Source organism: Calliphora vicina, chromosome 3 (assembly GCF_958450345.1).
Source record: "Calliphora vicina chromosome 3, idCalVici1.1, whole genome shotgun sequence".
Classification (NCBI taxonomy): domain Eukaryota; kingdom Metazoa; phylum Arthropoda; class Insecta; order Diptera; family Calliphoridae; genus Calliphora; species Calliphora vicina.
The window spans coordinates 179,708-251,796 of record NC_088782.1 but is presented as its reverse complement, the minus strand read 5'-3'; the positions used below and the strand labels follow the sequence as shown (position 1 = coordinate 251,796).

The following is a 72,089-nucleotide window of genomic DNA, read 5'->3' as shown; positions in this document are numbered from 1 at the left end:
TTTCGAATAAATTGATTTTTAAGAACTTTTCTCTACATTATAACTTTGTTTTTAAAATAATTAATAGTGAATTTAAACAAGTGTTTGTATATTGAAAGAAATAAATGAAAACAACTGCCCTACACTGCCCAATTTACACTCAATACAAATAATTAAATGAAAAGAAAAAACAAAACAAAAAACCGAAAAAGAAAAACGTAAACATAAACAATTTATGTAAAGTGCAATCTGTTAAGAATCTTAAGTCTATTCTTTTTTATACATACATATAAAATGAAAATAAAAAAATGTTCAAAAATTTATTTTTAAAATTTTTTGTTTGTTTTTTTTTATAATTTTTAGTGATTTGGTTTTAGTTTCTTTTTTATTATTTTGTTTTATTATTTTCTTTATATTTAACTAAAAGAAAGAATACAAAATAAAATGTTTATATATTTTAAATTGTGTAATAAAAAGTACTTTATATTATTTAAAAAATAAATTTGTTTTTCTTTTATTTTATTTTTTTTTTTTAAATGGTAGCAGTCAAACGATTTAAAAAAAAATTTCCAACATTATAAAAACTTTAAAGTATTTCATTTCTTTATAGAATTCTTAATAGGCAATTTTATGTTTCATAGAGAATCTTTGGAATAAAATAGAAATTTGCTGGTATAAGTATAATAAAAATTTTTACTTCAACCCAGATAAAAAAAGGATTTAAAAAATAATTATCCCTTCACATTGAAATGAGATAAAAGAAAATGTGATTGAGATTTGGAGCAATAGATTTTGAAATGGCAAATAACAAGACACAGTTTTTATATTGTACCGCGATAATTAATGCACCCAAACTTTAATTGGGATAAATTGATAAACAATAGGTCAGTTTCACATAGTTCTTTAATTTCGAAAATTCGAAATTATTTTTTAATAAATTTTTTCATTTTTGTTTCGACTTTTTAAATCTAATTTCATTCTAAACAAACAAATTACACTGAGCTGCAACATACAAAATATTGCAGTTAAATAAAGTAAATAAAAGAATTCCATTCCGATCGAAAGTGGATTTATTTCTTCAGAAATAGTAAAACGAAAATTTATTTCGGAATGAAACCACTTTCAGTTTTCAAAATGGAATTGATATTTCCTTGTAATTATTTGATTTTTAATTTTCCATTAATTTCTATACCAAAAACTTCAAGTTTGTTTTAAGTCAAATTAAATCAGAAATACAGAATCATTAAATATTTTTGGAATTAATAAATTACACGGAATCTGAAGAACCTGATCGATTTGAATCGATTGAGCAAAATGTGTGACAAAGACAAAATACCTAGAGCGTTTTCGAATTGATAAAAAAAATTAATATAATTTACCAAATGACAAAGACAAAATACCTAGAGCGTTTTCGAATTGATAAAAAAAATTAATATAATTTACCAAAAATAATAAGACAAGTTCAATGCGTAATATTGTTATAAACTGTTGTAATTACATATAAAGTTAATATTAAAAGAAAAATGGTGTAAGTAAGAAAACGAATTGTAAATTACATGTTTTTGTCCCATCACTTTGTGAAGATTTATATCTGACGAATATTGAAGGGAATAAATATATTAATTTTATTCTCAGTACTTTTTGCTAAAAAACTTAAAAATTTTAAAATAATATTATATTGAAAGAATTAATTTTAAATTTAAACATTTAAAATCAGCTAAGAAATTACAGCGGTATAATTCAATATAAATATTGTTGGCCATAACTCTAGATGTTGGAAGTATTTTAAAATATTTTAAAAACGCCGTTATGAAATACTCAACCTTTCTTACAACCTGTACTAAGTCAGTAATTTTATGAGTTCCACTTTTTTTATAGCAAGTAGATATTATAATTTCTTAATGTTATTATGATTAAATAATTAAACTAAACATTAGCTAAATAAATTCTTTAGAAACATTTCAATGCAAATAAATATATAAGATACACGACATTGTGTGTGAAGTCTCAGATTAGAGGTTTCCTTAGTAAAATACTTCATGAATTTTTAAACTAGTAAAATCCATAGTATTAAGAGATTTTTATTTATGATAATTAAAAATATAAATATTTTTAAAAAATATATAATACGTATTTATGTATATGAAAGTAAGAATTTATATTTACACAAAAGAAATCTCTTTCGGAAAAAGTACTTAAAAAAGAAAATACATGTACAACCTTAAAATTAGTAAAAAAAAAATAAATACAAAAATTACAAATATAAGTACAACGAAAAAAAAATATTTTATAAAAAATCAAAAAATATTAAAATAATACATATTATTACGTTAACCTTATGATTACAAGACATAACCTCAAAATACCTTAACAAATAAATGAACCTCAAAACGAAAAACCCCAAAAAATCCTTTATTATTTTTCAAATATATTTACGTCAATTAAAATCCGATTATGACATATATATATATATAAAAAATCACTTAAGTGACGAAAAATATATAACTTAATTTAATAACGGAAAGATGAATGAATAAAAAGAATACTTTAGACAAATATTAAATAAAATAGATATTTAGATATTTAAAAAAACAAAATTTATAAAAAAAAAAAAATTACAACATTTCGACCTCATACTTAATAAACAGAAATTTAATTTAAATAAAAACTGAAAATTTTGTTAATAAAAAAAATTCTAAAATTTATTACAGAAAAATAAATCATAAAATAAGTGTACAATAGTATTCTAAAACGAAACGTTTTAAAACTTGGCAAATCTATATGAACACTATTGTAAATAAAATTGTTTATGTTTTTCGCAAAAGCACACATATTTTGTATTTGTTCAAAATCAAACAAACTATATTGTAATTCACTAATTTACACTTGAAAATTAAACAGATACTCGATTACCCCGTCACTCACATAGGGGTTAAAATGTGAAATACATAGATCACAGATTAGTGACAGATTGCAGCAAATGAAAGTTGTCAGAAGATTAATAACAAAACGGATTGGTTATTTTAACGTTCTATAAAAAAGTATTCAATGGTTATGGTTTGCGAACGAGTGTGATATAAACATATTTGTCCCTCTTCGAAGCCACAATCATTTTAACATTTTGTTTGTTTGTTTTGCATTGCCATGTTACTGAAACCCAGAGGAGTTATTTTGTACATTGTATTTATACATTGTATTTCGAAAATGATTTCTTTCGAATCTGTATAATTTGTGACATACATACATTGGTTTTCATTTATTGATAATAAAAAGTCAACATTGAGGGGTTACGCAGTATGTAATACTGCATCGCTGCAGCACAATAAAAGTTTATCGTTCCAACATGCTTATTTGCCATCATTGTATTTACGTCAAACGTTTTGTAATGCAAATTCTTGTCAGTGATGCTAGAAATGTTTCAGTTTCAAAAATTTGCTGGTGATTTCATCATTGATGCACAAATGTACTACGAACACAAAATAATTCGATTGGAAAGGAAATACTTTTGAATAACAAAGTATTTAGCATAAAAATTACAATAACCCCCCTGAAAACCCAGTGTCTTAATATTTTCGGTGTAACTTTTTGGTCATAAGAAACATTTTGACACTCGCTTTTTGTAATGAACACGGACTTAGTTTATTTGAACTGTAAACAATTTATTAAAAACAAGATTTTCATAAAAATAATTGATTTCCGTTTAAAATTCGATTTTGAAACGTTTTTTCTGCTAAGCTGATGTGCATTCGCTATAAAAACGTATAATAAAATGTTTCGCAACAACATAAGAATACATATTTATCTTGGAAGATTAAAAAACTACTTAAAATTTTTTATAGAGCAGAGATTTATTTGATGTAAAATATTTTTAATAATTGAAACAACTTAACCTAGAACTGTGAATGCAATGACATATTGTTTTACAAGATATGTGTTATAAACATTTTTATTTATTATAAAATATTCCTTATAAAAATGATAATTGTTTATGTCGTCCTTAACGAAATTCCCAAAACATTTAATAGCTAGAAATATTTCAATAGCGTAGATTGCAACAAATATTTATATAAAATATATTCTTAAAGTTGTATTCCAAACATAAATTTTTATTGTAGAAAATGATTTATTATTAGTAGTCCTTTTTATTAAAAACTAGTTTTAAATGGTTTCAATATAAACACAAAATAAATACAACAAAAATGACCCCAAAAACCTCATTAGTCTTAATTTTTAAGAAACAAAAAAAGTAAATGAAAAAACGCGTTTATAAAATTTGTATCTTTAAAATTATTTAAAATATAAACAAGTTAAAATATAAGAAATGTCTAGAAAATTGTATCTTTAAGTTTTGTTATATGTCTTTAATAATAAAACAAAATATAAAATACATAACTATGTATAAAAGATTCATAAAAAAAACATGGCAGTTTTATTTTAAACCCATCAAATCATCTTGCATTCAACATTAAAGAAGTAAGTAATTTTAAAATAAAATTTCTTTTTTCAGTTTTATTTTAAAAAAAATAACAGAATTTTAAGATCTACACAGTTTTTGGTCAATTTGAAAATTTATTTTACTACTACAGTTGTTTGACTTTCTAGAGCTGCAGCGCTCGTCTCATTAGTTGTTATTAGTGATAATTTCATGTCCAACAAAGGTTTATCGCCCAATTCAGTTTTGACATCAACCACTTCGTCTTCTTCGGTTTCTGATTCGTATTTCTATATAAAAGGGAAACGATCTTAGAAATATAGTACTACAATACGCGCTTAGCCGCGACCGAAATACAAGTTTAATAAAAAATTTAAATACTTTTAGGATAATTTTAACTTCTCATACCTTTTGTACGTATTGGCGTTGATGTGGTATTGTTAAATGCAAAACACACGTAGAGTCATCGAAAATAGAAGGTATCGCTTCTTGACATACTACACCAGACTTTTCTTTTTCACAAGCTTTAAATAGTATTTGTTTCTTGTCTTCCAGAATGTGTTTGCGGCAATATTTACAACACGGCAAAGAACGGTCGCCACATTTAACTCCACCTTCGGTGAAAATACATTTGGTAAATCCGGAATTTTTCGGAGCCGTGCTAGAATCACCCGCTCGACTGCGTTTTTCTTTGAACTTTTTATATAGGACCGCCTCTATGCCATGTCTCCTATGGTAAGAGTTTAAGGCTTTCAATTGTTCGTACAGGGCACGTTCTCTGGGCGTCTCTTTTAATTGCTGATGAATGCTGCATAAATGTTCACGTTCTCGTCGTATAGCATGCAAATAGCGTCGCCTTTTTTCACGTAAAATATGATGCAAACGATTTATTTGGTCTATGTAAAGACCTTGAAGTTTGGTCAGTTTTGCCTCAGATAAACGTATGGCTTCTTGTCGTGTATAAATGCCAGCATGTTTAAGTAAATCATCATCTTGAGAATCAACACTTTCATTGTCCGATTCATTACACTCATAACCTCGGGAGGTGTTATTCATACAAATAACTTCCTCATCGGTCGTACTATCAGAAGCGTAGTCTAGAATACGTCGACGTTTGCGCATAGTGCTAACAATATCACTCAGACTATGAATTTGGTCATTATTTACTATAAGATAAAGCAACAGAAGTAATTTACATGAAGTATGATATAAAATTGGAGAGTATCTTACCAAATGGTGTCACATGTGGTGAAACCACATCAATTTCTTCATCTTGTTCACTATTTGCCGAATTTTTTCCAATGACCTCTTCTACATTGATATGATGTGATAGACTATTCAATAGCACTTCATTTGTATCAACCTGCTTTAGTTTTCCAACAGTGGCGTGTGTCTTTTGCAATTGTACTTGGCGATTGTGCTCGAAGCACAAAGTTGTCATATTTGGATCTTTTTTCAAGTCATGTTTGGGCAAAGCATTCGGACATTTTTTACCATTGAAATATGTATATGAACATTGACGGAAGTTTCCTCTAGGATCCCGTAAAATGTGGCGCATACAATAGTCGTAGCCTTCAATGCGTGGTATGGTGCATTCGTATGTTGGATTGGAACATGATTTCGATTTATTTTCAATTTCCTGTTGCAATTGATCACGCAAATCTTTATCGACAACACTAGTGCCACCACAATTAGCAACTCCACCGCGACCACATTGTCGTGGTAATTGTTTCGACATTTTTAAAGGTTTATTATTTTTCGTACTTTAATAATTGTTCACGATATTTTCATCACCTAAATAAAAAGACTACACCACCATTTCCAAATGCTTCTTCTTGTTCTTATAGCATCATAAAATGATAACACATCATTTGTTGTCATTGTATGTACAGGCTTGCCATTTCTTTTAATATAATTAAATATTCACCACTAAGTTCACCAAAAAGAAATCATGATATAATTAAATTATAAATTTTTATTATGACAGTGAACATTAATTTTAATTGCTCCAATCTTTTTTTTTTTTTTATATGCAATCTTTATTGAATCCTTTATAAAAATAAGTATTTACAATGATTTGAGGATTTACTTAAAAGTATTACAACAATTAACAACTAAATAATCAATTAAAGAAACTACTAATATCACAGTAATTAAGGAAAAGTATTATAAAAAACCTTTAACAATCTTTGAACGTTATAAGAAATCTTTAAAAATAATTACTAATTACAACTCTTTTGATGCAAAAGAGTCTTAGTAATTATTTATCAAATTTCTTATTATTTCAAAAGAAGACGTTCTGCATTTTTCCCTAAATGACAGAGTCAGATCCCTTACAAATGAATTAAACATTGTATGTTTAAAATTACCATGCAATAACTCAGTGGAGTATCGGGGGTGTAAGCTATGAATTATTTTCAGGTTTTTGTTTTGAATAATCTGTAATTTTTTCGTATAAGTTTTAGCAGCTTTATGATACCAGACTTGGCAACCGTATGACATAATTGGCCTAATGCACATTTTGAAAATAAGAATTTTATTCATTAAATTAAGTTTAGATCTTCTATTGAGCAATGGGTATAGGGCTCTACCGCACTTAATAGCTTTTTCACAAGTATAATTTACATGATCTTTAAATGACAACTTCTTGTCTAATATAATTCCTAAATATTTGATCTTATCCAACAGGGGGATACAGACACCATTACAATATAGATTTCTAGTAGGAATACGTTTTTTCGATTTATTATATGGAAATATAATTGCCTGGGTTTTGCCATCATTAATCTTTATTTTCCATTTATCAAAATATTTGTGAGTAAATTTCAGACCATCTTCCATTTTCCTAATTATCGCGTTAGACACTTTACCACAGCAGATAAAAGCGCTATCATCTGCGTAAAAAGCTACTTCATGATTTCTACGAATAGTGATATCAGAAATATATATTGAGTAAAGGGTGGGTGATAATACTGAGCCTTGCGGCAGACCAGCTTGTATTTGTCTGTCACTAGAGAATGAGTTGTCGATAGATACCACAAATGATCGATGTTCCAAAAAGCTTTTTATAATTTTCTGTAAGTACAGGGGATAATCAAAACTGTTAAGTTTAAAAACAAGGCCATCATGCCAAATCGAGTCGAAGGCCTTTTCGATGTCAAGAAATATAACACCAGTACTCTTCCGATCTGCTTTGTTGTTTTCAATAAAATTAACAACTCTTTTGAGCTGATGTACAGTAGAGTGCTCCTTGCGAAATCCAAACTGACGGGAGTTAATAATATTATTCTGATCAGCAAAATCTAAAATTCTCCTATGTATTACTTTTTCAAATACTTTATCCAATAGGCTCAGAATGCTGATTGGTCTATAACTGGATGGTAATTTGGGATCTTTTCCCGGTTTATGAATAGGAATTATCTTAGCTTTCTTAAAAATCGTAGGAAAGTATCCTTCTATTAAACAGGCATTGAAGAGTTTACTTAAGATTTCAAAAAAGAAATCTGGCATATTTTTAAGTATAATACTATTAATACCATCTAGCCCTGGTGATTTATTATTTTTCAATAATAAAATATACGATTTAACTTCATCCGAAGTGGAAAATTCAATATCAGATTGTTCAGGAATTTTATGGTTGAGATCATGAATGAAACTTGAGACAGCTGAATCCATGGGGGAAGAATTATTTATAGTGATGGAATGAGAAATACCAAATACGTCTGCTATTATATTAGCTTTTTCGTCGCCAGATTTTATGACATCCCCATTTACATGAAGGTCAGTAAATGCCGTTTTGTTATTCTTAAAAGCTTTTGTTAATTTCCAAAATTTTTTGGAACCTGTGGGTAATTTTGAAATAAATTTTGACCATGATTCATTTCTGTCCTTATTGAGGTGGAAATCAATTAGTTTATTTAACTGATTGATAATACTTTTCAATTGTATTTTAATATTAACATCCACACATCTTTGATATTTCCGTTTATATTTGTTTCTCTGACCAATTAACATTTTAGTTAAATCGGAGATTTCCCTTTGCCATGGATGTTTTTGACCAACTGGTATTTTCATAAAAGCTTCTTTGACTATACAAATTAATTTATCGAAACATAAATCTAAATTACCTGAATTAGAAATCATTTGATCAATATTCTGATGCCTAATTTCATTTTCCACCCAGTTACCGATTGCTGTCCAGTCTGCATGGTGATACAGGGGAACTGAATACGTCGTATTTAGAACATTACCAGTAATAACGCATGATATTGGTACATGGTCCGACTGCAAAACATTGTTATGTGTCTCCAGATTTGTAAAGTTCAAACAAGAGTTTGATAAAAGAATATCCACCGTGGATGGCTGGGTTGGGATGTTGTTTTGACCAAAGCGTGTATACTCGTTTGGGTAATAAATGTAATAACCGGATTGGAGACAGTGGGTGTAGAGCTCTCTTCCAGCAGGATTACTTGATGCACAATTCCAAAGTGTATGTAGGGCATTTAGATCTCCAAATAAAAAGAAGTCGTTGGAGAAGGACGTCAGCTTGTCCAGGTCATTCTTAAAATTAGCTGAGTGAGTTGGGTTGTAAACAGAAGTGATAGTAACTGGGCGCCTATTAATATTAATTTGAATTGATATGTTCTCTGCAGTGTTTGTTTTGATTTTTGGTAACAAGGTATGTTTTATATTACATTTAATAGCGATTAAAACTCCTCCACCATGCGAAGGACGATCCTCTCTATAAATTTTATATCCACCAAGTTTAAATTTGTGGTGCGGTTTTAAAAAGGTCTCATTTAAAAGCAGAATATCAATTTTGCTTTTATGTAAAACATATTCCAGCTGGGCAGCTGCTGACTCAGTTGTTATACCTTGGGCATTCCAATGCATAACATGAACATTTTGCAAACAAAGAGAATTATATGGCATGTTGAAGCATCATACCTAAAACTCTTAGCTTGTCATATTTATTTTGACATCTTTGCAAAGCATCGACAGCATCAAAAAATATTTCCATGAGACGTTCGTTGGAGATGTCATCGCTATTATTTTTGTTGTAGCTTTTGTTCTTAGCTACCTCAGAATACAAATTGCCATAAGCGCGAGGGTTACGCGAGTTACTTTGGTGATCTTGCCTTGGCAAATGAGGAAAATCATTGTCATCTTCATTAAAAAACGAAACATTACTTCTTTTGTTTATAGCCCTTGAATTAGAAGTTACTCTTTGCCGTATTTCTAAATATTCTTGTCGGCTGGGACACTTTGGGTCATCGGCTCTGTGATTAACATTTCTTAAGTTTTTTTTATGCAGTTGTAACACTTAAAAATAATACTGCCATCATGGATACCTTTGTTAAGCGGGCAGGATGCATATTCATGGTTGCCAGCACAGGCTGAACACACTACTATGCGATTACAATTTTTAGCACCATGTCCATACATGGCACATTTGGAGCATTGAGTAGGTCCTTTGTTGCCCCTGAGGGGTTTTCTCCAATAAACAGCTATATTACAAAAATATCTTATTTTCATAATCTCCCTCTTTGATACATGCTGACGATCAAACTCGATTATGTAAAGTGCGTCATCTACACTGGTACGCTTTGTTTCCAATTCCTTTACGCTCACAGGTTTAATATTATGCGAGATTAGAAATTCCTCGATGATTATCTTTGGATCCAGTTTAGGTAGGCCAAATAAAACTAATTTAAAATTTTTAGCGTCCTTTAACTCATGTGTATAAAACTAAAATTTTCTGTCCTTAAGAACAGTTAGAGCATCAATGTAGAGCGGTATAGAGTTCGATAAAATCTTCGTTCCAATAGTCATACGTTTATAAGTATATTTCTCACCAATTAAACCAATAACAGTCGAAAAACTGTGTGCTTGATCTACAATTATAGGCGGTATTTTTTCTTTAAAAACAACTGCTTCTTCTTCCTCATCTGATAGTAGTTGAAATCTATTTGAACTAGAGCTGGGTCCGTCAGAGGTTTTTGGCACCTTGAATTTAGGGTTATTCCCCCAATGTTTTCTTCTTTTTGGAGTAGCCATAGCCTTCCTCAAGAAATTTAAACTAAATCAAGTTGATTTAAACTTTTTATTTTAAAAATATAGAAAATTCTTTCTAGCAAGAAATTAACACGATGTTTTTATTTTGGGGCAGAGATGCCAGATGAATTGCTCCAATCTTAATTGTTTATCGTCTATAGGTTGTTTATGAACTATTTATAATAAACTAGTTTAGTTTTTATGTTACCTAGCGTTTACACATGCAAGTAACAGTTCGAAAAACACAATACATACATACTTTTGCACTAACACAATCACACATGCAGCCACTTGCAGCTCACTGCCTACTGAATTTAGGTGGACAGTGATTTTCGACACTTTCATACAAGTGATGACAAATAGAGTTGCCAATAAATAGCTTTTAAAAAATTTATCAGAAGGTGGTAAAATAATAATTATATTTTTAACTTATTTTATGTATTTTTGTAAAAGAAAATAGTACAAATGACCACTAATGCTTATCGTTTTCGTAAAAATAGCAATTTCATTAGTTTTAATAAATAAAATTGCTACTAATATCTATAAAAATTGTTAACCTAACATTTTCCCCAGAAATTTTTATATTTGAATATCATGGTAACACTTTATTGTTATGAATAAAAATAATAAAATTTGGTTTCAAGCCGCAAATGGACTTAAAAATAACAAATGCTGATATATAAAAGGTTTATTTATCGAATTAGCTGTAATATTCTTATATTTGTGGCATTTTGAAGACATCATTCTCCTTCGCTAACATTTACAAAATGAACTTTTACTTGCATGTGTAAACGCTCAAGCAACTTGTAGACATTTCGATGTATTTTCGACATTTTCGATAATAATACGTATTATCAACTTTCATCAATCTACTTGCATGTGTAAACGCAGCGTTATATTAGGCAAGGTTTTATATATGATTTCTATAGTGAGAATGCATACGTATCTATGTCGCATAACTGTCGACATTAAAGTTAATATAAAAAAATTACAAATTTAGATGTTGTAATAAATTATTCTAAATAATAAATTTTTATTTTTACTTTTAAAGTCAGTAAGTCGAACATAATACTCGTTTTTCTAATAATTGATCTGCATTTTGAGGAATCAACTGCCAAATGTTTCCATTTAAGCTATAAATACAGATTAAAGTCCTGTTTTGCTAGAATCTCATAAATCCTTTATATTGAGGAGCCTATTTTATAAACACCTCGGTAATTATCGAAATTAATTATGAAATGTCGGCAAAATGTATGTTCAGCAACTAAAAATTATTACAAATTTTCATAAAACTTTAAAAATTTTAATAATAAAATTTCTAATGCTAAATTTTCAATATAGATTTCGATTCTAGTATAAAAATCACGAAAAATCTTTTGATATTTGACAATAATCGAAATCGTTTACCAGTCGCACTAATTGTGCGTTGGGAGATTAAAAATAAAATTCAAATGTTTTGTTTGTTTCATTTAATCTTCTTTATAAACTCCTTACGTTGGGAGATTAAAAATAAAATTCAAATCTTTTGTTTGTTTCATTTAATTTTCTTTATAAACTCCTTACATATGTATGTTTATACTATTAGTTTTCTATGTAGAGATAAATTGTAAACTTGAAATTCTGCCAGAAGTACGCGCGACCTTGAGACAAGAAGATGTCACTATCTTCTTGTCTCAAGGTTGTAAAACGGTTATAAAAGCAACATGGATTTGTTTTCTGGTTTGCTGTTGTTTTTGTAATTGTGTCGTATTTGTCGTAAATCTATCACTACCTGCTCAAAACATCAGGTAGTGCGTATTCTAAAAATTGTTTAAAACCTAATCTCATCTCTGAAAACATATTGGCAAAACATATGTTCTACATATTTGGAAAAACCAAAAAATATATATATTTCATATACAAATACAAAATTCTTGAAAATATGTACAGTCGTTGGCTAAATGAACACGCTACGTATTGGTAAAACCCAAAAATGTACACATTTTCTACACAAAACAAAATTTGGGAATTGTAATAATATAAAATACTTGGAAATTACTTGGCATTTATGTACATCCTAAACTAAGGAGCTATACACACACTCAATATAATTTGAAGTGCGTACGTGACTCGTGTGTAATTACGACGTATCAATATTATTTCGTTGAGCTCATACACTGATGTGATTAATTTTTACGTGATACGAAAAATCACGTCACTAGTACACCTCTAGTCTTACACATATCCTGACTACTACTTATTTAAAATAACTCTGTTTATTTACGTTCGTTTAAATACAACACTGCTGCTACTACGCATTGTTTACATCACTGTTTTGTGCTTTGTCGTTCGGCCATTCCCGTGAGTGAATACATTTTTTTTCTGTGAAGTGTTAATTTTTACATTTTTTTCTGGAAAAATATCACAATTAGTGCATCTATTTTGCACGAAAAACAAAAATAAATGTGTTATTATACTTTATCTAATCGTTACGTCCTCATTTGAGATCTCCTATTGCATAATTTGTGGAGTTTTTGAGGCAGTAGATGTGTAAAGTAATTTCTGTGAACGAAGAAGAAAAAAAATCATTTTCAATTTTTCTGTGAAGTGTGTGCGAGCGTGTATATGTGTATGTTTCGAAATACTCGTGGCTTCATGGCAAACTGAAAAAATTTCGGAAATTTTTCCTTCCCAAATTTCGTGGAGACGACGCTAAGTCTTTCCTACCAAATAAAAATCCTCTAAAAAAAATTATACATTAATTATTGTGTCGAAAAATTCCGTCGATTTGGTGAAAATATTTGTCATTGTTTTGACAAAGAAAACAAAAAGCCATATCTGACTGACTTGGGATACAAATAATAATAGTAGACGGCCATCAGCATACCTGTACTTTTGAATGTATGCCTGCCTACCTAAGTTGTTGAAGTAGGAAAGAAAAAGATTAAAAAGAAATACAAAAACAAAATACTAATATAAATACAAAAACAAAAAAATATTTGTATTGGAAAGTTATGTCTTAAATGCTGGTGATTGATTATCTGCGTCAATTGCTCATAGTTCTCCTACCGCGAAACATCCTTTATTTTTCGCGTCTCTTCAAATTTTGTTTATTTTTTGGTAAGCTTTTCCCACTATTATTTCGGTACAATTAACACAATGAGTGGCATACCAAGTCCATCACTTGCTCGCATTAATGGCGGTAGCGATAGGGATAAGGATTCCATGTGGTATTTTTCATCCGATGATTTGGCCAATTCGCCCAGTCGTAAAGCTGGCATTACTCCAGATCAAGAACTGTCTTACCGTCAGATGACTGCGTATCTTATACAGGAAATGGGTCAAAGACTTCAAGTGTGAGTAAAAACGTTCTTATTTTTATCGTTATTCTTATAATTATTAGTTGTTTTATTTATAATCCTTTTTAAATTTTATTGCAGCTCCCAGTTATGCATTAACACTGCCATTGTGTACATGCATCGTTTTTATGCATTTCATTCGTTCACACATTTCCATCGTAACGGAATTGCAGCGGCCAGTCTGTTTTTGGCCGCTAAGGTCGAAGAGCAACCGCGCAAGTTGGAACACGTTATAAAGGCAGCAAATAAGTGCCTCAATCAGCCGACTACCTCTACTACAGATACCTACTATCTTGAGCAGGCCCAAGATTTGGTATTCAACGAGAATGTTTTACTCCAAACATTGGGCTTCGACGTAGCCATTGATCATCCACACACTCATGTTGTGAAAACATGTCAATTGGTGAAGGGTAATTATTTTTTTTTTACATTTTAAAAATTCAAAATCAAATTTCGTATTTCATTTATACAAAATGATGTCTCCAAATTGCAGGATTCTAAGTGTATTTGTTAAGCTATAATTACATTTATTTACTTAGTAAAACATTAATTATTAAATCCGAAACACGCACTTTAACATCAAATCAATTCTCTCTTTGAAAATTTCAGCTTGCAAGGATTTGGCGCAAACTTCGTACTTTTTGGCCTCCAACAGTTTGCATTTGACTTCAATGTGCCTGCAGTACAAACCCTCGGTTGTAGCATGTTTTTGCATTTATTTGGCTTGCAAATGGTCACGTTGGGAGGTAATATATTCTATGATTTGATTTGTATTATATCCATTTTCTTCCATAGAATCTAGGGACAAATTGTAGTAACAATTAAATTTTTGTCCCATTCCTTTCGGTAGATTCCCCAATCCACTGAGGGAAAGCACTGGTTCCATTATGTGGATGAGACGGTGACGATGGATTTACTGAAGAAATTAACCGATGAATTTATTGCCATTTACGAAAAAAGTCCAGCTCGCCTTAAATCGAAATTGAATTCAATTAAGGCTCTGGCTCAAGGAGCCGGTAATCGCCAGGGACAAGTTAAAGATAAAAAAGCCGATCAAGATTGGAAGGTATCGGATATGATTAATATGAAAATGTATCATCCAGCCGAGACAGGGGTGAATACTGGCAGTCAGTCCCAATCATCTTCATCTCTGTACTCGAGTCAAGGATCGGCGGGAGGCGAATCAATGTCGCAACAACAAAGTGGAAGTATATCACAACCCATGTTACCACCACCGCCTCATCAACCTCAACAAATGCGCAAACCCGATCTGCACTCATCCAGTCAACACCGTTCTCACCACAGTTCTTCATCATCCTCGTCTTCACATCATCCCTCCAAAATTGGCTATTCACCAGGCGATGTACCCGGTAATAATATACATTTTTTATTTTTATTTTTAAACAGATTTTAATTGGTTTTATTTTAAAGACCACAAACTCAGCTCCGGCCACAGCAAGCAACCTCAACAACAGCAACAGCCGCAGCCTTATGGTGGAAGTAATATGGTATCTAATCGACCACCTCGAGAGCACACCTCTTCGATGATGGCGCCCTCATCCAACAAATCATCCAGCTCCTCGTCGAGGTCATCAATGTCGAATAATCTGCCAGGTCAACCCATAAGGCAGTCTTCATCACAAGGTCATCATCCCATGGAGGGTAATTATCACAAGCCCAGGGAACGCAATATGGCAGTGCCACCACCATCATCTGGCCACAATATGCCACCACATGGTATCCCCCATAAATTGGCTCAAAAACAAGATGGAATTCGATCAATGTCCTCCAAAGATCATTCAGGTCGCTTGGCAGCAGATCAAGCTAATAAGCAAAGTAACAGTAACAAAATGTTTCCATCTTCTGTGTCTTCACAATACGGAGGCAACAATTTACAAATGCCGCCAGGCAGCAATAGTAACAGTCAATTATCGTCTAAACTGGATACAATGCATGATATAACGCGTAACTTAATGCATACATCGCGGGGTGGTTACAATAATCCGCCGCCACAAACGCAGCCTTCCGCTAATGGTCCGGCCGCACCTCTACTCAACTTTCACCAACAGCAACAGCAGGGATCACGCCACAGCAGTAGTAATATCAGCAATAGCAATACTAGTAGCAGTCTTAAGCATGAACAATCCAAACAACAAATTTCCGTCCATATGCAACAGCAGACGCAAACAGCTGCCCACCACCACAAACAGCCACAACCTCTACCTACAGATCAGTCGTATGGCAGTTTGAGCGGAGCTCACGATCTGCAACAACAGCCACACGCCGCCTCCCTTATTAGCAATAATTATAGTAAAATTGAACCTCTACAGCATTCCGAAGAACCCTCACATAATGTTAACCAATATAATCAACAAGCTCAAAATCATGCTGCAAAAGCGGCCAATTCTTTGTTTAGTCCCGAATGGAGTGATAAACTGCAAGGACAACAACAGGAGCCTCATATGTCACAACAGGTGCTACCTCTGCCTGTACAGGGCAGTGGTCTCAACAGCTATATGAATAGTTCCTGCAATTTGACACAAAATCCAGATGCTTATGCAGCAAGTGGCTATAAAATACCTTCTAGCTCTATAAGTAGTAAGGAAAGTAGTCCTCCAAAGATAAAAGGCGAACGAGACACTCCTTCCAAGAAGGATAAGAATCGTTCAAATTCGTCTAATCAAGATAATGGTCGGTCGGCTGTTGGTCACGCATCAGCACAACAACAAATTCTTAAAACTACAATACCCAAAAAACTTGATTCGTCATTATCAAGCTCATTAACAGGCCTTAACGAACTTGCTGGTACAAGTAATATGGGTTCAGTTGGCGGCATTAAGCGACCCAATGAAACGGTCACCGTTAAACAAGATGACGATTTACTGATGCGGGACAGCAAAATACGAAAGATTGATCCGCCTGCCGGCAACGACATTGGCAAGCTTCAAGTTGTGAATGGCATAGAAACAAATCCAGATTTGGTACGAAATCTGCTTAAGGAAAGTCTGTGCAGCACACCTTCCATTGTTACACCAAGTCTACAGCCACCTGCCGAATTATTTGAACCCTCTGCCACTACCTCATCAACAAATCAACACAACACCTCCATAACATCGATTAGTACTACTGTGCTGTCAGGTAATTCGGATGTCTCTGCAATGGAAACCGATGATCATGGCACATCGGGCAGTAAGTCGGAGAAAAAGAAGAAAAAGGACAAACATAAACACAAAGAGAAGGACAAGTCGAAAGATCGAGAAGAAAGGAAGAAACACAAAAAAGATAAAGATCGCCATAAAGATAAGGAACGTGACCGAGACCACAACGACAATGGAAATTCAAGTGCCGCGGGATCTGCGGAACATGTTAAAATAAAAATTTCCAAAGAAAAACTGGAGGCTGGTGGAGAGCCCATTGGGTTCAAAATTAAAATACCCAAAGATCGTATAATGGGTGATCTTAATACAGGTTCCTCCGGCCAAACAAATATCGATTCATCTGCATCGCATGGTCCCCCGGTCTTGAAAATCAAAATATCTAAGGATAAGCTGGAAAGCTACAGTAGTGGTTCAACCGACTTGGGCGCCGGCTTGGCTGCCACAACGCATCCATCATATGGACATAATCCATCAGTAGCATATACATCCTACGGCGCTGCAGGTTCACACTCCAACCTCTCAACAACAACGCATAGTAGCAGCAGTAGTAGCAAGAAAAAAGATCGCGACCGCGAGAAGGACCGTGAACGAGATAAGGACAAGAAGCGCAGTCACGAATCTTCATCGTCGAAATCGAATGGCAGTGGGGTCGGTGGTGGTAGCAGTGGTTTCATGACTGCTGGAGTTGTAGGTTCAAATGCAACAAATGGCTCAATTGCTGGACAACACCACTCGAACTCTATCAGTGGCAGTAGTACAACGCAAAAAGCGCAATATTCCAGCAAGGTATAGTAAATTGTTAATGTTTTTTACAAACACAAACAAACACACAAATAAATAAATATTATTTTATGTATACATGGCTATAACAAACAAAAAACAACAAACATTCATTTGCTTACCTATGAAATTCATTAATTCATACAAAACATTCATTAACATATTCATACATACACACATACATACATTACATTTAATTACTTTTTTTTAATTTTTTTTATTTTTTTTTATATATACATATAAGCACTTTCTTCATCTCTCTCTTTGTCTTACTCTCACTACAACTTATGAATCGTGGGTCTTAGATAGACAAATGGACAGACAGTAAAAATTTAGTATTTTTAATTTGTTTTGTCTTTTATCTATGAGCCACTGTACTATGCAATTTAGTTTAATATTTAAGTTTAAAAAACAAAAAAAAAACAAAAAAAATTAAACAAAAAATATAAATAATTTTTAAATGTTTTAAACACACTTACTCACAAAAATGCAAAATACTCATAATCCTTACACAAAACAAAAATAACTTGTTTTCTTTGGAAGAAAAAAACTATCAACGAATTAAAAACACAATCATCATACACGCAACATCCAAATTCATCAAAAACATATAAAGTGTTTTTTCTCAATTCTATGTATTACACATACTCTGTAGTATTAGCTAAAACAAAAGCACTTTCCGCAAGAGTATTATGGATTTCGAATGGATTTAGTTTTCATATAAATTGCAATTGATCTTGCCATTATATTCAAGATTTTCGAGTACGTAAAGGACTTTTTCAATGAAAAACAATTGGTCATTATTACTTATGTATTTTTGATATTGAACAATACTATTTTCAAGATATACTTAGTAATTTTGAAATAAATATAAACTTTCAAAAAGTACTTTCGTTTTAGCCAATATTTTACATATCGAAAAAACAGGCTGACTTCATAAACGCATTTTGCAAAGCAACACTGCAATGCATAGTGTTCATAAACTCAATAGATTTTGTTTTGGCAATGTCGTAAGTTCAATATTGTATGGCAATGCTTGTCCATGCGCAGCATCTGTCAAATTTGTGAACTGTTTTTATTTATGATTATTTACAAAGCACTTATGCGTTCATGAATGTTACAAAGTATTGCTTTGCCTTGTAATTGCTTTGCATTACTGCGTTTATGAAGTCGGCCACACTTACATGCTTAGTAAAGGTGTATTATAATTTATATTTTCTAAAATAATAATAATAATGATGATAGTAATTAAAGGATATTACATTTTATATGTACTTATTGTGTTGGTTATGGTTTTAAGTCATTATTTTTTTTTTCTTTTTACTTTTTACTTTTTTTAATTTTTTTTTTTTTGGTTTGGATTTTTTTAATTTGGTTATGGATTTCAATAAAAAAATTAAAATATGGTTTCTAGCCGGATTTTTTTTAATCGTTTCCATACATATTTTCTTTAATACTTTTAATGTTGTCAGTATTATAAATATATATACATATACAAACATATATTTTATTACCACCATCAGGGAAATAACTGTACATAATATATAATTTATTTACTACCACTACTACCACCATATTTTGTTTAAGTAATAGAGATTAGAGTTTAGTTTTGGTTTCATTCATTAAACAAAACTTTTTACAATGAAATAGATCCTGAAGTTTTAGTATCCCCTCTTCTTTATTTTCTACGTTGCTCAATATTTCAGATACATCATCTATTTGGAGAATGGAATGATGACGATGATGATTATAATGATGACTACTAAAATTTATTATAAAGCTTCTAAACTCACTCATTTACTCCTCCTACTTCTGCCTGTTGTTAGCTGACATACATACATATTTTATATTATAAATTTACAACTACTATATACTACATATATGTATATTTGTTGTATATAACATTAATTACAAAAAAGAAAAGGAACAGAACAGCAACACGTTCTACATTTTTAGCTTTTTTAACTTGTTTTTTTAGTTTATGTTCTTTAAAAACTAAATGACCATGAAAGAGTTCAATATATATTTTTTTGTTTTAAGAAGGATATAAATTTATCAAACCAACCCACAGTTTTTTTTATACAAAGACGTTTAAAATTTTATAATTACAAATGACAACGTCGAATAATTTAGTTAAATTGTTTTATTTTATTTTTTATGGCAATAAATTTTTACATTTTTTTAAATAGTATTTATTAGTAATTGGAAATAAAATTATTTGTTTTCGTTAAACATTTTAAATGTTGTGAATCAAATATAGAAAAAATCAAATAAGAAATATGTGTAATTTATTATATGTCTCTTTTTCAAATTGAATTGAATTGATATGCTTTCAAATTAAAGTATGAATATATTTTTTGATATAACACTAATAAAATGATATATAAAACACTTCATTCAGAAGAAAAATATTGATGTACCTTTAATTTAAAATACAAACAACTGACGAATTGACATGACTAGAAGATAGGGAGAATTGTAAAGTTTATCTATAGGTGTGATTTTCAATTGAACATGACATGAATTCGAAGCTACTTTATTTCAAAATCTTGAGACAATCTAAAAAACAACGATTTTGGTAAAGACTTTATATTTACGAAAAATTTCAAAAAAATTTTATTTGAATGAATTCAATTAAATTTCCCAAAAAAAAGCAATTCTTTTGTGCTGAAATTTTTTAGTTAAAATTTAGTTTATGTTATGCATTAGGTCAATTCAGAGCAGTTTGTAGTTTTCATATTTCATGAACGAATAAAAATGATAGTAATGTATACAGTGACGGACAATACAATAGAATCACTACATATGAATTCGATTAAAGCGGTAAAACTACAAAATTTGATCAGTCTTAAAATGATTAAAAATAAAAAACCATCATAAGAATTCGTTGTTTTCTTAATATTTTGTTACATATCAATTATTTCTAATAACAGCATCAAATCTTTTGGGGATTGAATTTAACAAACTTTCGCATGTAGATCGGGAAATTGCATACCATGTTTCCTGAATTTTCTGCCAAAGTTCTTCCTTGTTTTTCAATTTTTCAGGTCCGAGTTTGTTCCATAGGATTTAAGTCTGGTTATTGAGACGGCCATTCCATAACATGAATTTTGTTATATAAAAACCATTTTTTGGCAAGACCTGACGTGTGCTTTGGGTCATTATCTTGCTGGAAGAGCCATTTTAAGGGCATATTCCATTCTGCATGTGGCTTTATAACATTCTCCAAAATATTTACATACAAGTGCTTATCCATATTTTCTTTAATCCAATAAATTGGACCAACGCAATACCAAGAAAAGCATCCCCATATAATAATATTTCCCCAACCATGTTTAAACGTTTTTGATTTTTGCCATTTTTTGGACGTCTAACCCATGTCTTATCATCACTACCAATTAAATTAATGGTCGTTTCGTCCGTCCACAACACATTTTGCCACTTTTTTATATTTTCTGGCCCACACCAATCCTTATGATTGCTCCTGGTTTTAAATGAAATATTGGTAGTGATTCTATTGTAATGTCCGTCACTGTATATGTATATAATATATATATTAGGTTGGATCAAATTCCGTAGTTTTTATTTAGATCGATTTCGTTTTAGGTTCTTCAGAATCCGTGTAACTTATTAATTCAAATATATTTAATAATTCTGTATTTCTGATTTTAATTTGACAACGTTTTCAATATTAAAACACAAGTGAAATTTTTGGTACAGATATTAATTAATTTTTTTAGAAAAACAAAGAAATATCAATTTCTCTTTGAAAACTGAAAGTGGTTTCATTCCGAAAGAAATTTTCGTTTTACTTTTTCTGAAGAAGAAGAATGGAATTCTGTGGCAGGCCTGTATATTCCACTGATTTTTTATTTGCCCTGCAGCATTCACATTATGTGATGGACTTATTATCTATTACAATGTGTATCTTCATCTTGAACAGAAACATTTTTTTTCAGGGAACAGTTTTTTAGGATTCTTAAACTAGGGTTTAAAATATGATAATTATTCTAAACTTGTTTTCTTAAAAATTCCTTTATCATGGTTTTTCCTTTATAAAAGTTTCGGTTCTGTCTGAAACTTGATTTTTAGCCTAAACCGAATATTTAGTCGAACTCTGTATATTTTTTTTTGCAATATATAACTGAATGAATTTCAACCAACAAAAATACAGACATTAATTGACTGCTTTATCTGTAACGATATAAGGATATATGTATGTACATTAGAGTGCTCCAAGATTGTATGGACGAAAAAAACTTTCTAGGTACAGGCCGTCCCCCCCTCTAGAATTGTTCTATGTATTGTAGAAACACGTTGTGTAAAATATTAGGATGATAGGATAACGTTAACTGGTGGCGCAACGACGCTGAAGTTTTGAGGTGCATTTACAAGGGGAAAATATGCAATTTTTTCAGTTTTTGTAAAAATTTTGCCATTAAATAATGACTTTTATAATTTAATTTAAAAGAATCGAAATGTGTACGTAATTGTCGTTATAATAAGATATAAAAGACAAAAATTGGTGAAAAAATGTTAAAGTTATTAAAAAATCGCCAGGCCATTAACGTGTCTCAGGCCACTAGAACAAGAAATTTATGAACAAAATTAACATATTTTGAGAAATATTAAAATAAAAGCCCATTTTTACTTAAAATATATCCATATTTACTTGTATATGAGTTTTTGTCCTAGTAGGATACCGTTAACCTATTCGCAGGTATGACCAAAAAAATTAAATTTTTTTAACGGCAGTTTCAAAACTCCAATTTCAAATTTTTAAAAATTTTGTTAAACAAATTTCAGAATTTTTTGATCATCACATGGGGATTTATTGACAACATAATAGGGAATAAAAATGTGAAAAAAGTATGTCAATACCTCTCATAGTTTTTCCGTACCTGCGATATAAATTTTGCGATTTTCGAGAAAAACAAATTTTTTGTCCATATTTTGGAAAATGAGCCCAATTTCTTTACTGTTATAAATTTTAAGTAAAACTTATTCATAATATTATAATCCTGGTAATTTTAATTATGGTCTGCAAGTTTTACTAAAATCGGAAAACCTTAACCCTTAAATCGTGAAGGTCAAAGGTCAATTTTTTCAATATTTGGAACTTCTCATGGAAAGATATCGAAATATTATATATTTTTGGGCCGATTTTGATGAAACTTAAGAAAAATATAAAATGAAGTCTAGTATTCACAATAACAGTACAAAAATGGAAATTAACCCTTTAAAAGCACTTGGGGTCCAAATGACCCTCAACTTTTAAAATCACGAAAAACACAGTCATTTTGGCCTAAAGTACTCTTAAGGGTTAATTTCCATTTTTGTACTGTTATTGTGAATACTAGACTCCATTTTATATTTTTCGTAAGTTTCATCAAAATCGGCCCAAAAATATATAATATTTCGCTATCTTTCCACGAGAAATTCCAAATATTGAAAAAATTGACCTTTGACCTTCACGATTTAAGGGTTAAAGTTTTCCGATTTTAGTAAAACTTTCAGACTATATTTAACATTACCTGGACTATATTATTCTGAATAGCTTTTACTTAAAAATCATTACAGTAAGGAAATTCTGGTCATTCCCCAAAATATGGCCAAAAAATTAGTTTTTCTCGAAAATCGCAAAATTTATATCGCAGGTACGGAAAAACTATGGGAGGTATTGACATACTTTTTTCACATTTTTATTCCCTATTATGTTGTCAATAAATCCCCATGTGATGATCAAAAAATTCTGAAATTTGTTTAACAAAATTTTTAAAAACTTGAAATTGGAGTTTTGAAACTGCCGTTAGAAAAATTTAATTTTTTTGGTCATACCTGCGAATAGGTTAACGGTATCCTACGAGGACAAAAACTCATATACAAGTAAATATGGATATATTTTAAGTAAAAATGGGCTTTTATTTTAATATTTCTCAAAATATGTTAATTTTGTTCATAAATTTCTTGTTCTAGTGGCCTGAGACACGTTAATGGCCTGGCGATTTTTTAATAACTTTAACATTTTTTCACCAATTTTTGTCTTTTATATCTTATTATAACGACAATTACGTACACATTTCGATTCTTTTAAATTAAATTGTAAAAGTCATTATTTAATGGCAAAATTTTTACAAAAACTGAAAAAATTGCATATTTTCCCCTTGTAAATGCACCTCAAAACTTCAGCGTCGTTGCGCCACCAGTTAACGTTATCCTGTCATCCTAATATTTTACACAATATGTTTCTACAATACATAGAACAATTCTAGAGGGGGGGACGGTCAAAATTCACAATTTTATTTTTTTGGAGCACTCTAATGTACATTTATCAAGGTTGGCTGCCGTTACCGTTATTCTATAAACCATTAAAAATTATGAAATTACCAATTGTTATCCATAATTCAGTTTGTTTACAGTACCAACTTATTTTTAATTTTTAGAAATTTGAATTCATTACCGTTATTATTAAAATGCAGTTACCGATAAAATACTCTTAAACTTAAAAAGTGTTTGCTTTTTCTATAAAACTTTTAAAATTGTATTTTCGTGGTATGTAAGTATTAGAGTATCCAAACCCCGGTTTCGGGGTTGTCTTCTAAAAAAATCGGTTAACCGGTTTATATTAAATTTTTTTTTTATTCAATATGAAAAAGGTCTACTTAAATTTATTTTTATAGAAGTTTTTGTTAAAGAAAAACAATTACATGTGTAAAATCATGTTTCATAAAATAAAAATTGATTTTAACCTACAATGTTACCTTTTTTATTATTGTTAAACTATAAGAATTTAACAATTATTCTTTCAGAATAATGAATTAAATAATAGCAATAAATAAAATTTTTTGCTTTAAATCCATGTGTAATTTCATTACTACCATTACTTTGGTGTCTAATTTATATATTGTGTTTACATTCACCTTTAAATACTAATATTAAAAGTTTGTTTTGCCATGTTATTTCAATTTTGTTGACGCTAATAAGAAATACGTTAAGAATCGTGTACTAAATCCTCGGAAATTACATTTTTGAATTCTAAATGCTCTTTATAATCGAATTTTAAATTTATAAAAGGTTTTTGAAACAAAATTTCCATACAAAATCTGTTTTATAAATTTCAAAATTTATTATGCATAAGGCATTCATTCTATCTTTATGTAATTATAATCAATATTTTCAAAACACCGAAATGTTAAAGAAAAGCGATACCGATCGAGTTTACAAAGATGGTTTTTGGATACTCTAGTAAGTACCCTTATCACCATAGTGAATAGTATAAGAAATTATAATTTAGTTTTTTAGGATTTGATAACGTCTAAAGCTAGAAAGAAAAAGGTTTGGAAATGTTTTTTTAAATCAAATAAATTAGCAATATTACCAGAAATTAAACATGCATTTCGATCGGCTTTTCGTTTTGCTAGCGCATGGTTAAACAACTCGAACATGGTGAAACAGATACAAGATTTTTGTTTTCAAAATTTTAAATACGGGTTGGAATCAGTTTAACGTATGATATAAAATACAGACTATTATCGTAATTTTTTTATTAAATATTTAAAAAAATAACAATTTGCATATCAAACTTCAACGAGTTTCAACAAACGTCCACTACACTAGGACTAAGTTTAATATTTTCTATCTAAATATTTTTAAATTTATAAGATTTAAATTAAAACAGGCAATCATGAAAAGTATATTGGTATTGCTAGTATACAGCAATACCAATATACTTTACATTTTAAATCATTTCTGGATTTTAGTTGTAAATGTCTACCGTTCATATCTTTTGTTTGAAGATCCAAGTCAAAATTATTGAGATTTGACTGTATATCAATTCAATTATATATTTCCCTTTTTTTTAAAAAAAAGTCTAGCAATATATTTTATTGTTTCTAACAAATATATCATGTTCATCTATTCAAATCAAAATCAATAATTGTTGCTGGATCATGTTATGCACATTTGAGATCATGTTTATAATTTGTATAGTTCATTTTTATACAAATTACTTTTTGTTTTGCAACATCTTTTAACATTTACTGTATTAATTTATCATTTTCAACAACCAACGAATTTGTCATATTTTATATTTTCGCTTTTAATCAACAACAATAATAAATTAAAAAAAAAATATGTCATCGCTTGAGTAATACTTTGTTTAATTGAAATTTTTCACTTAATTGTATTTGCAGTTTTAAGTGTAACAGTTTTGAAAGGATTAAAAAAAACTTGTTTCTCGAACAGATCTCTTTGTCTGTCACTATCTCTTATTCATACATAGGCACACTCAGTGAGTGTCCCTGTAATTCAAATATGCGTACATAGTATATAAAAATGTACTACTCTATATTTAGAAAAAAATCAAAGAAAAGAGAGAAAAGATTTTCGTATCCAAACACTAGCTAAGCACCGATGAACCAAATTAAAGCCAGAGATTAAACATGCATAAATGTTATAAGAAGCAACGGTATCCACTATGTATATATTCGTACAAAGGAATATATATAATAATTACTCGTACATACATACATACTATAATAAATATTTATAAATACATACATATATTTATTTAATAATAAAACAAATTAAAATTAAAATTTTTACTTTTAAGCAAATGCATAATTTTTAAACAAAAATAATTAAACAAGTGTTAAAAATTACTACTACAATTTACATACTACATACATATTTAAAATTTACTATTGAAATTGTTAAACATGATAGTGATGCAAAGTAAAATAAACAAAAATTTAAGTCTTTGTAAAATGAAACACAAACACCCATTATTATTATAAATGTAAAAGGGTATAATAACCAAAATTAAATTGTTGGACATTTGTTAAATCTTTTTTTATTTTCAATATCGGATTTAAAAAGAAATCTAAATCTAATGGTAATCTATACCTATAGTATGGTATTGGTATAAATAAATTAAATATATGTCTTACTTAATTAAAAGTGCAAAAAGTGTTTAACTAAACGGTAAAAATAAAGTAAAATTAGTATTTAAATGCAAAACTCTTACGAAATGACAAAACAAACATTTGAAATGTTAAAGATAAATATGTAGTCATTTTATTTAAAAGTCTATAAATGACACTTTAACAAAGTATGTTGTTAGAAAACTTTAAAAGGAACAACTACATATTGAAAATACAACAAAATTAGTAAATCTTAAAGAGAGCAAAACAAAAACATTTACCCTTCATTTCATTAGCCCTAGTAGGGGCCGTAATAATTTTTATCGTAAATTCACTCACTATGTAGTATATTGTTTTGGCCAGATCACGGGAAAAGTTTTAATAAAAATGTACCATTTAATTGCAGAAAATTTTACTCAATTGATGCTTAATATTCTACATAAACATAAAGAATATTTGTAAAAAGAGTATAGTACTCAGTGCTAAAAAAATATAAAAAAAAATATAATTTTTTAATAAAATAATAACTATTTGATACTGCAAAAGTTTGATTTCTAACAGTCGTATTTATATATATTTTTTTTTTGCTGGTCGATCACTATCAGCCCAATTTTTTATTCATAATTGGGCTGTATATATTTCACGTACATTTTGCTTTTAACGAACATTTTACAAACTATATGAAAATATATAGTTCCATTCGATTTAAAGCACAATGAAGAATCGATTAAAATGCATTTTTATTATTTAAATATTAATTTGTAACCCAAATTACGTGCATTTGTAAATTTTTATTGATTTTTAGTTTGTCTGGCCAGACCACATTGCCGCCTATCAAAGGGTTTAAATGAAAACAATTGTATCCACTTAATACATAATTAATATTGAACAAAATGTTAAAACACATTTTTATTTGAAAAAAAAAATACAACAAAGATTAACACATTTTACATTGGGTTGCAAAAATACATTCACTTGAAAAGAAATAATTCTACAATTTAAAAAATCTAACAAACGTAATATTCAACAATTTTTATAACCATTCGAAATTTTATAAAATTAAGACATTTAAATTTCCAACCAAAAAAACTTTCTAAAAAATAAAATATCAATTAAATTTCCTAATGGTCATACATTTATATAATTATTTCTTTTCAATTGTCGATTAAAAGTCCACTATTTATCAATAAATAAAAAATATATGTATGTCTAATATTATAATTTATTTTACAGTTGCAAGCTCTAAGAAAACGTTTATTAAATTTTTTTCCTGGTGGAAGATTCCAATCCAAAGTAAAAACTAAAAAAACACTATCGAAACGTTTTTAAACAATACTTTAGTAAACATAAAAATGAATTCATTAATGTTGAAAATTTTGTAAGAAGTTTTGCTCCGACTTATGAATAATAATTAATTAATACACAGTCTCTGTTTGGCACGCGACACAGAAGCCTCCGTGTTCAAACAAAAGCATTTTTTTATTTGGCTTTAACGTAAAAGTTATCTTTAAACAATGATACTATTTTTATTATTATTTTAATTTCTTAATACATGATAACTATTATACAAACTGTAAAATTGTTTCATTCTTACTTCTTTTTATAAATTATAAAAAAAAACTATTTAAATTGAAATCTAAATAAAGAGAAAAAACTTATTGTAAATATTTATACTATATACTGACACTAATTTATACAAATAATACAAAATATGTTACAAATATGGGAAATTTAATAAAAAATCATTTAATTTACCACAAATTCCTATAAACAATTGAATTGCAAAATTAAAAAAATTAACTTAAAGAATTAAATTAATAAAAAAGAGAATAATTTTAAACAATTACCAGAGAAAGTTATAAAAAATGCAAATGCTAGAAATAAGAAATAAAAAATATGATAAATAATAAAAACAAAAGTGAAAAGAAAAACTCAAAAGTTGTTTTATTTCGCATAGCGGATTGTCTCGTCTCTATGTATTGGTCAATTCACAAGGTATCTTATCATGTCATAATGTCCTAATGTTTCACAATGGTTTTTATTGCATTTCAAGTAAAAAATGTCGTAAAATAATATTACTATGTATGCTATAATATGACTGATAAGACCCCTTGTGAATTGACCATATATTTTTTTTATTTTATTAATTTATTTATCTGTTTTTCCATACAACAAGACATACACATCTTTTAATTATAGTGTGGAACTAGGGGAAGTATTGTAATACAATTTAGTTTAACATAATAATTTATTAAGTGTGAAAAATTTAAACATTTTAAAAATCAAAAATTAAAATAGTTAAGAATCAATTTAAAAATAAAAAATAACGAAATTTAACAAAAGTGCAAGTTACTAGAGTTGCCAATCAAACTAACAGCTCACTGAAATGATGTTGTATAATGACCATTTCATTTTGAGAATAGCTTGTAGTGAATTAAATCAATTATTTCTGTTGTTAGTTGTAAAAACACACAGTCTTTTGACAATTAGAGATTTATGCGTGAAATAATTGATTAAAATTTTAAAAAATAAAATTGTATTTTATTTAAACTAATATTTTTGCGGAAAAAAGAGTTAATTTTTTATTATTTCTAATTTCCGATGCTAACCAAATGTTTAGACAATATTTGTTAAGCAGAACATTCACTAACTATAAGGTATTCTTTTACCACAAAATAATAAAATTACCAAAAAACTCAAGATATTAATTGGAATTTGAAAAAGGACAAATATTTTGATGATCTGATAATTGTGATCCAAAATAAAAATGTGACAATAACTAAACCAAAATGAATATTGTTGCAATTTTTTGGGTGTTTTCCCATTTACATAATGTTAGTTATCAATTGGCAAAATATATATTTTTTACCTGAGCTTATATATATATGATCAACAAAATTTCTACTAAAAATACGAAAGAAAAATAGTTTTGTGATACAATTTGTATATTTTCAACATTAACTTAATTATTTTATGATATAACAATATATAAATAGAATTTCTGAAATTAAGGAAGGTGTTTACGTTGCTGTTTGTCTGTGCTTTATTCGGAAGTCTGTTCCATAGATGGATTGCGTTATAGTAAAATTGCCACTCCGTTATATAAATATGACGGCACTTTAGTGTAAACAATATTGCAATATTGTTTTTCTCTATGGTTATAACGAAGGATTATTATGATCTTCTTTTTGGAGTTTATTATTTTTTATGTCCTTAATATAAATTGTAGTTTAGAATATGGTATACCAAAAATGTCCCTACTTTAGTCTATGATGTGAATTGGTAAAGGTTATTCTAGTTAGAATTTTATTTATTTTAATGGTAAAAGCATTCCTGAATTACGAAATTTACAAAAACGAGAAATTTTTTGTTAGCATTTCAATTAAATTTTTTACTTTTATATTTCATTTGAAATATAATTCAATATATCGTCACCTTAAATGCAAACGGACGTAACTACACAAAAAATCAAAATCGAGTTTTTGGTTGTTTATGATTCTTTTTATCCAACTACATGCTCACGAAAACTTGATAGACCATAAAACCATATGACTTCAAATAGTTAAAACGTATGGTTTCAGTTATATCAGATAACACTGCACTAGTTAAAAAAAACTGTCAAGCGGGGCACCCGAGTACGCTGAATCCAGTGGTGCTAACCGTTTTTTTAGGTTAGCTCTTCTTTTCGATATATACCGAGTTCCGATATACATATATGAGTTCCATGTTAATAGTATATGATTTTGTTTGATATTCCTCCGGCAGTTAACAACATGAGGTTCACAAGTTAGTTTGATTGGCATTTTCGTCATTTACATTTAACCTGCAACGCCATATAGTAATAAAATGTGTAAACATTGTGGAAGAAGGTCCACACAATCTAATATACCCACTCCGGATTTAAAACTATGCGTTTCCATATAGAAATTCATTAAATTTTGTTAAAATTTAACAAAATCTCAATAAAAATAAATTAATAAGACAAATTATAAAACAGTGATGTTTATTTTATCACAGAATATTCGTCATTCGAATACTTTTAATAATAATTGAAATAAAATATATAAAAAAGTTTGTACATTAATACATTTAAGCTTAATATAAATTTAATCGAATCAGATATACATTTTTTATCTAAAAATTAGTTGTTATCTTCAAAAATGTATTATTACTACAAAAAAATTAATGAAAAAAAGAAAATTAACGAATATTTTATCCTAATTGAAAGCAACACTAACAACAAAAAAGGGGAAATAAATGAGAAGCATTGCCAGCTTAGACAAAAATCAGTACATTAGTTATTGGCCTTTAACAAACGTTTATGAATACAATACTTTTATAAATGATTTTTAAAGCTAAAGTGTTCGTTAACAAAATTGTGTTTTAAATCTACAATAAGGTTTTTTATGCATATAGCCGTAAAACGACATAAAAAATTGGAAATTTTATTGCGGAATTTTGTTTTTTTTTCAGTTTATTCAATAAACTAAACCGTTTTTGAGTTACGCGAATATATATGTTATGCAACCTCCACCATTTTCGATATAACGGTATATCTCGAAAATACGAGCTAACCTAATTCAGCGTACCCGAATTAGTTTAAGCCTCTCTTGACAGAAAAAAATAAGTGTCGATTTCATGCAGTGTAATTATTGTCGCTCGTATATGATGGGTTAATTAATAGGAAAACAACTGCACTTGTTTGGTATCCACAAATATTCTGTCGTGAAATTACATACGTCACAATATCAGTATTAAGTATCAGACGACTTAGCATCCAAAGATTTAATTATTGGTACGTTTTGTTGTTGTTTGATGTAGTAGCTACTATTATGAATGGGGATATCCCCATTAACTAAATGCCGTTGGACTTTTTATGTGTTGTTTGGTGAAACGTACTTGTTTCTTGTTTCTTTAGAAATATGTATTTATAGAATTGTATGTACATATTTTCACATCTTATCCCCAACGATGATGATGATGACTCATTGGAATAAAATAAATACGAGTACATTGAATCTACATCCAATACTGTGTTTATACCCTACACCACCATAGTGGGGAGGGTATTATGCGTTTGTGCAGATGTTTGTAACGCACAACAATATTAGTCTAACACCCACCTTAAAGTATACCGATCGACTTAGAATCACTTTCTGAGTCGATTAAACGATGTCCGTCCGTCCGTCCGTCTGGTTGGCTGGCTGGCTGGCTGGCTGGCTGTCCATGTAAACCTTGCGCGCAGAGTACAGGTCGCAATTTTGAAGATATTTCGATCAAATTTGGTACATATTACTTTTTCGGCCCAAGGACCAAGCCTATTGAAATTGGCTGAAATCGGTCCATTATTTCACCTAGCCCCCATACAAATGTCCCCTCGAAATTGGACTTTATCGGTCATAAATATTTAATTTATCTATGTATCTACACAAATTTCGCTCCAAATAAGTTTTATATATACAAAATTCATGTCACCAAATTTTTTTACGATCGGTCCATAATTAGTCATAGCTCCCATATAGACCCGCTTCCGAAAATCACTTTAACGTGCATAAATCGCTTAAAAATGTTGGTACACACACAAAATTCAACATAGTTAACTTTAATATAGACATAAATTACACGACCTAATTTTATGGTGATCGGTCCATAATTGGTCATAGCTCCCATATAAGGCCCACTTCCGAAAATCACTCAAAAATATATATTATTGATATTTTAAAAGAAAAATATTTTTACTCATTTACTTGGTGTAGGGTATTATATGGTCGGGCTTGACCGACCATACTTTCTTACTTGTTTTTTTTATATACATTGTCATGTTAATATCGATTGAGCCAATTTAACAAAAAACACAAATAATAAAATTTAACACAAACAAGTATTTGATTATTGTTTAAAAACAAAAGAGACGACAGATGCTTAAATACATAAATATTGTACTCGTATATCAAGTATGAATACAATAATTCAATTATAAATTGTTAAAATATCGGAATACCGGATGTAGTGCGTACATTTTTTTAAAAACTGAGACATTTTTAGAATGTATTTTTTATTATATTGCTATAATTAATTCATTTGGATTTATTATTTCATTAAATTGGTATTTCATTTCAATCTCATTTGTAATCAATTGAAATTCACATTGTTGGGCTTCGAAAGTACTGAACGGATTAAAAAATAATTAAAATTCTTTATATTTGCAGATACATATGGAATGCAAGCAACAAGTATAGCAGTGACGGGTGTAATTAAAACACATTTAATAATAAATATACATACTATGTATGTATGTATGTATGTATGTATGTATGTATGTATGTATGTATGTATGTATGTATGTATGTATGTATGTATGTATGTATGTATGTATGTATGTATGTATGTATGTATGTATGTATGTATGTATGTATGTATGTATGTATGTATGTATGTATGTATGTATGTATGTATGTATGTATGTATGTATGTATGTATGTATGTATGTATGTATGTATGTATGTATGTATGTATGTATGTATGTATGTATGTATGTATGTATGTATGTATGTATGTATGTATGTATGTATGTATGTATGTATGTATGTATGTATGTATGTATGTATGTATGTATGTATGTATGTATGTATGTATGTATGTATGTATGTATGTATGTATGTATGTATGTATGTATGTATGTATGTATGTATGTATGTATGTATGTATGTATGTATGTATGTATGTATGTATGTATGTATGTATGTATGTATGTATGTATGTATGTATGTATGTATGTATGTATGTATGTATATATTTAAACCAGTTACTTTCAAATCTCCTACCCACTGAATTGAAAAACGAACCAAATATGAGAATTTAAATAAATTACACATACACACATATGTATATTTATTTTTGTAAAGAAAATGAAACTTACATTTTATACAGGAAACTAAAATACAAAGAGTGAGTGCACCTGTTGGTTTATGTGTATTTATATATTATTAAAATTTGATGACACTCTATACATAATACACAAAGTTTATTTATTGTAATTACACTTCTTCACTAAGTTTAAACAAAACTGAAGTACTTTTGAATATAAATCATAAATCAGATTTTCACAATTTCAAAAAATAAATTAGCAAATATAAATCAGAACAATTAAGGAATTATGGTAAGACAAACTCGACTGTATTAACAAAAAACTTTTTTTCAAGCTCTTCGAAAAATGCGCTTTATATGTAGATACAGCTGCATTTAGAAGTTACAGATTTATTTCCACTTTTTTTTCAGATCCCTCACTGTGTGCAGTAGGTAAGTGAATAAATGATCAATCGTAAGCGCGAAAACAAGAGCAATGATTTAAACCGTACAAAACAAACATAAAACCTGGGGCCGAATAACCGCATTCGTGATCGAATGAACTATCGTATCGAAAAATAATTCCGATATCGTAATTATAACAAAATGTATTAAATGTTATGCTGGATATCGAATGCCGTAATTTCAAATAAGAAAATTACAATCAATTTTACTCGATATTGAAGCGGTAATTCGGCCCCTGTTTCAAAGTTTCAAAATCATGTCTTCTGTAAAGTAGGTGATTTGAGTTCACTATCGCTAAAGTTGGAAATTTTGGTATTTAAAAAGTTTAGCAAATTTGTTCATATCTTTCTTTAGCAATCCTATATTTAGGTTCTAATGTCAATTCGTTATTTAGTAAAATCATACGACCCAAAATATGTGTCAATACTACATGAATGTACTTTGACTGTAGTTTTTAGTGTAGAGTGTTACCGAATTTGATTAGCATTTTTGTAACTGTTTTTAAATCAGAATATATTTTGAGGTTAAATTAATTTCGTATTGGAGAAAAAATTATTCAAGATTCAAATTTGTACCGGATTTTATGTTAATAAACTCATTTAAATAAATTGCGACACACAATTCTAATTTGTTATCCAAATTAATACAAGTAATGTATTAATTAAACAAACAAAAGAGATTTTGTGAATAATTCAATAAAAAAATATTATTTCGTGATACATAACACAAATATTGTTCATTGTTGTCTTCAGATATGGTTTATATTAGAGACATACATTTTATATCAATTTTTGTACATTTTAATTTTTTAAAAATTTCAAAAACTTGGAAATTTTTTTTGAGATTCTTGTTATTGTACTTTAAATATTATATACTAGTTGACCGCACCGGCTGCGCTCGGTAGCATTTACTAATGTTAGTTCTTCAAGTTTCTCCAACCCACACCCCACCTGCCTGTTCTTATTTATTTCCAAATAAATTATCTAAATTTGTACTGCATACTTTAGGTAGCTTTTTTATTACAGTTGACTGGACTCAAAAAAAAGAAATTCCTAGTTTTACCCGGAATTTTTGAATTTTTTTCTTCACAAACTAACTCCTGAAAATTTCGAATCGAATAAATAAAAATCAGCCAAATCGCTCTAGCCGTTCTCACGGCTGAAATGGTCCATTTCATTTCTATATATAGATTTCATTAAACCGAATTAATTAATTTAAGCATAATTCACAAACATTTTAATTCAGAATTTGAAAATGGAAGTCATCTATTCCATACAACCGCTCTAAAAAATCTAATTATTTAGCTTTATATGAATTAATTAATTTTTAATTCTATTTTGCAATGAATTCGAATTGATGAATGATTCAATAACGAATTAATTCTTAATGGAATGAATTCGATTCCTTTGAAATACTAAGCAGGATATTTATTAATGGAATGCTTAATTTTATTTTGAAAATTGAATAAAGAATTAATTTTTTGAACCTTTGCTCTTAGCTGATGTCCAATTTTCATATAGTACATAAGTCCTTCTATGAATATTTCGTTTCTTGATTATTAGATTGAATGATAAATGGGGTTTTCGTATCTGTATTCTAAAACGGATGGCGAGTGTTCAGTTAAACTTTTCCTAATAACGAATTAAAAATATTTTTTAATATGCATTTTAAATTCATTTACAAATATTTATAATTACTAAAATGAAAAAAATAAGAAATAATTAAACTGAAATTTATGAGATAATAACCAGGGGTAACCCCAAACGAAAAAAATGTTTATAAGCTTCTTATAAGGAATGCGCACGAAAAAAAAATATTGCTAACGTTTCGTAATAGAATTTAAGATAATAAATGAATTGTTTTATATTTATTATATGTATTATTAACAACAGCAATGTTCAAGTTAATAATTAAATATCTAAAATGTTTTTTGTTTTCATAATTTTGTTTAGCTCATTTTAAAGATTTTGTAGCATCTTCAAATTTTTTAATTGAAGTTGCTTTTCAGATGTTTTTTTAGAAAATTGGACAAAACTGTTTAGTTATACGGAGTACGGAGAAATTAAACAAATAAATAAATATGGTACCACAAATATTATCTTAGACAATTTAAATTCTACAAATAAAGTTTCTGAAAGTAGTCACAAATGTAAAAACTAAAACGGTAGCAATTTCGCTTGTAGGATAATAAAGTTATAAACCAAAACGTATGAACCATTTTTTCGTGCGCCTCCTTATTTAATATTTGATAACTATGACGTACAAAGTATAAATGCTTAAACATATCGCACATTAAATGTAAGAAAATTCGAAATTAAATAACTGAAACCTTCCAAATAATTAAATATTTCGTGATTTAAGGATCTAGAATTTAGATAGTTTTATTATTATTATTATTATATTCATATGTTATTTGGATAATAATTATGTTTCCCGAAAATGTATTTTTATATCCTCCTGAGTGGTAACTGTAAGTTTGTAATTTTTCATAAAGTATATATCGTCACCTAAAATGCAAAACAACGTATAATCAAAAAATTCGAAATTGATTTTATTATTGATTACGATTCACTACATCATATTACATATGTATGTGTACAAAATTTTAAACTTTTACTATCAATAATAACCATGTCATAACCAAAATTCAAAATAAAGTATCATCAACAAAAATAACGTATACGCTTTGAGTAATTAAATAATAAATCGTTTTTTACCTTTTTTTAGGTAGTTTCTTAATTTTTATACCCTTCGCCATGAGTGGCAAGGGTATATGTATTTTCTACATTTTTCATTTGCGACCCCACAAAGTATATATATTGTCGATCTAGACATGTCCGTCTGTATGTTGAAATCAACTTTCCGTAGCCCCCAAGTAACTTAAATACATGATTCATACATCAATATAAAAGTCGACAAAATCGGCCCATAAACGGCTGAGATATACGGGAAAAAACCGGGACAACCTCGATTTTTGGCCTATTTTTGATCTATATCTGGATTACTAAGTCTAAGTATGCATATCTAATGATAGATATTTTAAAGTCTATTGCAACGATGTATTTAAGGCTATAGTAAGTTGGACCTACAATGGGTCAAAATCGGGAAAAATATTTTTTAACCCGAATTTTTTTTTCATCAAACATTTTTTTCTCATAAATTATTTTTCCAAAAAAAATTTTTTTTAAAATTAAAAAAAAAAATAAAATTTAAAAACAATTTGAAACAAAAAAAATTTTAAAAACAATTCAAAAAAATTTTAAATTTTTTAAAAGTATTTAAAAAAAAATATTTTTAAGTGTAATTTGGTGAAGGGTATATAAGATTCGGCACAGCCGAATATAGCTCTCTTACTTGTTTTTAAATAAATTTGTTGCGATTGAATATTTTTTGCAATTGTTAGTAATTAAAATAAAAAACTGATTTTATTTAAAATAAAAAACATATTTTTATTTAAGTTTTTATTTTTTCATACAAATTTATATTGATGATACGTTTTTTTGTTTTAGAAAAGAACAATTCAAAATAACGTAAGACACAAGCATAAAGTGTACTTTGAAAAAACAATTTTTTTGTATAAAATATAATTTAAGTTTCAATAGTAGTTTCCATTTTATACCGTTTTTTGCTTCTCCTATAAACTTATGAAAAGTGATGATACGTTATTTTGCATTTTATATGACGATATGTAAATTCAGGATCATTATCAATTGCGTTGTAAATATATATGAGTAGGTGAAATGCAAAACTCGCTCAATTAGTCGAATGTTTTAAATTCTTAGATGTTACTCCATTCTTTTGTATCGAGTTTTGCATCTCACCTACTCATATATGTTCAATTATTTCCCCAAATAAGAGTAGTTACACTTGTATGTATATTAGGGTGGCCCTTAATAAACGAAAGTTGGATTTTGGCCATTCTCACCCCGCAGTTTGGTGAACATTAGCAAAAAAATTATCCTGAAAAAATTTTAGGTAAATCGGTTGGGGTTAAGACGTGCCGCAAGCGAATGAGCTCTATTTCCTTACTGTTATGAATTTTAAGTAAAACCTATTCAGAATATTATAGTCCAGATAATTCTAATTATACTCTGAAAGTTTTACTAAAATTGGAAAACGTTAAACCTAAATCGGGAAGGTCAAAAATAAAAAAAAATTTTAATATTTGGAATTTCTCTTGGAAATATAGCGAAATATTGTATATTTTTGGGCCGATTTTGATGAAACTTAACAAAAATATAACATAAACTCTAGGGTTTATAATAACAGCACAAGAATGGAAATTAACCCTTAATGACACTTGGGGTTAAAATGACCCCAAACTTTTAAAATCATAATCTTTTTTATGGTTTTCGAAGTTTGGGGTCAATTTAACCCCAAGTGCTATATAGGGTTAATTTTAATTTGTCTGCTGTTTTTGCAAATAATAGGCTTTGTGTCATATTTTTGTTAAGTTTCATCAAAATCGGCCCAAAATTCGCATTCGCAAAAAATAGCCAAATAAATCCCAATGAGATGATTAAAAAATTCTGAAATTTGTTTAACAAAATTTTTAAAAATTTGAAAATGGAGATTTGAAACTGCCGTTAAAAAATTTTCATTTTTTTGGTCATACCTGCGAATACGTTAACGGTATCCTACGAAGACATAAACTCATATACAAGTAAATATGGATATATTTTAAGTAAAAATGAGCTATTTTAATATTTATCAAAATTTGTTAATTTTGTTGCTACATTTCTTGTTCTAGTTGCCTGAGTCACGTTAATGGCCTAGCGAATTTTTAATAACTTTATAATATTTTGACCAATTTCTGTTTTTTATGTCTCATTAGAACAACAATTGCGTACACATTTCAATTCTTTTAAATTAAATTGCAAAAGTAATTTTTTAATGGCAAAATGTTTACAAAAACTGTAAAAATGCGTTTTTTCCCCTTGTAAATGCATCTCAAAACTTCAGAGGGCTTGCGGCACGTCTTAACCCCAACCGATTTACCTAAAATTTTTTCAGGATGATTTTTTACTAATGTTCACCAAACTGGAGTTGGTGAAAATGGGCAAAATCCAACTTTCGTTTATTAAGAATATATCCTTTTAAATGTGTTATATAAAAATTGATATATCACTGTCAAAAACACCTATACATATGTAATTTCCAAATATAAATATTTAAATCAACTCAAGGAATAAAACATAAATTGAAGAGTGATCTTTATCTCAATTATTTTTGTACGATAATCAATGTGTGTAAATTTGTACTAGTTAGTGCTGTCTGTCATAGGACATAAAACAGTTCATGGCTAGATTGTATTTTTCCCGAAGAGTTGAGCATAAAAACACGTTTTAATTTTATTATAATTATTCTTTTAATTATGTAGGTATATTAAATTAAAACCAAAATAAAGTTGTTTCGCTTTTAACTACATAAACTTTAGACAGTTAGTTGTACGTTCATAAAATTGAAATATGGTTCTTATTCTTGTTTTAAATTTGATCTAATATTTTATCTACTAAATTGGAAATACATATCTGTAGTAGATGAAGCTATTTAGTATGACTAACCGGTTTTCCTCGACTACGGCTCTTATTCAAAAATGTAAAATACATAAAATACACAGATACACTCAGTCAGTCACTCACACATAATTTGGTTGAAATTGTTCTTTCTTATATTAATGTAACCCAGCAGTTGAGCAAGTAGTCAATGTATCTTTTATAGGCAGTAATTGTCACTGATGTCTGATCACTTGACTGGGTCCAATTTATAAATGTTAGGTAATTTCACACATACATATGTGCTCTTTGTAGTGCAGAGAGAAGTCAATTTGTAATTTTATACATCCCTTGTAATCTAGCGTGGAGACAATTGTCACTTAAGTGTCTCTATGTAATCTAGAGTGTGGTCACTTTAAACTTTCATTTTGTAATGCACTTCTTTGTGAGCAATTCAGACAAACCAATTCTTATACAGTTTATTTTATATTTGCTTAAGTACACTGACATTCCATGTAACATAACACTACTTGACTACTTTGGACCAGCTATCAGACATATATATGTTAAAATAGTTATGTAACTAGTTATCTCCATAAATGTTACCTATCGTTTAGGGGTCACTATTTCGGGACAGTCTCCTAGAACTGCTGGGAACGTTTAGAAGAATAAAAAAAAAACTAAAAGTTAAGTACTTGTGCTCGTACAAAATGCAACAATGTTTAAGCTACAAAATCGTAAACTTCAACTTGAGAGACAAAACTCTTTTTTTAATAATTAGTATTTGCTAAAGAAAAAATAACTATAAAAACATTTGTCGTACAAGCGTTCATTTCAGTCTTATGAGTTTGATCGACACGAAGAATTGTTAAGCTTTTTAGTCTTAAGATTGTAACGTGAAAAGTTAGAATTTAAACGCTCGTGTTAAAATATATTTTTCGTTAAATAAAAACAAATTTAAAAAAAACCCGATGTTCCAACTAAACAAGTGCAAGCAGAAATAAACACAAATTAATAATAAAAAAATCAAGTGTTTTATAATTGTGATTATAAAAATTACTTGGTATTGATTTTGCAAACACACAAAAAAAGAACAAATCTAAACTAAAAAAAATCTTTAATTATGACTCTAAATAATCAGGGTCAATCGAAGGATACAACAAATACAAATACATTTGTCAATACGGCCTTTGTACACGATGAAAACGGTTCGGAGACAGTGTTTCGACGTAAAAGTGGCAACTCTCATGGATTACAGTTAGAGGGTGATTCCACACAAGCAACCAACAATAATAATATTAATGTCGTTACTGCAACGGCCCCCTCCATTGATTTCGACGATCTTTTGCCAATGCTTGGCGAATTCGGAAAATATCAAAAAATCTTGTTTCTCTGCATGATTCCCTTCACATTCTTTGTGGCGTTTGTATATTTTTCACAAATCTTTTTAACGCTTATACCGGAACAACATTGGTGTACGGTGCCTGAATTAAATGGATTACCAATAGATGAAAGGTAAATTGAAAATAAACTGAATCAGAATAATTAAATTAAATTATTCTGATTCTGATTCAGATTTACATATTTTATTTATACGAGTACGAATATAAGGATTTTTAGCAGTTTCGCTAGGAATATGTTAATTCTTTCGCTTTCCAACACATTTTATTATTTACTAAATTTACCTTGATAATTATCAGGGAAAGTATAGATATGCACACAAATAAGCAGAAAAAAAGAAAGCCTGGATATGCATAGGAAAAATATAAATTAATTTTATTGTAATATAAAAATTTGGTTCAAAGAACAATTAAGTGTTTTTCCAGTTTTCAAAAATAAATTATATTTATTTATACATTTAACAAAATTTTATAAAATAAATTTAATGACAAAAATATTATTTCCCTCGTCAGATAGGATATATAAAGATGGTATTTAATTTTCATAACTTATATACGGGGGATTTCATGTCAAGTGAACCAAACCATCGATTTTAAAATTTGGTTCACTTGACATGAATCCCCCATATATTATATTTTTATCAAAACAATATTCGGTGTGTGGTGGTGAATAAGAAACACAATAGTAATATTTTATTTAAAGAAATTATAGCAGTTGGCTACCGATTCGAAACGGTTAAAAGATAACGGTAATGCTCATATGCATTATTTCGGTAACGGTATTTTGGCTAATTTCAGTAACGGTATTTTAGCGGTAACGGTAGTTGCTTTTATTTCGGTAAATTCATAATGTAAAATTATTTATAGAATAGCTGTATTCAAGATTATATACCACGATTGATTTTCTTATTATTCATTCTTTAAGAGGTCGATAACATAAAATGCAACATATGCATATTTGTAATTCATTTCAAAGGCGCTTCGATTTTTATTTACCTAAAAATATTTCAAATTTTTATTTTAAAGTATAATTTGGTGAAGGGCATATAAGATTTGGCACAGCCGAAATAGCTCTCTTACTTCTTTTAATTAAATTTAATCAAACATTAGCTTATTTCGTGATGGAATAATTAAATTATGATGATCCAATTAGAAAACAGTAATATTTATTAGTGCATTTTACACTATAATACAACAGCATATTGTCTGAGATTTTAAGAACAACATGCTTATCGCCATTTTCTCAATCTCTTGTTATTTTTTATCGTGACGATATACTAACAGTTCTCATACAGAATTATATTAATTGGAAGTATATCGATATGAAAAACGATATGAAAAGAGATTGAGAAAATGGGGGTTAATATTATTCTAAAAAAGCAGTATGACTATGTAAAGTGTGTAGTTTCAAACGTAGTACATATGTATATGGGGCATTTCACGTCAAGTGAACCAACTTTTGAAATCGATGTCTTCCGATCGCTATGAAATTTGCACCAATGTTAGTTCTATTGGATAGTAATTCGGACACCATTTTTCAACAAGATCGGTCAAGAACTCTCTGAGTTATAGGAGGTCAAAATTTGACATTTTGGCCAAACAGGTGTTTTTTTTATCCATATAACTTATTACCTATTGTTCTTAGCAAAATGTGTCCCAAATAGTTTAGATAGCTATTTATGCAATCATTCGAAAAAAAAAATTAAAAAAATTTAATAAAATATTTTTGATTTTTTTTTTTAAATCAAAAATATTTTTGACTTTTTTTTTCAAAATTTATTTTTATTTTTTTTTTTTTATTTTTTTTAAGAAAGCTTAGGTCTTTTCCTAAGCGACCTATATGGTCGCTTAGTGGGATGCGAGTGGGATATCTATCAAAAAAAATATTTTGTAACTCAAGATTTAAAATTTTTGATTTTTTTTGCAAAATCAAAAACTTTGTTGACTTTTTTTAAAAAAATGGACCCATTTTTTAATTTTTGCTCAGAAGAAAGCTTATGTGTTTTCCTTTAACACCCTTTTTGTCGCTTAGTGGGATGCGAGTGGGATATCTATAAAAAAAATGTTTTGTAACTCAAGACATACAATTTTTTACTTTTTTTTGAAAAATCAAAAACCTTTTTGACTTTTTTTTTCCAAAATGGACTCTTTTTTTATTAATTTTTTTTCTCAAAAGAAAGCTTAGGTCTTTTCCTTTAAAACCTTTTTGGTCGCTTAGTGGGATGCGAGTGGGATATCTATCAAAATAAATGTTTTGTAACTCAAGACAAATGTTTTTAAATTGATTTTTTTCATATTTGTGTGTAAGTGTTTCTAAAACCTTAAAAATAAAAACCACAACAACTGACCGATAATAGCCACTGGAGGGGTGCAATATGAGGCCGACCGCTATTAATTTTCCACCCCCAAAATTTGTCTGAGTTTTGTATCTTGCGGCTTTTTTAGTCAATCCTAGAGGTAGTTTTCAGCGCACGTGATTTTCATTGTTAAAATATCAGGTGCCCCAGAAACAAATTTTTGGAATCAAGTGGAAATATTTTATGGCCCTTCTCCGAAGTACCAGTTTATTTATTATTTTATGACATTTGACTTTAAGAAGTGGGTGGAGAGGTAGAAGTTGACAGGTAGGTTATTTATATGGTGGTTTATTTTTATTATTATTTGTGACATTTGGTTAAACTAGGTACTTTAGTATGTAAGTCCTTCTTGACCCTAATAAAATATTTTAGACTCATTCATTAAAACGTACTACCTATATGATCTTAAAAAACTATTTATTGTCATTCTGAAGACATACGGAAATCAGTTTTTTAGAAACAGCGTTAAAGTTAAGACGTGTGTTATTTACATAAATACTTACAAAATTCAAAATGTCTACGACTTCTAAAAAGGCTAAGGTTGAAAATGAAATTTATTCGTCTTTTTGTTTTAATCCCTTTAACAAAATGAAGCACAGATTATCAGATATGCGAAATATTTCCGACGGCTTATTAAAAAAATTCCCTACGCTGTCAAAACGATTGAAAATTTGTGGATCATGCAGGAAAGAGCTCGGAAAGTTGAACGAATTACCGAATTTGAATAGTAATGAGCCTTGCGTTGAAGTTATTCCAGATGAAGACAAAAGTAATTCCGAGAATGAAGACAGAACTGTTGATGATGATGGTTATTCTAACTTTTCAAATTCAACGAATGAGTGTCGAAACCAATACCATAAGGATGCAGTAGAAGTTCTTGAACAAATAAAAGAGAAATACAAAACGTCACAGAGTGAAGCTGAAAGAATTCAACTTCTCACGCTTGCTCCAAGAACATGGAGTTCTGCAAAAATAATGACTGAGTTTGGAACGTCTCAACGAAAAGCAAGAATTGCTAAACAATTGGTTGCTGAGCATGGGATTCTCACACTCCCAAACAAAAAGAAGAGAAAAACTTTGGAGTGCGATACTAAATCTCTAATAACTCAGTTTTATCAGCGAGATGATATGAGTCGCCTGATGCCAGGGATGAAAGACTGGATGTCTGTACGAATCGATGGCAAGAAAGTTCAAATGCAGAAGAGAATGGTTCTCTGTAACCTGAATGAATTATTCGCAACATTTCAATCTGAATACGAGGATGTCAAAATTGGATTCACAAAATTTACACAACTGAGGCCAAAACATTGCGTTTTGGCAGGAAGCAGCGGAACTCACACAGTATGTGTTTGTATTTACCATGAAAATGTTAAATTGATGTTGAAGGAAATCAACTAAAATTACTTAAAAGATGATTCATCAGAAGATTTACACCATTACCGCGATTGCCTTAAATTGACTATGTGCCCTAATGCTACAACTTCTTGCCACTTAGGTGAATGTTCCAATTGCCCGGAAACCACATCCATCAAAGAAAATTTAATCAACTCTTTTGATCGAGAATGTATTGAGGAGTTAAAATTTGAATCTTGGCTTCAGACTGAAAGATGCACACTGAAAACCATAATTTTAAATGTGGATGTTTTTGTGGAAGAACTGTGTAGAGGATTGCTAAATTTGAGAACCCATGACTTTTTAGTCAAAGAGCAGTGGTCATTCTTCAAGGACTTGAAAACACATTTGAAGTCTGGTGAATTCATTATTTCATTTGATTTCGCAGAGAACTATAAATATGTTCTTCAGGATTCCATACAAGCATTCCACTTCAATAACGACCAAGCAACTATATTCACAGTAGTTATTTACTACATGAAAGAAGAAAACCTGGAACACAAAAGTATGGCAATCATATCCGACGATTTAAAACATGACACCGTTGCAGTTTATGAGTACCAGAAGATAATACTAAATTATCTAAAATCAAAATTTACAGTAGAAAAGGTATACTACGTTTCGGACGGAGCTCGTCAACATTTTAAAAACAAAAGTAGCTTCGCAAATCTTACAGCTCATGAAAAAGATTTTGGAATGCCAGCTGAGTGTCATTTTCATCCTACTGCTCATGGTAAAGGAGCATGTGATGGTATTGGAGCAAACCTCAAAAGAAATGCAGCGAAGTATAGCCTCCAGTGCTCTCATCAAGATCGCATCTTAGATGCGACTGCTTTATTCCATTGGGCAAAGAATTATTGTAAAGAAACTAAAATAGTTATTAGTAGCATGAGGAAACATTGAAAACACTAAAGAGCAGATTCGATGCTGCGGTAACAATCGATGGCACTGCTCAATACCATGCTTTCATACCGCTTGTCGATGGAAGACTCAAATTAAAAAAGTTTTCTGCATCTACTCAATGCGATTTCTTTCCAAAGCCAAAAAAGAAGCCAGCAGCGAAATCAGTAGCTGAATCTAATAACGCCAAGAAAGGATTGACAAAAAAAAGCAGCTAATAAAGGTGACAAATAAGGAGGATAAAAGTATGGATATTTGAAAATTTAAAAACTTCATAAATTAAGTGTAAAAATAGTTATTATATAAATTGATCTATTGTGATTAAGATTAAATTTTACTAAATTATTCATCTTTTTATTATTATTATTATATATTAAATTAATTATTATTAGAAATAAATAACAAAATTAAATTATTCAACATTTCCATAGAAAAAAAGTGATTTTTATTCCTGAGGTTAACATATTATGGGTATTACAGTATCGAGGCTATGAAATTTTAGTTGGGTATGTTACATACCATCGGAAAGGCTAATGTGTCTAGTTTCTCTGCGTAAGTTTAATTTTTAAGGTTTACACACAAATATGAAAAAAATTAAAATAGTGCAAATTTAAAAACCTTTGTCTTGAGTTACAAAACATTTATTTTGATAGATATCCCACTCGCATCCCACTAAGCGACCAAAAAGGTTTTAAAGGAAAAGACCTAAGCTTTCTTTTGAGAAAAAAAAATTAATAAAAAAAGAGTCCATTTTGGAAAAAAAAAAGTCAAAAAGGTTTTTGATTTTTCAAAAAAAAGTAAAAAATTGTATGTCTTGAGTTACAAAACATTTTTTTTATAGATATCCCACTCGCATCCCACTAAGCGACAAAAAGGGTGTTAAAGGAAAACACATAAGCTTTCATTTTTTTTAAAAAAGTCAACAAAGTTTTTGATTTTGCAAAAAAATTAAAAAATTTTAAATCTTGAGTTACAAAATATTTTTGGGCCCATTTTGAAAAAAAAAAGTCAAAAATATTTTTGATTTAAAAAAAAAAAATCAAAAATATTTTATTAAATTTTTTTAATTTTTTTTTCGAAAGATTGCATAAATAGCTATCTAAACTATTTGGGACACATTTTGCTAAGATCAATAGGTAATAAGTTATATGGATAAAAAAAAACACCTGTTTGGCCAAAATGTCAAATTTTGACCTCCTATAACTCAGAGAGTTCTTGACCGATCTTGTTGAAAAATGGTGTCCGAATTACTATCCAATAGAACTAACATTGGTGCGATCGGAAGACATCGATTTCAAAAGTTGGTTCACTTGACGTGAAATGCCCCATATAAACTTTATCACATATTAAAATTGTTTTCGACTTTTGTTGTGCGGTTTTGTATTCGAAATCATTACGTTAATAACATCAGTTATTTAAGAAACAAATTATCATTACTTTTGGAAAAAATTTGAAAAATGTGGTTAAGCCGGTTAAAATCTTATTAAATATAATTGATGGTTATCAGCAGGGCAACCAAAAATATATTTATATATTTTATTAAAAAATATATAAGAAGTAAATAAAATATTGAGCTGATTAATTAAAATTGTTTATTATAGGATTAAATTTCGATTGTGCTGTCTTTTGCACTACATGAAAATAGATTGATTCAATTAATTTTATTGTATTTAGCAATAAATTACTATATGTTTTCTTAAGTTTTAAATGTTCAAACTAAATCTTTGTTTTAGATTTCCGTAGAGTTGATTTGTCTCATCTTTTAAACTGCCTTATACTTCAAACTTTGTTTTTGTAAGAAGTGGCATAATAATTTACTTGCTAAATCCATGTGCCCCATCTTCCGGATGTTCCGTATAAATTTCTCGAAATATTTCTATTCTACATAAAGCTTTAAAAATCACTTTTATATCATTTGAATTATGTTGTTGGTAAACATTGCAATACATTTTTTTTTAATTCGGCTTCCAAAATTTAAATTGAATTATAAAAAAGCCTTAGGTAGGGTCACACATGGGAAATATTTACTCAAAAAAGCGTAACCACTTTTTTAGCACAAATTTGTTTGACGTATTTACTCTTACAAATGTTTTGTAAGATCAAACAGCATCAAATAAAATAAAATTAAATTTTTTGTTTTGAATCATCCTAAGTAAAAAAGTTTTTGAAATAAATTAAAGAATTCAAATACATTTTATTTAGTGGTTACGTCGTCAAATATTTATCATGTGTGACCCTACCTTTACAATAGTGGAATGATTTGTTCTAGTTAAAACTGCGACAATTAAATAAATCTTTTTGTTGGAGTTTTATGATTGGGACTCAAATACATGACATTTCCTATTTTTCATTCTTTCTCATCCATTGTTTCGTCTATCGATATCCATGTATATTTTTCTTTTTTCTTAATATCTTTGTTACAATTTGTCTAAATCTATAAACGTGCTTTGAACACAAGATTTTCGATGAATCTTAATATTCTGAAGTTTTGTTTAATTTTATATTAGTGGAAAACTGTTAATGCCCAACCATAACTGTCTCAACCTTAAGATTATTTTTTAAATGTATCCAACATTTTCTTAAGAAGTTACCCATAACAACACAATTTAGAAATTTACATTTAATTTGTTACGTATTTTTACTATCAGCCCAATTATGATTGTGTGAAACTAAGCTCATTTAAGTCAACGAAAATTCATTTCAGATAAGTCGATTATGGGTACTCTCATTTTTTCTTTAAGTAGCCTAGGCCAATTATCATTCGACCTTAACAAATTAGTAAAATATAGAAACGAAAAATTACAATACAAACAATAAAATTGTATTAAGAAAACAAACTAATGAAAAAAAAGAAAATATGCAACAAAAATATGGCGTTATGAGTCAAATATGCAAAAATATGCTATAAAACGCAAAATATGCTAAAATATGCAGTAAAGAGCCAAATATGCAAAAATATGCACTAACAAATTGTCTGAAACGGATAAATAACTAACTCATATGTTTATACGACGCACAGCAAAAAATATGATATTGCATATTTTTGGTTGCCCTGGTTATCAGTATATTTTCAAAGTAAAAAAAGAAATTAAAACATTTTTATTAATTAATTAACCGTTTTATATTATTTTTATATATTTGTTTGTTCATTTAACCACATGATAAAGTGACAAGTTTTGACTTTAAATTAATTTAACGTCTCAAAAATTAATTTTTGGTAACGAATGAATTATTTTATTTTTTACTAAATAACTAGTATTTCTTGCAATAGTTACTGAATTTTCCTATTAGAGAACATATTTCGTCAGTTCGTTTGCCTATTGTAGTTTTACTATATTCCAATCATTTTCAAAGACGAACAGACTTATTTTGTTTAATGCAATCATTATATATAAATGGTTGTAAAAAGAACATTTTTGATGAACTTAAATTATCTATATCTATATACATATATAAAAGTGAATGTGTGTTTGAATGTTTGTATGTTTGTATGTATGTTTATTTTTTTTAGTTGTTTGACATCTATAGACGGCTAAACGGCTGAACTGATTTGCTTGAAATTTTTACAGTATGTTTCTGTATGTCTGGAAGGAACTGTAGGCTATAGTCCTCAAATTTTACATGAGCAATTCCACCGTTTGTACAAATATTTGAGGCAAAAATAGGAGTAGTAGCCACAGAGGGCGTGGCACTCCCATATGATGTTAATTAGAAAAATCTAATCTATACATAGGATACTATAAAATATACGAGTCCATAAATTTTGTACGGTTATTCTACCATCAATATTAATATTTAGGACAAGAATGGGCGGACTATCAATAGTGGGCGTGGGCATTCTATTGTTGTTAACTGTTGCTAAAAAAGACACTAATGTCTTTCATTATGTTTCAATTGGTATATATTTATTTTCGATTTCTGAAAAATTAAAATTTTAAGTTGTGTCACTTTTGAACTGGGTGTGCGATATTGAAAAAATTGCTAATTAAAATGAAAAATTAAATGGTTTATTTTTTTTAATAGAGTACGGGTGCAAATATTTCACTTAATAACTTACCCCCATATGCATAAACAATTTATAAATTTATCAAACTAAATTTCCATACAAAATTTGTTTTATAAACCTTTGATAAATTTATAAACTGTTTATGCATATGGGGGTTGGTTTAATAAATTCTTAACTTGATTTAATTATTTTCTAACGGTTTATAATAATTTTAATAAGTTTATTTAAATTTATTTAAGTATTACACACATAAAATATCAGAACTTGATTAATAAATTAAAATTATAAAAAATTCCTCACTCTAACTGTTTTTTAAGTACAATATTTTCTATGGATTATCGATCTACACAATTTAAGAATGTTTTTTATTTTAATGTCTGAAAATTTATACACATATTAACATAATGATATTTGTTTAATAAAAATTTAAAAACATAATAGCGGTATTCACAATCTTCTGCATATTTCTGTATATTTTGTTAGTGTAAAGTACATAAAAATGCAATGCATATACAATGATGCAAACATTTGAACAATATTCTGAATTGGGCTAATGGAATTATGCTAGATTTGTCGAGAAAATCGTGCATAGATTTCAAGATTTCCATATAGTACATATGTAAATACTTTTTAAAATTAGAAGGAGGGGTAAATTTAAAGTTTCATAAATAATTCTTTGATAAGTCAAATAATATATTTAAATCCTGTACAAAGGAAATTTTGTGATAAATATACTATCAAATTTTACTCGGAACTTTATTTAAAGAATTTTTATCAACAAAAATAATTTTTAGTATTTATTTTAAAGTATGTATTGGTGAAGGGTATATAAGATTCGTCACAGCCGAATAAAGCACTCTTACTTGATTTTTATTTTATTGCGCAATTCTTATTTGTAAAAATAGTAAACACTACAAAATTTGATACATTTAAATATAATAACTATAATTAACATTTTATCGCAAAACTTAGTAAAGAAATTAAACAGTTATCATATGCTCCTATAGTTATGGAACAAATTTTAATTACAATGTTAAGTTTTGGAAGAAAATTTTTAAAAAAAAATTATGTTTGATTATACGGGAACAATTTGAGACTAGTATTTTTGAGATAGCTATGAAATAAATTAAATTATAGTGAGACATCTATGATAATAATTGAAGTGTTTTAAATTTACGCGTACCAATGTAACGTAAGATGTATTTGTCTAAGATTGATTTCTACGTATCAAATACTTTTTTGAATTTGTATTTGATTTAATTTGTATTTAACCTACTAATTTCAATTGTTATTAATAGATACATGCCATTAAATTAACGCTTTAGACATATTGGTTGAATTTTGAATACTCTACATTAAATCATTCTAATATGATACATTTTTTATAGATATAAAAAACCATATATACATACATAGTTATTGAAATAGAAATCATACTGAAATATGTTTCTGTCTACACCATTTCCATTTGTGTTTCAGAAGTTTCTAATTATACATATTCCAGAAATGCAAAATTATATTTCAGAATTTTCTAATTGAATTTCAGAAACTTCCATTTGTATTTCAGAATTTTCTAAATGTATTTCAGAATTTTCCAATTTTATTTCACAAATTTCCAATTGTTTCTCAGAATTTTCCAAACGTATTTCAGAATTTTCCAAATATATTTCAGAATATTTCAATTATATTTCAGAAGTTCACATTTGTATTTCAGAATTTTCTAATTGAATTTCAGAAAATTCCATTTGTATTTCAGAATTTCCCATATGTATTTCATAATTTTCCAATTTTATTTCACAAATTTCCAATTGTATTTCAGAATTTTCCAAATGTATTTCAGAATTTTCTAATTTCAGAATATTCCAGTTTAATTTTTTTATTTCAGAATTTTCCAAATGTTTTTCAGAATTTTCCAAATGTACATCAGAATTTTCTATTTGTATTTCAGAATTTTCCAATTGTATTTCAGGAATTTTCATTTGTATTTCACAATTTTTAATTTATAGTTAAACATTTTTTAATTGTATTTCAGCATTTTCCAATTGTTTTTCAGAAATTTCTATTTGTATTTCAGAATTTTCTATTTGTATTTCAGAAATTTCCATTTAAAAAAAAAGAAATGGAAATTTCTGAAATATAATTGGATAATTCTGAAATACAATACGAAAATTTCGAAATGCAAATGAAAGTTTCAGAAATACAATTAGAAATTTATGAAATTCAATTGGAATTTTCTAATATACAATTGGAAATAGTGTAGTAAAAATACTACAAATACAAATGGAAATTTCTGAAAAACAATTGGAAAATTCTGAAATACAATTAGAAAATTTATATGTATAATTTAATATTCTGCAATTTCTGAAATACAATTGAAATAAAACCACTGATTTTGAGCGACAGCTTAAATGGATAACTCCATATTTTCGTACAAAAAGAATGGATAAATTAACGTGCTGAGTCAAATAGTCAATGTTTTACCACAAATGATTACTAAAGTTGCCTTAATTCCGTTAAATAAAAAAATAAATTGAAAAAAGGTTCTTTTGGAAAAACTAGTTAACTCCATTTTTTGAAAATCAAGGCAACTGACATCGATTTTCGGTTTTAATGAGTTCAATGGAACCAGAAATATTTAACCTTATTTAAAATTGTGTTTTGTTTAATGGGCATGCATAATAACATAAATTAATATTAAATAATTAGTGAAATATTTTTAAAATTTTAAATGTGTTTTTCTCGTGTTTTCAAAAAATGGAGTTATGTATATAGTTTTTCAATACGACCACATACATGTACGAATGTAAAATTTTTTTAATTTGAATTTTTTGACCAATAAATTTTTGTTTTTTTTTCAAAACAAAATTAAAAGTTTTTTAATGAAGTCCTTTCGGAACTAGTTTATATTTTTTAGAAATAGTATAGACCAATGATTAAATAGTTCTAAATAAGTAGTTCCTATAAAACTCTTAAGAATTATTTAGGAATCATAATAACACAGAACGGGTTCTACAAGTGGTTGTGATATAAGTAGTTCTATGGATGTTATCAAAGAATATGAAATAGTTCTGATTGTTGTAGTTCTAGAACTAGTGATTTTGGAACAAATTCTAACATTTTTCCTGGATTAAAATTATATTTTAAATTTAGAAAAATTTTAATTTATATTTCGTTTTTATTGGAGAATATTATTGATATAAAGTGAATTACAAGGCATAATGGTTATTGGAAGATCGGTTGTTGCTAATTAGGTATACAATGATATCTAAAAGTGTTAAATGTGTCGATTTAAAAAGAAAAACTAAAATAAATTCAGGCTATTTCAAATAGTATGAAAAACTGCACATACCCCTTTATTTTACGCTGTTAAGTATGAAAATGATAATGACCGTGTATGAAGTACAAGTGTTACAATGCTTTACAAACGTTTTATTTTTTTTTTTGTTTGCTTCTGGCCTCGTGTGGTAGTTTAGTGGTATACCATAGTTATAAATTTAAAATTATTTGAAATTCAATTAAATTTAATTATTTAAAAACGTTACATTCTCTCTAATAACTACGTGCATTAAAAACTCACGTTCGTTTATGAAAACATTTGTATTTAAAGAAAACAAATCTAAGTAACTTTTGGCAACATCATTAAATTTATTTAAATCTTGACCTTAAATGTGACTGATGAACATATTTCCCAGTTGTTTTCCAAATATTGAATTCGTTCATTACTTCTGCAAAAAAAACAATGGGAATATTATATTTCTTCTGAGATTTAAGCAAACATCCATGGGGTATGTGTGCTGGCAAACACACACGAACATTTAATTATAATAATTTATTATTTACTCATGCTAAACTTAAAAATAGAAAAATAAATGTATGTTTTATTTGTTTGTTTGTTTAAGTGCAAAAAAGAAAAATAATAAAAAAAAAAAACCTGTGAACAATTGCATGAATTAAAATTTTTGAATTAGAAGTTAGACAGCCAAATCACCTGGTAATTATTGTCTATCTAATAGTCAGGCTAAGCATAGATTAAAAAATCTATCTATGTACTTATTTATGTATGTTTAAATGGATAAATGTATGGGTAATTATTTTTATAATTCGTCTGTGTTTGTATGTGGAAGACCTTGCCACTCGAATGTTTGACAAAGAACATTATCTGCCTGGCCATTTAACAACAGAATGAATGAATGATTTTAACAATTGATATTAAATGTATCTAAAATAATAGTGAGTAAATCCAGTTTTATTTTTTTTAAGTTTAATTCTTTTAAGATTTTTGTTTAACTATTTTTTAAATTAACGACTCATAACATTCTCTGAATGCTGCTGCTGGTTTCTCGATTTTTTTTTATTTTTTATTTTTTGTATGATTTATAGATTGTTTAAACATTTCTGACCATATAATAATATCAAGGACATGCTGCTATTGACCGTAGCTAATTATTTAGAAATCTACTGTTTTATACTCGGTGAGCAAGAATAAAAAAAAAAACAGAACACAATTAAAAAACACAATTTATACTTTAGTTTTAAACTAATAAAAAAGTTAATACACAAATTTTAATAAAGTGCACAATGCAATGAGCCCTTAATGTATGGCGAACAAAACTTTATATATGCATGTACATTAGACATGCCCTTAAACAATAGATTTGCTTTGGATGGGTCTTATTTTGTTCATTAGCAGCTAAAACTAACTACTGCTAAATTTAAGTGCAATCGGATAACTAGAACACGTGCCGGAAATCGATTGAAAGTTGTAAAATTGTGTAAATAATGGTACTTTTTCCGATATCTTAAAAAAATTCCATATTTGAATACTGCTTTTTAAACATTTTCAATAAACCTAAGCTTCTAGAGAAAATTATCTTTCTAACAAGGTATAAAACATGAACATCGAGTTAAAAATAACCAAGTTATTAGCATTTCCCTACGTCACATATTCAAGAAAAATTACATTTTTGTATTATTTGCTCACTGTTTTGCATGCAAAAGTTATGTAAACAACTATGTCAACAATAGAAATGCGAGTAAAATATGAGTAAACTAGCACTTTTTGCTCAATATTTGGTCAGATAAAACTCGTATAACATTGTTATTTTTCATTCGAAATTATTGTTTTATACCTTGTTAGAAAGATCATTTTCTCTAGAAAGCAAATCTATGTTTTAAGGGCATGTCTAATGTACATAGATACATGCATATATCAGAGGCTTAAGAGAATTTATTCACCTTAACGTTTTTGGAATATTTCGATGGTTTTCCTAATTGAACCATTTATTTGATTAAAATATGAGCTACCTTATGAGCTCAAATACGTAAAAACTGGTAATTGCGGACGTAATATGATTTCTTGGGGTGTGCAACAGTTTTAGCCAGAGTATGAAAACAAACAAAACATTTCGCAAACGTCAGAATGTTTCAATATTGGTCTTACTCTTTTCTTTTCTAGCTGCGTACGTTTATATTAATGTACAGTTTGCGCTCACTAGCAAAAACAATACAAAACAAAATGGCACAATCATTCTCATTGTTTATGTTTGGTTTTTGTTTTACTCACTGAAAAGAACAAAACCAAACGATAGCAAACGTTTCGATTTGTGTATTTCCGTCATAGTTGGGGGTAGTGCACTAAATGTTGATTGAAATCAGCATTGCACTATCACTCACTAAAATTGCAAAAAATTTAGTTTGCACTATTTTTTATCAGCTTTAGTGATAATGCTTATTTCTTAACTAGCACTAAAAGAAATAGTGATAGTGATAATTTTTAAACTATCACTAAACGAAGATTTAGTGCAAAAATCTGCACTACAATTAATTATTGCAAAATTTTAACCTGCAATCAAAAAAAGGCTGCATTAAACATACTATCACTAAATTTTCAAAAATGAATAGTCATGAAATTGTTCAATCCAAATTCGAAAAATAAAAATTTTAAATATTTTTTGTTATTTTTAATGAAATATTAGTCTTAAGTTTTAAATTAGTGTACAGGAATAAACTTAAACCATTTTGAACTTAAAAATTTAGTGCACAATTTGAAGTTGCACTCAAATTAGTGCATACAAAAAAGTTGCAATAAACTGATGATTGCATTTTTTTAAATCAACTAATTTAATTTTGAGTGCAAAATTTTTTAACTCACTATCACTAATGTTTTGTGAGGCTGCTAATTTTCAACTCAGCACTAAATATGAACAAAATGATTGCACTAATTTTGCACTTACACTAAGTATTAGTGCAAACTGCAAAATTAGTGCACTACCCCCATCTATGATTTCCGTACTATGGTTTTAGCTGAGCTCGAGTGTATGGTTCTTAATTCTTTTGTATGTATAATTGAGAGCTCCAATTTCGTATGGAGAAAATAGAGATGATTGCAATCGTGAAAATGTTATTAAATGTATCTAAGAGCAAGAAAAAATATATTTTCAGTTTTCAGTCCAATTTTTCCATGATAACAACTAAGAATACCTAAAAATACATTATTTTATTAAAATTTCAAAATTTGTTTAATGTAACTGGTTTTTGTTAAACAATTTTAATTTAGATACATATTTAAAAATCGTTTGATTAATATTACATTCTGCCAGGTGTACCAAGCCATATGCAGCTTGCTCATAGCAAGCAAGAAAAATATTCAAGTTATGATCTTCCATTTGACCACTTCATTAAGATCTGCAGCAAAATTTTGTTTATGGAAAGATCTTTTGTGGTTAACAAATGTTGAAATGTTAAAGCATTTGAGAGCATTAAATTGAATAACTAATAGGCCATTCATCCGATTTTAATTCTTTTATAACGCAATTCTCGGATATGATTTGGTCAATAAACCAATAATTGTTAGTAAAACAATTTAGAATAATATTTGGTCAATAAACCAATAATTGTTAGTAAAACAATTTAGAACCGGGATCGGCAACTCCTATGCACTGTGCATTGTGGGCGTTACTAAAGTTACACAGACTTCTCACACGCATAGAAAACACAATTCAGTCTCATATGAGTTGTCACAGAAGAAGGTTGTGTTGTCGCTCGTTTCTTGCTTTTGTTTATGAATAAATGTTAATGCAGAGGTGGATAATTCATATTATTGTTGTACCTTTTTTAGCATCTACACTACATATTAAGTAGTTTTTAGAATTATAAACTATTTTAAATGTTTTTTCTCTCACCTTTAGATGCTTAATTGGGTTTTTAGAAGTTTCTTGTAAATTATTATTTTTTAATACACAATAATTGCTAGACAAATAGGTTAGTTAACATGTTCAGTTTTCCATGCCTGTTTTGTAGTGAAGATGAGAGTACAACTATTTCTCATTTCTTGTTTTTTCGCTCTTACACTTATACAAGTGCAAAATGTAGTAGTATATGTCTGCCGATCCCGGATTTAGAATAATATATGACCCAGATCGAAAAACATATCATTCATTCCATGAAAGATTACTAAAAAAAAAAATACCATTTTAGATTTGGTTAAATTTTGGCGCCCATTATAACAAAATCCGATATAAACTTACACACTTTGTCGAATTCTGTCAATTTTGAAAAATCGAAAAGAGAAATGGGTTAAAAAAACCTCATAATTTTGAATAAATTATTGAAAAATTTGTGAAAAAGCCAGAAAAAGTACAAAAATGCTAATGAAAAATTATAACAAAATTGTGAAACAAATTATCATTTCCAACATGTTAAATTAAATGTATTTTTGAGATATAACGTTATTTCGAAAATGGAGGAGGTTGCATAACATATATTCGCGTAACTCAAAAACGGTAAAAAATTCCGCAATAAAATTATCTTTAATTAAGGCTTAATACGTTTTTAATCTTCGAAATCGTTTAAGAAATATAAAATCATTCTTAAACTAGCACAGTGTTATCAACCCCAATAAATGATTTCAATCTGTATTTTTTGTACCGGTTTTTATTATGCCATTTGGTTGTATGTAAATTATGAATACTAATTACTTGAGCAGAAATCGGATTTTTTAAAAGCTTGATGCTATCTGCGTCAAAATAAGCATTAATATATACGATAAATAATTTAAACTCCAAACTCCTTTTCTGTAAAAGTTGCAGCCATTAATAGTCGTATACATATATCTTCTCTGTCGAAATCATACCTCTACTAATTAATTTATTAAAAAACTATTTAAAAATTCCATTATTTCCAACAAATTTTAGATGTTCCAGTCAAGGATAAAGTTTTAATGATTTCAAACAATAAACTAATTGTTATTGAAAGCAATAAATTAAAAATAAACAATTAAAACTATAGAAGTTGACATTAAAATAGGCATTTTAATGATTTAAACTACAAATTAATTAAGATTTAATTATTCACACTTCTGTATATAGATTAACAAACATACATACTAGGGTATTCAATCGATTAACCGTTAATCGGTTAACCGATTAATTTTGGACGGTTAACTGTTCGAATAATTTGAAATTGCCGATTTTCAAATAACAAATAAACCGATTAATTTGTGTCGATTAACCGATTAACCGAAATCCTTTTTTTTTGCACTTTAATAAATTTTTTTGTATTTATTTTTCCGTTTCAATTCAAATACAAATTTCAAATTAAAATTAAATATTTTTGAACATCCAATAAACATGATTAGTGAGTATGTATAATAATTGACATATTTAATTTACATCTATTTGAAACTTTGTATTTCCATGTATAGACGAAACTTTTTTGGAAATGAGTGTTTTATCATAACTAAACGAAACTATTAAATTAATCAAAATCTAAAACAATTCAAAAAGCAATTTTCTCTATTATGCTTTTGATTTCTTCAACATATACAATCAGCGAGAGAGTTTTTTTTCAAGAAAAGTTTTATTAAATCTAAAGAAAAAATCGTTTAAATTATATTCTTTTTATAAAAGATTATTTCAGAAGATCTCACTAAAACCCTAAACAACTCACACATCGCTCATTTGCTGCAACAACGTCATAATTCAAAGAAAAAGTCGTTTCGAGAAAAACATCTTTGAATATTTTAGGACATTTTACTATTTCTTAAATAAATTTTCAACAAATCATGTGATTTCAGAAATATAAATAGTAGATGTTAATATCTTTCTAATCTGTATTTAACCCAAATTTTTACTTATCAAATATACGAGAAAACATGAATTTTAATTTTGATGTTTACAACAAAAAACACTCTCACACAAAAAATAATTCACTTTTTTGAAAACAGATGAAACTATATGAAAGATTATAGAACAGCGCATATTTTGTATTACTCAGTTCATAAAACACGGATTTTGAGTTATGACGTTGTTGCAGCAAATAGGCGATTGTTTACAAAAATGATCTCAAATACCTTATTTGCTGTTTTTTATGTTTTTGTACACAAAATTCGTTGTTGTATTTTCAATTTAAAATGAAAATAGAAATTATTCGGTTAACCGAATAATTTTAAATTAACCGATTATTAACCGAATAAATCTAAACCTCGATTAATTATTTGCTCGATTAACCGATTAAATCAGAAACCCGATTAATTGAATACCCTAATACATACATTCATACATACATAGATACATGTTATAATAGCATGTATGTATAGGTATATTTATACACACATACCAATGGAAAATGTATGAATTTTATATGTATGTATCTAGTTTCCGGCTTGTTAACATCTTGTTATTTTTTTATTAATTATTTAATGTTCTTACATTTAATTTTATTGCTTTCAGACTGGCTCTTTCCATACCTCGCATGGTGAACGGTGACTACAACAATTGCTTAATGTACAATGTCAATTATACCGAAATGTTGGCGAAAGGAATACATGTTGCGGATCCCTCTTGGCCAACGGTACCTTGTCGTCATGGCTGGTCATACAACTTTACCGAGATTCCCTATTCAACGGTGGCAACCGAGGAAAATTGGGTCTGCGACAATGCAGCTCTGCCCACATACGCTCAATCGATATTCTTTTTGGGTGCCATTGTTGGAGGTCTGCTGTTTGGTTGGATAGCGGATAAATTTGGACGTATTCCATCGTTAATTGGCTGTAATTTGGTGGGTTTTGCGGCGGGTGTGTCCACAGCATTTGTATCAAACTTTTGGCAATTTGCCTTAATGCGATTCTTTGTGGGTTTTGCATTTGATAATTGTTTTACCATGATGTACATATTAGGTAAGACAACAAAATTACATTCATACACAACTCTCGGAATAAATTAAACAGGGTCATTAAATGATATTGGTGGTGTGAATGAATAAACATGCACTGAATAAATGTACGAGAATTTTTTGCATTAAAAAAAAATTATTAATTATTAATTGTTCACCTGAAAGCATTATTTATTCCCCTTAAAGTTGTTACTTGAACAGACTTATTTTTACATATTTATCATTTATTTAAATGTATGTATTTTTTTTCAGTGCTGGAATATGTTGGTCCACGTTATCGTACTTTTGTGGCAAACATGTCAATTGCCATATTCTTTACATTGGCTGCTTGCATTTTACCCTGGATGGCTTACTATTTAGCGAATTGGAAATTATTAGCTTTGGCAACCTCATTACCGTTACTATTGGCGGTGTTTACACCCCTAGTGGTACCCGAATCGGCAAGGTTTGTAAATTCAATGAATTGTTTAATTTTTAATTTATAATATTTCTTTATAGGTGGTTAGTATCTCAGGGAAGAGTGGATAAGGCTGTATCGATTTTAAAAAGATTGGAAAAAATGAATGGAAAACACATAACACCAGAAACTTATCAAACTTTTATTGATAGTTGCAACAGATTGAGACAAGATGAAAACAAAAATAACTCCTACTCCATATTGGATCTTTTTAAGACTCCTCGCTTGAGAAGAACCACCATTTTGTTGATTATTATCTGGATGGCTATTTCGCTGGTTTTTGATGGTCATGTACGTAATGTGGGTTCATTGGGATTGGACATATTCTTTACATTTACAGTGGCCTGTTTTACCGAATTCCCAGCCGATACTTTACTCACTGTAACATTAGATAGATTCGGCCGAAGATGGCTTGCCTGTGGTAGCATGGTGTTAAGTGGGGTCTTTAGCCTTTTGGCTACTATTGCACCAGTGGGTGTATATTCGGCCAGTTTGGCTATAATGGGCAGATTCTTTGTAAATATTTCCTATAACATAGGTTTACAATATGCCGCAGAAATTTTACCCACCGTTGTTAGGGCTCAAGGTGTAGCATTTATTCACATTATGGGATATGTGGCCTCTATTATTGCACCATTTGTGGTTTATTTAAGTAATATCTCAGCTATGTTACCACTTATAATATTGGGAATATTGGGCATAGCCGGAGGCTTAATGAGTCTTTTATTGCCTGAAACTCTGGATCATGATTTGCCACAAACACTAACCGATGGTGAAGAGTTCGGTAGGGGACAAAGTATATGGGATTTCCCATGTTTGGCCAAAAAGATTGACGAAACTAATGATTTAGAGGTAAGAAGTCCACATTTTGTTAGATCCACCCAAAGTGGTGCTTCACTAAGAGCCTCTACCACTGCCGAATTACGTTCCAGTATTTTACAACGATCTGTAAGATCGCGCTATTGTTCTAAGTTATAAGTAGTTACTAATAGATCACTCCAATTGTAACTGAATCTTTCTATTTAAACTTAAATAACAAGGTTATTCTAAGTAATAAGTATGTCCGTATTGGATTTACTTATAAAATATTCATATTAAGTTTTTTATAAATATCATAACGCACACCTGCATAATCACCATTTTACAGTTATTGTCAACTGTTCAATCACTTTTTATTAGTGGGATGTTTAGTATTTACTAGTTTAAACTATTCCGGCATTCGAGAAAATTATAAATGTTAAACTAATTTAGCACGCATTATTATCAAGCATAATTAATTTTATGTACATACATACATATGTACATATGTTTGTATGTTCATTCATATGTTAGTAATTAAGTTTTCTACAGTTATAAGTTATTATTGTAATATATATGTATGTATATGTACATACGTTATTTTAATTAGTACAACTAAGTAGTATTTTATATTATTTAAATATGTAGTATGTATATGTAATTGTACCTGGCTGACTATCTACTATTGTACTTGCAATGTTTTATTAATTATTTTGAATCTATGGTATTAATATAAAATACATACCATTTACATACAAAAAAAAATAAATGTCAATTTGCAAAACTTTGTATAATTGTGATATTAGAGTTAATTATTAATAATAATTTGTTATAAACAAAAAACAAAAAGTAAACATTATAACGAATTTAAAATTATATACATATATTTTATATACTTAATTACTATGACAATTTGTAATAATTATTCAATAAAAAATTTATAAAGAGTAAACATGAAAATAGAATATTCGATTAAAAATCAATGATGATCGAAAAATTAAAAAAAACTACATATTAAGAAAGTATAGACGGTCAAGCTTGACCATAGAATACCCTACACTGAGTAAATCAGCAAAAACATTTTTCTTTTAAAATTTCAATAATTTATTTTGGCTGAAGTGGGCCTTATATGGAAGTCATGAAAAATTATACCAACTTTTTTAAGAAACTTATGTTCTTAAAGTGATTTTCGATTTTGCTATAGTTTTAATATTGCCCCTACTGTTCTCTGACCATAACTGGATTCTCTTCAATATTAGACTTCAGAACTCGACAGAGAAAATACAATTTAGGAACCCAAGAAGGACAGATTGGTTCAAATTTAATGGGATCCTTAAACACAAACTTAAGAATATGCCAGTTGTAGAAGATTCGATAACTGGTCTTGAGAAAATAGAGGAAAACTTTAGTAAAACTTTAGTCAAGGCTTTCGAAGTTTCCTGTCCAGTCACTAAGGCTAAGAAAAGCTTCCCTCCATGGTGGAATTCTGAGCTATCTAAACTACGTACGGAAACTCGTAGGGCCTTTAACATTAGCTACAATAGTAAATCATGGCAACCATATCGTGATCAATTGAAAGCCTACAAGAAAGCCATAGTAGTCGCAAAAAGAAACTCATGGAGAAGCTTCTGTGAATCTATAGATAATACAAAAGACTCTGCAAGACTTAGTAGAATTCTAGCCAAGGGGCAATCCAATCCTACTTATATCAAAAGGAAGGATGACTCCTGGTCTGAATCCTCAGCAGAGTCACTTGACATCCTACTGAATACTCATTTCCCAGGCTGTAAGGATGTTGCTACGGATATTGAGAGGGAAGGTAGGACTCTATTCAATATCGATAGTTATATCATCTCCTATGACAGGATATCATGGGCGATTGACAGTTTCGCACCTTTCAAGTCACCCGGGCCGGATGGTATATTGCCAAAGATGCTACAAAGTGCAAAAAGGCATATCATTCCCTGGCTTCATAGAATTTTTACGCTCTGTCTCACGTTCCGGTTAACTGGAGGAGAGTTAAGGTCGTTTTTATTCCCAAAATTGGAAAAAGAAGTCATGAGAAGGCGAAGGACTTTCGTCCAATTAGTCTTTCATCTTTCCAGCTTAAAACGTTGGAAAGACTCATTGACGCTCACATTAGGCATCGCCTAGAGGGTACGACACGGCTCTCTAATAGTCAGCATGCCTACCTTAAGGGCCGCTCTACAGAATTTAAACAATATACAATGGCAGCCTTTCTGGATGTAGAGGTGCTTTCAATAACGTCTAGGTCAGCAAGCTCTTACTGACCTAGACGTTGAAGAATATATCAATAACTGGTTAGTAAACATGCTGAAATCAAGAATAGTTACAGCAAATCTTGGTAATAGCGTCAAGTCTAAGCAAGTTGGCAGAGGCACACCACAGGGTGGGGTGATCTCTCCACTACTGTGGCTTATCGTTATTAACTCGATTCTCATTGATCTAGACAGAAAAGGGATAAAAGTTGTCGCTTATGCGGACGATGTGGTGATACTCGTATCAGGTCTGTTTCCGGACGTGATCAGTGATATTATGTCCACTGCTTTAGGGTTGCTTGATAACTGGGCCACGGCAAGTGGTCTTGGGGTGAATCCAAGCAAAACGGAACTCGTACTTTTCACAACAAAGACCAAGATTCCAAGCTTCAAACTTCCACGGTTGAAAAACTGCGAAATCCCCCTTTCAAATAATGCAAAATATCTAAGTATTATACTGGACTCTAAATTGTCATGGAAGCTAAATACTCAACATAGGGTAAAAAAGGCTACGGTGGCCTATTATACCTGTCGTAAGATGTTTGGTAGAAAATGGGGACTTAGTCCCAGCATAGTTAAATGGATGTATACGGCTATAGTACGTCCAATTCTTACTTACGGATCTCTTGTATGGTGGACTGCAACTAAAAGGAAGTATGTCGTAGACCAACTATACAAAGTCCAGAGATCAGCATGCATTGGTATAACCGGCGCACTAAGAACTAGTCCTTCAGAGGCACTGAACACTATATTGCACCTTGTGCCAATAGACCTTCACATAATGGCCACCTCTGCCTGTAGCGCAACGAGGCTTCGAGCATCTGGCTGTTGGAGATCGAGAACATATGGGCACGCGGGGATTTTGAGCCAGTTGCCTTCGATCGTTCTCCAACCATCTGACTATATTACTCCATATACAGATTTTAATAGGGTATTCAAGGTCTTAATCCCCTCCAGGAGTGAGTGGGGTATGGGTAATCTCGTGTACAAATATGACACTAGGATATATACAGACGGGTCGAAAATGAGCTGTGGTGTTGGTTCTGGCGTCTTCTGTGACGAACCCGAGATAGGTATTTCGTATCGTCTTCCGAATGAGTGTAGTGTTTTCCAGGCGGAAATTTTTGCAATCATGGCAGCTTGCAATGCACTACTTGATCATAACACCCGCGGCAATATAGGTATTTTTGTCGACAGTCAGGCGGCACTTCTCTCGCTGAATGCCTACACAAATTCATCTTCATTAGTTAGGCAATGTAAGAACTCTCTGTCAAGGCTAGGTCGTCTATCTGATATTACTTTGGTTTGGGTACCTGCACACAGGGACCACTACGGTAATGAACAGGCAGACGAACTAGCCAGAATGGGATCTGCCTTAGATATCTCCAATGCGGTCTCAGTAGCAATTCCACTGGGGACTATTAAAGGTATCATCTTCAGAAATTTTCTTACAAAGGCTGAGAATAGATGGCGTAATTTAGACACATGTAGGGTAGCCAAGTTGATGTGGCCATCTTTTAACGAAAAACGCACTATGCAACTGATAACCCGGAATAGAAGGGATATATCTAGGTTGATGGCAGTATTAACGGGACACTGGGCGTTAGGCAAGCACGCAAATCGCCTGGGACTCCCCTTTAACTACCACTGCCGCAGTTGTAAGGATAGGGAAAAGGAGGAAACGACTTTCCACCTTCTCTGCGAATGCCCAGCTCTGAGTGTCAAGAGACATAAATTCATGGGCAACTATACATTGACCAACCTTGGTGAGGTAGCCGGGTCTAAACTCAATGACCTACTAAGATATCTCACAGCTACAGGTTGGGTCTAGCTAGCACTTTTTAGTTACATTGCGATGTAAACGACAATACATCTGACGAGTGGTGTGGTCTCATCAAAAAGGGGTCCCTTCGACTCTACTTGATTGTTCGCACGTAGTGAACTACCACGTAAACCAACCAACCAGCCCCTACTGTATGAAATATGCTGATCATACACGCATCATATTTATAGTTTGGATAAGTGACATTTATACTTTAATTAAGCATTAACATTTTAAAGGATAAATATTTACATGAAATAATATTTTCATAAATTTTTTATAACAAGAATAACATATTGTTACGAATTTGCATTAGCGATTATAATTTAACGGGCTGTAACGACTGCCTGCAACATTAATAATGTTTATAAACATGTCCATCAGTCGAAGCTTCTAGATATCAACAATGATTGTTTGTAAGTATGGCAAGACTAAATCGAGTCCTTAGCGCCAAATTATTACAAATTTTACAGGAGAAGGAAAATATTATTTATTGAATTTTTGCATAGATACAAATTTTTCGAATTAAAATATAATATTTATTTATGAATAGTTTTTAATGAAATTTCACAGTTATGTAAAATTTTCTATTTAAAATGGAAAAATAGAAACGAATTTTGAAATTTATGGAAATTATGAAAAATGGAAATTTTTATTTTTTTGGCTATAATATCCATACCAGGGTCGGAGTTATCGGAATCCTTTACAAAATAATTAAAAGCATATTGGGCCATCTAAAATCGGGTATTATATTTTGATATCGAATATGCGATTTGAGAATTTTTGGCCTAAAGTTTAATTTTACATAAAAAAATAGGTGTTTTATGAATGGACCAGTACCCTCGGTAACAACAATTTTTTTAATTTTTTTTTCATTCAAAATATTTTATAAAAACTTAGCTTTCAGAAAGTATAAATTCCTTATACATCCTCTTAGAAATTTTTTGCGATAACTTAAAAAGAAAAAAAATTAGCGAAAAATCGGCTTTTCAAAATTTTTTAAATTCAAATGAATATAACTTTGGACTTAGTCATTATTTTTTAACAGTTCTTTTCTTATTTGACACATACGTATGGATATATTTGGATACGCTGTTATCAAAAAACTGGAGTAGGTAGGGTAAAAATGTTGAAAATTTAATTTTCAAATGCGAATATCTCCTAAGCTATAAGAGACAATTGATAGCTACGACTAGGTCTTTTGTAGCACTCGATGAAAAGATTTTATGTGTGTAATTTTTTTGAAATCGGAACACAAACGAAGAAATAGGATAATTTTAAAAATGTAATATACCCGAGGTGCCCTACTTTGAGGACCCTTGGTCGCGGCCCTGGTGGGCAAATGAGGTCCACGTTCAGAACTTAAACTCGAGAACACTTCTTCTTTGTGCAAACCAATCTAACCATTTAGAAGTTACAGATTTATTTCCCTCTTTTTTTCTATACCACTATGTGTCGCTTACGATAAAATTCGTTTACTGTAAAATGTAAACATTGACTTACGATAAAATCTTACCCCCTATAATTTTGAAGTTATTAACAATTTTGATATCCTGAGAACGCTAAAACATCAGTCGGTCCATAAAATTTTAATTTTTTTAAAAAAAAAAATTGGAAAATGTCGCTTACGATAATTTATCGCTAAGGGCTCGAAATGTTTAAGCTGCTAACTAAGGTTCGAACAATCGACTTTTTCCTGAAAAAAGTCGAAAAGTCGAAAATAGTTGATAAAGGTCGAAAAAAGTCGAATAGTCGATAAAAATCGACTTTTTAGATTGTTAAAAACATATATTTAATTGCAACATTATACTAAAACTATTGCAATTTTGTACACTTGCATTTTTTGTAGTGTGTTTTCTACACACAATTCTTACAACATTCTTCTAACTAGTATCGCCTTGATAAATTTAATTTTTATTGCTAAACATTACAAAAGGCGCATTTATAAATGTAGAAACCATGTATTTTTTACAAAAAATGGTAAAGTCGAAAATAGTCGAAAAAAGTCGATTAACTAAAAAGTCGAAAGTTCGAAAAGTCGACTTTTTAAAAAACTGAAAAAGTCGAAAGGTCGAAAAGTCGACATTTTGTTTCAGCTATAGAACCCTATCCAAAACCGAAAACCGGTCAACCGGTTTTTTCATCTTTTTAAACTCGACCGGTTTCGGTTTTCTTTAACATTTCGGTTTTTTGAAAAACCGGATTTTGTAAGACGGTTAACCGGTTTTAATGAAATATATTTTCAAAAGCTCATTTAACTCTATTTTTGAAAAACTTTGATACCATTTTTAAAAATATTGATTAATTACATATATAGAAAATATTAGCATTTGACATATTTCGTAAAATATATATAATAATTGCCTTAATAATTCAAAAATTTTTAAGTAGCGTATTTTTCATATTGAATTAAAATTTAATATAAACCGGTTTACCGATTTTTTTGAAGACAAAAACCGAAACCGGATAATCGGTTTTTTTAAAAGATAAAAATCAAAACCGGTTTTTTCAAAAACACACCTTTTCGGTTAAACCGGAAACTGGTTTTTTAAATTTGCCGGTTTTTTGGACACTCTACTGCTAATATTAACATTGAAAGCTCTAGAATTCGAATATACCAGTTACTGTAAGCGCTGTTAGAGTTAATATCAACTGCATTCCTGTTCATTATAAAGTATAATAAAACCCTTTCACTACCATAAGACTATTGGATAAAAGTAATCATTTTGTCTAATTAATTAGCGCCAAAAAAACATATTTTGAAATTAAAACAAACTAATTTTTAACGGATTTACTGGAATTTTGCTCCTAAAGTGCAAATTTTAGTTCCACATACTCATGTTTATTGACTACCTATCAATGCACACAGCATGAATAATGATTTTATAACTGTATGTAACAAAAATGCATTTACCAGGCCTATTATACATATGCATGTATGTCACAGTAAATGCTGTAAACGAACTTGTTTTAATCTAAACCCATGGTAGGCGTTCATATTGTTCAGGTTACGATGATTTTCGTCAAACAACCCGAATGTGAACAAAAGAGCGTAAAAATACACACAATTCATTCAGTTTCTTAATGTTGTTGTGGATATTTTATTTTTTACCCAAAAGAGCACACAAATTAAATGCCACTTTTTGCCTACCAATGAACTAAACACATTAATAAGAGACACGTTTACGAACTAATTAAAATGGCACCCATTCCTTTTTCACTATTTAGTTATTCAATATTTTTGTGTTGGGTCTACGCAATTTGTTGCAGAAGAATAATTTTAGAAACGAAGCCATAAGCATTTATTTTATAGGACTACAGCGGAAAACTTCCAATCTTTATGGTACAGAAAAAATATAACTTCCTACTAAAATTCCTTTGCAACACATAACTGGGTTCTAGGATCTTTAAACTTCGATTTATAGTTCGCTGATGAACAATCAAAAACATTTAATGAAACTACAGACTAACCAAAAATATATTGGTTAATCCAGATGCGGCGAAGTTTTGTATTCGCTTTTTTTCTACTAAAAACTTATAGAAATATTGGCTATTTTACGTAAGTAGATTGAATTTTACTTCAAATCACCGAAATAAAACTTATAAAAAGAAAAACATGTTTTAAATACCTTGATAGAAAGACAATTTTATTTTATTTACAAGAAAAAATTTGTTTCAAATGTTTAAAAAATAGTATTTAAAGAATTTTTTAAGATATCCAAAAAAAGTACCATTATTTACACAATCTTACAAATTTCAATCGATTTCCGGCTCGGGTTATATTTAAACCATTTTCTCTAGAAGATTATATTTATGTCAAATGTTTAGAAAATTTTACTTAAAAGGAAATTTTTTTAAGAAATAATTACCATTATTTACCCAATTTTACAACTTAGTTTTAGCTACTAATGAAGAAAATAAGATCCATCAAAAGCAAATCTATTTTTTAAGGGCATGTCTAATGTACAAACATACATAGTTTAAATCAAATATCACTCATATCATTACAATACTTATGACAAAATCCGATATACTCAATTGGGGTATTCACATGGTCTGCTATTAGTCATATTGTCCTAATGTCCTAATATATTATAACATTTGTTGTTGTGTATTAAACAAAAAAAAGTATTATTTATTGACAAAACAATAAACATAGTTCAAATAGTGTTATTAGTTTAGAACTTTTTTGTTTGAAACACAACAAAAATTTGTTAAAACTATCATAACATATTAGGACATTATGACTATATGACCTTACTCCGCACAGTTCCAAACTGATTTTTAAGCAAAAGTGTTATATTGGTGATCTATGGAAGTTTGGGTCTTTTGTGATGTCACAAACGTGCCAGAAACACAAAATAATCTAAATATATGTATAATGGAATAACTGGATTTGTTATAAGTTTTAATATGGTATCGATCGGAAACACACTTTAGACCTATTATAGGATTATCTTCAATATAATCGGATGAAATTCATTTATTTGTCGGCCTAATTACCAGACCTAAAACTTACTGTTTTTGTTAATTTTTCATTACTTTTTTTAAATTGTAACATTGTAAAAAATAATAATGCTTTTATGTTTACCCAACACTTGTTGCTTATGTTCTGAACAGTACTGTAACTTACGATCTGCAATTCACTTAGGCCCTAATTTTGTAAATCACGTCACCAAAGTGATGTTTATGTGCAAAGCAAAAACAATATTTCACACATTTTAAAAATTTGTTTTTGTTTTGTGTACACAATTTTCAAATTATGAAAGGCAAATCAACGCTTGAATTTTTGTGCGTTTGTTTGGTTCACAATTTGTACATAAAACAAAAACAAATTTTTGAAATGTGTGAATTGTTGTTTTTGCTTTGCACATAAATATCACTTTGGTGACGTGATTTACAAAATTAGGGCCTTAAATTTAATAATCTTCCTTTTCCGTATGTTTTGCAACATAAAATCAAAATTATTGTTATAAAAATGTAAAACCAATTTCAATAAATAGTTAAAAAGCTACCGTCCCGTCCCACCCCGCATAATATAAAATAAAATTAATCTGACTTAATTATTTATGTTTTAAAAAGAGCTTTTCTACTCTCTACATTAGTTTGTCTATTTTAAATTATATTGTTGTTTTGTTTTTTTGCAATAAACAATAAAATCGAAGAGAAAAAGCTTTAACAATTTACAAACAATATTGGAAATTAAAGTTGTTGTTTTTATTATTCAATTGGAAAAGCCCTTGAAAGCTTTAGCCAGATGAGTGCTTGAAATAATTACGGATGCTTTTTGAATAACTTTATTTGTTGTTAGTTTTTAAATGATTTCTGCTCAAGAGTCCAGCAGCCAACACTTGTTTATGGAATTGAACAAAATATACAATTTAGTTGTTTATTGAGTCTTTGTTAATCAGTGGCGAATGAGTCAACGTTAAAATAAGGAAAAGTGGAACGGGCGATTGAACTAAAAATTACCGTATTTAAACAAAAGAGAACAACGACAACACGATAAATAAAACTTGTATTGTTTGTTGTTTGTGTTATTACGTTTTTTTTTTATTTTCTTGTACTTTTATTTATTTAAAAAATGTTTAAAACTAAAGTTTTGTTTTTTTATGTTTTATTCTCCTTCATATCATTGGGTACATTACAAGTTCAACAACAAGTATGTGATATTTGTATTTGTGTTTTTTTAATTTAAATCAAATTCCTTTATTAAAAATAATTTTATTTTAGTCTTTGTGGCCCGATGATAATGACCATTTCAATAAAACTTTGGCAAATATAATGCAACCCCGAGTTGTGGGATCTGCAGGTCATACAAAAGTACTCCAATTTATAACAAGGTAAATATGTTGAAAAAACTACAAAAACCAGTTCGATCTCGCATGAAAAATGAAAGGGAGAGAAAATAAAAAATATTTATCTAGTATATAGTTATATTTTTTATAACTTTAACCGCATAAGTTCGTCATTCCATTTGTAAATTCCATAATTATGTATATATTCCGACCCCGTAATGTATATACGCCTGTCACGTTTTTTCTCACCCAAAAATATTTTTTTTAAAAATCTGAAATAACAAAATATGTATCAGATTGCGATAGTATAGTTCAAAAATACCCAAAGATATTAGCCGACTGGTTTTTACATTAAAACGGTGTCGCGCACCGTTAAGGTGAAGGATATACATATAAGATTCGGCACAGTCGAATTTGTTGTAGAGTACAATAAGCTTTTCCAAGCATCTCCAAAATCTTGATCCGTTTTTTTACACTTAGTTGAATAAATTGATTTTAAGTTTCTCAGCGAATTTTCTGAGAAACTGGGGTCTTTCGACCTCAAAACTGTGTAATAACATCACCAAATTCGGAAAATGGTGAAAAACATTAAAACAAAATTTTTTGCTGAAGAAATATCCAAACATTTTTCTCAAGGTTACTTAAAAAGCATATACATATGTATACCATTCGAAAGGCCTAAGTTTCTTCTTTCTAAATCCGCTGAATATTTAGCTAATTCAAGATTTTGGGGGTGTTTGGCAAATTTCCCAAAAAATCTTGTTCTACTTGACATAACCTACGAGAAAATTAGTATCACATCCTAGGTATTTCTGCTTGATTATTTTTTTGTATCACAGTGTTTTTTTTTTAAAAAAATTAGAATTACATACATATGTATGTATTTATTATTATTTTTGATGTGTTTTTGTTCATGTTTCAAAGAAACTCGTTTTTTCACCAAAAAAATAATTTTTTGTTCATTGGTTCCACTTGTATTCAGGCTGTTGTAACTGATGAATTTTATGATATGTATTAAATTTCAAAATTGTAAAATTCTTATACAATTACATCAATTCGAGATATCGTCAAGAAATTTATTATATTTATATATGTATATAAAATGGAGGTATCAATGTAACGTTAAAATACCATTATCAAAATAATGAAGAATTCCATTACAATTATAAATGTTTACCACAGTAGGAGACGATTAGAAGATGATCAATCAAATAGCTTTTATGGAAATTGGTCAAATATTCT

At 29.1% G+C, this 72,089-nt stretch overlaps 4 protein-coding genes across 7 annotated transcripts in view; 3 read left to right on the top strand and 1 right to left on the bottom strand.

Moving 5' to 3' along the window:
* Window positions 1-4,460: 4,460 nt before the first annotated feature.
* Window positions 4,461-6,239, bottom strand: dgt1 (dim gamma-tubulin 1). The gene is made up of 3 exons (XM_065505047.1): window positions 5,642-6,239; window positions 4,820-5,577; window positions 4,461-4,701 (listed from the first exon to the last, which is right to left on the bottom strand). Exons 1-3 carry the CDS (start codon window positions 6,147-6,149, stop codon window positions 4,549-4,551), a joined length of 1,419 nt encoding a protein of 472 aa, XP_065361119.1. The 5' UTR covers window positions 6,150-6,239; the 3' UTR covers window positions 4,461-4,548.
* A 6,558-nt stretch (window positions 6,240-12,797) lies between these two features.
* CycT (Cyclin T) lies at window positions 12,798-32,942 on the top strand. Of its 4 annotated transcripts, none has more exons than XM_065506184.1 (6): window positions 12,798-13,800; window positions 13,885-14,213; window positions 14,413-14,549; window positions 14,654-15,173; window positions 15,235-17,747; window positions 32,872-32,942. In XM_065506184.1, the coding sequence occupies exons 1-6, from the start codon at window positions 13,604-13,606 to the stop codon at window positions 32,899-32,901; spliced, it is 3,726 nt and encodes a 1,241-aa protein (XP_065362256.1). In that variant the 5' UTR covers window positions 12,798-13,603; the 3' UTR covers window positions 32,902-32,942. The 4 variants fall into 4 exon arrangements, with proteins under 4 accessions (XP_065362256.1, XP_065362254.1, XP_065362257.1 ...); XM_065506182.1 differs by lacking the exon at window positions 32,872-32,942 and adding an exon at window positions 27,896-28,600; XM_065506185.1 differs by lacking the exon at window positions 32,872-32,942 and adding an exon at window positions 25,934-26,518.
* A 7,595-nt stretch (window positions 32,943-40,537) lies between these two features.
* On the top strand, window positions 40,538-61,147 carry LOC135955289 (organic cation transporter protein-like). Its single transcript, XM_065505633.1, has 4 exons — window positions 40,538-40,983; window positions 59,252-59,697; window positions 59,946-60,138; window positions 60,192-61,147. Exons 1-4 carry the CDS (start codon window positions 40,592-40,594, stop codon window positions 61,126-61,128), a joined length of 1,968 nt encoding a protein of 655 aa, XP_065361705.1. The 5' UTR covers window positions 40,538-40,591; the 3' UTR covers window positions 61,129-61,147.
* Window positions 61,148-70,360: 9,213 nt separating this feature from the next.
* Window positions 70,361-72,089, top strand: part of QC (Glutaminyl cyclase) — a 3,876-nt gene continuing 2,147 nt past the window's right edge. Inside the window, exons 1-2 of the mRNA XM_065504742.1 lie at window positions 70,361-70,711; window positions 70,783-70,892. Coding sequence (XP_065360814.1) covers window positions 70,634-70,711; window positions 70,783-70,892 — 188 coding nt within the window. The 5' untranslated portion in view covers window positions 70,361-70,633. The remainder of the gene's footprint in view (window positions 70,712-70,782; window positions 70,893-72,089) is intronic.

What these genes read in the sequence shown, in the direction of transcription:
- CycT (XM_065506182.1), top strand. Translation starts at nt 13,604, where the DNA reads ATGAGTGGCATACCAAGTCCATCACTTGCTCGCATTAATGGCGGTAGC. An exon ending in AACATGTCAATTGGTGAAGG is followed by an intron (nt 14,214 to 14,412) that starts GTAATTATTTTT and finishes TGAAAATTTCAG; the next exon opens with CTTGCAAGGATTTGGCGCAA. An exon ending in TTCACCAGGCGATGTACCCG is followed by an intron (nt 15,174 to 15,234) that starts GTAATAATATAC and finishes TTTATTTTAAAG; the next exon opens with ACCACAAACTCAGCTCCGGC.
- dgt1 (XM_065505047.1), bottom strand. Translation starts at nt 6,149, where the DNA reads ATGTCGAAACAATTACCACGACAATGTGGTCGCGGTGGAGTTGCTAAT. An exon ending in ACCACATGTGACACCATTTG is followed by an intron (nt 5,578 to 5,641) that starts GTAAGATACTCT and finishes TTTATCTTATAG; the next exon opens with TAAATAATGACCAAATTCAT. An exon ending in AACGCCAATACGTACAAAAG is followed by an intron (nt 4,702 to 4,819) that starts GTATGAGAAGTT and finishes CCTTTTATATAG; the next exon opens with AAATACGAATCAGAAACCGA.
- LOC135955289 (XM_065505633.1), top strand. Translation starts at nt 40,592, where the DNA reads ATGACTCTAAATAATCAGGGTCAATCGAAGGATACAACAAATACAAAT. An exon ending in TACCATGATGTACATATTAG is followed by an intron (nt 59,698 to 59,945) that starts GTAAGACAACAA and finishes ATTTTTTTTCAG; the next exon opens with TGCTGGAATATGTTGGTCCA. An exon ending in GTGGTACCCGAATCGGCAAG is followed by an intron (nt 60,139 to 60,191) that starts GTTTGTAAATTC and finishes ATTTCTTTATAG; the next exon opens with GTGGTTAGTATCTCAGGGAA.